A 72,089-nucleotide genomic window follows, 5' to 3' on the forward strand; every position below is an offset into this window, starting at 1 on the left:
GCCAAAAGCAGCAAATTGTGAAGGTTACACTGCAGACTGGAGGGTGACAGGGAGAGAGGGGAGAGGGAGAAAAATGCTACACCCAATTGGGGTAGGGTGGGGGAGAGAGAGAGAGGGAAGAAGTGAAGGAGAAGGAAGACCAAGGAAGAGAGAGGAGACAAAGGAGAGATGCCAGAAAGGATGGAGAAAGAAGGATGGGGATAGAAAGGATGGAGTGAAAGGAATGCATGGAAGGAGATGCCAGGCCACGGAGAGGGAGGAAGAGATACCAGAGCATAGAGGGATAGGGAGAGTTGGACGAAGAAGAGAGGAGAGAGATCCCAAGGCATGGGGGGAAGGGAAGCAGATGCCAAACCATGGGGTGAATTGGGGTGGGAAGGAAGGAAGGAAAGGAGAAGGGAGATATAACAGAGCATGGGGAAGGGTGTGGAGACAGAGAAAAAAGGAAGGAATAGAGAAAGAGGGCGAATGCTGCATGGAATGGAGAGTGAAGAGAAGATGAGGAGTGCAGAAACCAGAGCTTACAAAGGTAGAGGAAAGATTATTTTTGTCGCTTTAGAATAAAGTAGTATTGTAGCTCTATTGATAAATATTTATAAATAGAAGATGGAAATAAGGTAATCTTTTTATTGGACGAATTTTAATACATTTTTTACTAATTTTTAGAGATCAAAATTTTTTGGAGGGAAAAGGGTCACCGGTTTTTATTCAGATTGGTTTATATTTGATTTTTTACGGTAAATATGATTTGGTGTCTCCTTGTATGCTGAAATCACACTAGTGTCCAATAATTTCTACGGTTCAATTTAAATTAGGGATGAAAATTTTTAAAATTTTATATAGCGAAACATCCCTTTCTATAATGGAATCAGTTTGTTTATTATTAGGTCATAGGTTGGATCAATTTGAGAGAGTAAGTATTGGTGTAATTTCTTACTATGAAAAATGTCAAATTTGTGAAATATTGGTTATTTTTGTTCTCATATTAAGTGGCTTCTTTTAGCAACTCAATTCCATTAGAAGTTCAAATAATTAAGAATTACCAGAAATTGAGAGGGTTGCTAAAAATCTTTTTGTTAGATGAACAATCATTTTATGACATTTCTTTGTTTTAAATTTGTGAGTTCTTGAATTATTGATTCATTTAGTCATAAAGTTTGCAACAACTCACAATGAACTATTTGTGGTATTTTCAGGATATAAGCCTTGTATAATAATAATGTAAACAAATCAGAACTAAGACCTTGAAGCGCATACTGACAAATGTGGGGCATACATTCAATTCCATAGCTCTGGTTACAGTCACAAATTTGCCTCCTACTTCTTGTTTTCTTGTTGGTTGAGGAATTGGAGGAAATCAGGAACACTCTACAGTTGTTTTAGTAATGTGACCTTTAACCTTACCATACCAGGAAGTACCAGAAGAGGAATTTGCATGTAAAGGCCGTGTGACCACCAGAGAGAGCTTTGAACAGCAACGATATTATCTGTATATAGCTACAATACAGGCTTCTATCTGTATATAGCTACAATAAAGATTATCTATGTTCACCACTCAGCAGCCTGTGTGTTCTCCACTTCATACATAATAGTTGACAACTGATAAAAAATATTTTTGCTGAAAGTCTGCCAGATTTTTACTGACAGCCTGACATTTTTACAGACACAGGTTTTACAAATTGTGAGAGCATTAAAAGAACCAAAAATTCACACATCGACTTGGCACTACTCTTGACATCCTCTTTTTTAACATCTCATGTTCTCACTGCTTTCTGCACCGTGTGGTTGTTACAAGTCAATATTTGACACATCCTGCAAACAACTGTTCTTTTAAAACACAGCTGAAAACTTTTTTTTTCCTTTACTATTTACAGTAAATGGAGTACTAAAGTGCAGGATGAGGGTTTTATGTGAATTAAATTATCTTTACAGAACTTATGACTGTCTTTTTTTTTAACTTATTTGTTACTGACTATTAATTAAAGGATGATTGACAACTCTGAGCAAAAATGTTGCTACTTTCTCCTGTCACTAGCCCCCTCTTTTACTAAGGTCCGCTATGCTTTTTAGCGCACGCTAAATATTATCCCTTGCTAAACACGCGCTAAACGCTAACGCGTGCATGTTATCCTATGGGCATGTCAGCGTTTAGCACACCTTTTGTAAAAGAGGGCCTATGTGTATGGGAGTCAATTTAGAATTTTCCATAAACCTGTTCTATTAATGGACTAGCTCTAACTTTATATATTTATTTAAAACATTTTATAATCCACCTGATTATCTAGGTAGAGTACATGTAAGCTTTCACTATATTAAAAAAAACCCCAAAAAACCAATACACATATAAAACCTTTATTTTATCCCTTCCCCACCCTCCAGTTTTCAGCCTTTCTTCCTCACTTCCTCCCCATTTACCATCTTCTCACACTTCCCCAACATTTTTCCCTCTGTAACTTCCTCATTATCCCATCCTCAAGGATTCATCTAATCCTCCCCTCCCAGCATGTACCCCCACCCACTTAACAATTATGCTCCAGAATCTGTTATTGGAGGAAGTGATAAATGTATTTAGGAAGTAATTTTATAAAGACATTTTCAAAAGTATTTCACAATATTTGCTAATGGGCGTTCCTGATTCATTGTGCAGTTGCTGGCCATCTGAATGTCCACGATCCTGCCTGCTATTCTATTCCTGCATTGAGGTCGGTGAGCTCTGATGGTCTACTGGAGTTTTATCCTTCTTGCTCCACCACATTAAGGGGTTCATAATAAAAAGTCAAACCAGATCTAAGTGCCGAAAAAGGGGCCGCTGAGCTGATGGCCGCTGGTGCCATCAGTTCAGCGGCCCGGCAACCTACCCACCGCAACCATCGCGGCAGGAGAGATGCCTCATCTCCCCTACCGCGATGCCATTACTCCTCTACCCGAACTGCCATGACAAGGGCAGGAGAGATGCCCTATCTCTCCTGCCGCGGGTCACGGCAGCTTGGGTAGAGGAGTGATGGCATCGTGGTAGGGGAGATGAGGCATCTCTCCTGCCATTATGCATCACCCCCCCACACACATACATCGGGGCAAGAGGGAGCCCAAGCCCTCTTGCCCCGTCAAAACGCGACCCTCCCCTGACAACATCGGGGGAGGGGTTTCTGTCGCCTGGGCCAATCCGGCCCCATTCTGGACCCGGCTGGCCTGCCTGATGGGCAGGCTTGGCATCCGTCCGTCTGGCCAACTTACAGGTAGGGGGAAGGGATGGGGTGGGGAGGTCATGGGGTCAGCCGGGGGGGAGTCGTGGGTCAGCAGGGGGCCGATCGGGAGTTCTGGGGGGCGGTCATTGGGGGGAGGGGGTTGTGTCGAGGGCAGGAGAGCCTGGGATCCCTCCTGCCCGTATTGTAGTGAGGGGTGGGGGGTAGGGGGTCACCGGGGCAGGAGGGCTTGGGCTCCCTCCTGGCCCATTCCTTTCGGAGGGGGGGGGGTCGCTGGGGCAATGAACAATTTCATATCCAGGTGCACCTGCATCCATTCCATGTTATTTGTATTGACAAAATTTTGTGCTCTGCTGGTGCTGGCGGAATGGGATGCATGTTGACTTTGATAATCCTCATGGCATGGTGGCCTATGTGCACATCGGACAGATGATCGTGTCCATCTACAAGACACAGAACACCTAACTCTCCTGCCCTTGACTGATGGATTACAAAGAAATGTATATTGGCACTAGATCCCAGTATGTATCATGTTAGGATAAAAACTTGTGTTGAGAAATATTCCACTAACTATTTTAACCTGGAACTGGACAGGTTTAAAAAATTTGCCCTTTTGGCTGCAGGTGGCACCTATATAGCAGCATAATAGGATTTTGGTGGGCTCACACTTTCCACCATAAATGTAGTGGTTAGTGTGGCTTATGGACCTGGGTCCTTCCCTCTGTGGCTCACTAGCCCACTCACCAGGCTACTTAAGACATCTGTGTGATGCTCTACTAGGCTTTCCCATAATAGGTGCTGCTGTTCTAGAGACACTTCTCCCTCCATATTTGTGGGGGCTAGGGTCAAAGACAGCCTGCGAATGCCCCCCCCCAAAAATCACAAATAACCCTTTGCTATCATATTCGTGGGGGTTTGTGGTATAGTCCTCATGAATAACGTGAAATCGCGAATAAAACCTATTGTTGGTAGTTTTGATTCTTTTAAAAAAAACAAATTATGTCTTACAGTTCTTGCATTGTATTAGATCCCTAGTGTGTGTCTAGATAGGATAAAAACTTGTATTGAAAAAAATTTGCAGTATTAAGGATAACTATAGCAAATTGTAACTTGTAAACTCTAAATTATGTTTATTGGTGTTAGGCTCCTAGTATGTATTGAATTAGGACACAATCTTGTATCATAAACTTGTACTGTAATTATGTCATATTTTAACCTATTTTATGTATGTTTAACCATATTTTATGTATGTTTAACCTGTAAGCCGTTATGAGCTCTTTGGGGAAAATGGGACAGTAAACCAACTAACTGACCCCCCCCTCCTTTGCTAATGCGTAACGCGGGTTTTAGCACCGACAGCGGCGGTAACCGCTCCAATGCTTCTAGGAATTCTATGAGCGTCGGAGCAGTTACCGCCACTGCTGGCGCTAAAACTCACACTACGCGTTAGCAAAGGGGGAGGTGAATAAATAGAGAGCATATGATTAAGATTTGTGCTGTGTAAAGTTTAGCTTTCCTGGGTAGCAGAAAAATCCATATTTTCAAAGAATGGGTCTACGCTACGTTCAGTGCTAATAACTTTGATACCATGATCCCTGAGAAGTGCCTGCTCCTTCATAGTTATGGTGCAAAGTGCATCTGCAGCTGGGGTCCCCTTAACAATCAGCATGCCCTGCATGCAGCCTGAGCCTCAAGTGCTGGGGGTGTTAAAATAAACACAATCAAACAACCTTCAAAGGCAAAGTGATATATAGCAATGCATCAATATACAATTCTAGAGAATCTTCTATTCTGGAGGATCTTCAGATTGCCAAAAGGGTAACTTAACCCTCCTTGGCTGCAGTCATCATCGATCCTCTTAAGAATAACATTTTTTTGTATAATTATTTTCAATTTTGTTTAATTTTTGCTTTTTCCTACTAAAGCTAACTTATTCATAAAGGCAATGTTATTAAACTTATCTTTGCAGCGAGAGAATAAAAGGATGAGTAAAAAAATAATGCTCCTCTCTGAATAAAGTTCATACACCTGCTTACCAGCTAAGAGGGAAATTCATGAAAAGGTGTTGTGTGTTAGTGCAGTGTTCTTCAACCACTGGTCCATGGACCAGTGCCGGTCCACAGAAATTTCCTGCCGGTCCACGGGGCCAGCATGTGCATCAGGCCCAAACAGTGTTCTTCAACCGCTGTTCCACGGTACGATCGATGCGGCGTTATCTTCGAGCCAGCTCCCTCTTCTTAACTGATTCAGTGCACAAAGCCACGGGCAGTGGCTCCTACGGGCATCCTGCGCCTGAACCGGAAGCCTTCTCTCTGACGTTGCAACGTCAGAGGGAAGGCTTCCAGATGAGGCACGGGACGTGCAAGGTGCAATTAGTACTATTATGGGGGCGGGGTCTGGGGTGGAGATTGGGTAGAGATGGGCAGGGTCTGGCCCACAACTTAGCCCCGTGTTCTTCAACCGCCGGTCCATGGACCGATGCCAGTCCACAGAATAATTCATTTATTTCTGCCGGTCCATAGGTGTAAAAAGGTTGAAAAACACTGCTAGTGCACACTATCAAGTTAGCATGTACTAACTGCTAAGGTTGCCCATTGTATTCCTATGGGCATCCTTAGCAGTTAGCGTGTGCTAATGTGATTGTGTGCTAACATGCTAGTGCATACTAACGCGCTTAACACCCTTTCATGAATTCCCTCCTAAGTGCCATTGAATATCTACCTCTCCGTGTTTTAATTCTATTTCTAAATGCCATATAATCCTGCTACATTCTGAACCCATCTGGAAAACCATTCCACCATCTAATGGCAACCACTGACCAGTGGTGTATTAAAGCTAGGAGGCGCCCCCCACACCCCCACTCCTTCTGTACTCCCCCTCCTCCGCTCCTTCCTGCCCCCATTCCACACTTGCACTTTCCCTTCCCCCTCCTCCGTACCTCTTAATCTTTGCCAGCGCGAGTGGCTTTTGCAAGCATGTTCCTCGCGCCGACGTTGCATTTCCCTCTGATGTCACTTCCTGGCCCCGTGATCTGGAAGTGATTCAGAGGGGAACCAGGTTGCAATGAGCAACAGGCAGAAGTTGCTCGCACTAGCGAAGATAATACAGAGGTCCGGGGTGGGGGGAGGGATGGCACATCGATGGCGTGGTGTGGCAGGGCGGGGCAGAAAGGTTTCAGAGCCCCTACCGACTTGGCACCCGGGGCGGTCCACATCCCCTACACTCCTTTTACTATGCCACTGCCTAACCCAGGCACAATACACTTTATTTTTTTAACTTAAGACACCTAAAAAAGCAAAGCAATTTCAAAACTGTTTTACCTAACTGAGGTAAAAAAAAAAAAAAAAAAAGGCCTTAGTGTGTGCTTATGTGGGTCATTTCTCTGTGCTAAGACCATTTTTCTCATGGGTAAAATAGCACGATTTTCTTTTCTTTTTTTCTATGACTGACCACATGTTAATCTTCCCATTAGCATATGGCCATTGGCACCTGAGCCTCTACTGCCACCTATTTTGTAGGCAGAAGGGCTCACGTGCTAATTGGCTAGTGTGCAGCATTGTAGCTGTGTTAACCAATTAGCACAGAACATGCCTATTCTCCGCCCCCAGTGTTAAAAAATAAAATCTATTTTTTTTAGAGCTTGGGAAATGTGCACCAATGCCAAAATTACCATGGAAATGCCTGAGCATGCCCAATGGTGAGGCATTTTAAGCTGCAGTTAACACATATTACTGCTTAGTAAAAGGACTCTTGCATGTGTTCTTTGTTGAAGAAAGTATTTGCAGAAATCTCCATGGGTATTTCCCCCCAGTGCAGTTTTCAAAGGGAAAGATGGGAGTCTACAAAGAATGCAAAAATAACTATAAAAATAAAAATTTAAAGATTACACTGTTTCACAGTGTAATCTTTAAGTTGTTATTTGTGAAGTGTTATTTTTAAGATATTTTTATGCTGATTTTTGTATGTTTATATCTGTGCATTAGTTCTATTTTATACATTAACCCCCTCTTTTACTAAGGCGCCCTATCCATTTTAGCGTGTGCTCAATATTAGCGCATATTAAATGCTAATGCGTCCATAGACTATAATGGATGTATCAGCGTTTAGCGTGTGCTAAAACAGCTAGCGTGCCTTAGTAAAAGGACTCCCTAAGTTAAATTAAAATTTGCTTTGCATTCTTTGTTGACTCCCTGATGCAGGCCTGTTGGCCGAAACACAATCGTGTTGAGTCTGAATTACAATTTGTGCATTAAAGAAATGCAGCACCACTGGTCATCTACACTGTCCTTTGTGTCGAAATTGTGACTCCACCATTGCCCCATCAATAATACCTGCAGCTGGGTCACTTAAAAATATGTGTGTTGTTCTCATGCATACTTTTTACATAAGGCCATTTTATAAGTGGCATTTTATACAATACAATACAATACAATTTTTATTTTTATACCGCCAATACCTCTTAGAAGTTCACAGCGGTTCACAAACAATAATGCATCTTATATTATTAGGTGCTTAGAAAATATCCCTAACTGTCCAAAAGGCTCACAATCTAACCAAAGCACCTGTATGAACAATGACTTAACATACTAAAAGTACAAAAAAATCTGTGAAAGGAGAAAAACAAAATAACAAAAATTAAGTTAAAAAAAAAAAAAAGAGTAGATAAAGTTGAATGAAAATAAAAACCCAACAGAAGTAAAACAAACTAAGGTAAAAACAAATTAAATAAAATGAAGTCCAGACACATGGAGGGGCATAATCAAAAAAAAGTCTAAGTCCCCTTTTGGCCTAAGTCATTAAACGTTCAAAGCAGAAGCAGGGAAAGTGTCCATAACCAAAACAAACGTCCTTGTTTTGATTATGGCCTGCCTCTACTAAACGCCTAGATCTTTACCATGTACTTATTGCCACAGGTATAAGTAGCTTGCAGAGTTTTAGATGACAGCTGCTCATATTCATCAGACACCATAAGCTGGATTCAGCAAATGACGCCAAAATATGGGCATAACAAAAATTGGCATCCAATGATATTCCATAAAGAGTATTGAGTGTCGGGATGAGTGTTCTTCATAGAATAATGTTGGGTGCTCAATTCTGCACCCAACTTTGGGTGCAAGGATCTACACCAACTGAAACAGGTGCAAATCCTGGTTGGACATGCATTCAAAGTTGGACATGCATGTTCAAGTTGGACATGCATTCAAAGTATTTTAGAATACTAAGCGCAATTTTCTGGGATGCCCCTTACCCATCCATGTTCACCCATTGGAGCACCCCTTTTGCAGTTGCATGTGGATCTATTTAGGCGCTATCATATTAATGGGTATGTATGAGGGGCTGTTGAAAAGTCCAGCCAAGAAGAGGATGACATGGAGCCATGAAACTTGCAAGTTATTCCACACTTTTCTTGACACTTGACACTGTTCATTTTGTTTCATATCATTGAAATGAACAGTGTCAAGTAAAGTGTGGCATAACTTGCAAGTTTCATGGCTCCAAATCATTCTCTTCTTGGTTGGGCTGAGAACTTTTAGCAGACCCTCATATTGTGATGCCATATGTCTCATTCCACCAATGTCTAAGACCAAACCTCATCGGTGATGTCACAATGGCTTGGTTTCCCTATACTTATGCCCATTTACTAGATGCATTTGCCTCATTAAAATGAAAAGTGTGAAGAAAAGTGTTGGAATAACTTATAAGTTTCATGGCTCCATGTCATTCTCTTCTTGGCTGGGCTGAGAATTTTTTCAGCGGTCCCTCATAAATGGATTTCTTTGCTGATCTGACATTCCAGCCTCATTTTGGCACCTTCGATATATTAAAATGCATTTCCACACTGAAAGTTGGGTACAGAATTAGCAGCCAACTTTAGGTGCTGCTTATAGAATTCCCTAGCAAGTGTCCACACAGTGGAAACTTATCTAACTTAACCTTCTTCCTACCCAAGTCAAAAATCCTGAACTTGAAATCTGGAGAATTCTCTAAAGAAATAGGACTTTGGGTAAGGCTTGTTCTTACAGTATCTATAACAGTGGGCAGTACAGTGGCCCGTGGTTGCAGGTGATGGTACCTGTAACACACAGAAATAAGGTGGTTAGAAGCCTAAAGAGCAGGAGAAAAAGAAACGGTGAAGGGCAGAAAAGCTTTTGGAGCCACCATCACATACCTACCTTGCACCAGCTATCCAATGAGCAGATAGCATTGCCAGTTTATGCTAATTCCTGAATATTTGGTATCTATATATAGATGCTAACTATCGAGTGTTTTTGTTTTTAACCTTTGGTGGCCAGAGTTTTAACAAATGTGCACCACAAGCTTAATATCGACCAGGGAGTTTTCTAATACTGTAAAAATAGAGGATGGAGGATTCTGAGGGAGGTGACTGTAGCTGACAAGAGTGGGCTGTATTAGATAGCTGTAGGATTATTTTTTGTGAGTTAGCTAATTGATGGTGATTTTGAATTGTTGATTGTATTAGTGGTTTATTGTTGTTTTTTTAAATTGTTTTTATTGATTGTATGTGGTTTTAAATTTTGTACAAATGTATAGTCACAAAGACAGGTATTTCAGAGAGAAACCAGGGGCCTCAAGTGCTCCCAGCCAAAAGCCCGATGTATATTACAAAGCTAATGGCTTATACAGTGAGCTATCATCGATCCCGTTTATACTCTCTATACCAAAAAAATTTTTTAATTGTTTTTTTAAAACTTTTTAACTTTTTATAATTTATTTTATTTTATATATATGCTTTTTTTCTACATATAGCACAATATTGCTCTTCCTTTTTAATGAAACATTACTTAGCTTTCATATTCTTTAGCTGAAAGCATCTTGTATCAATTTTCTTCTCAACAGCGACGGAAGATCTCCGTTTCGCTCCTATGTATTAACCAGGAGCTTCATCAGGAAAAACGCCAAGTTAGCACTAAAAATAAAGCATAACAACTTTTATATTAAATGTTTTTTTAATTGTTTTTTTATATATTCTCTTAAAATTATTCAATCTTTTTAAGTTTTTTTAAAAAGTCTTATTCTTATTTTAAGAACAATACTAACGTACTTAAACATATTAATGAACATACTTAATGAACATTAAATACATGTGTTAAACAGGGCGCCAAGGTGCCGCTAAAGGGAAAACCTTACCATAATTTAGAATCTTATTAAAGGTTTTTGTAACCTAGTAGCCCAAAACTCCCAATGGTTTAAAACCGTGTAATACGGCTTTGTGCAGCTACTTGACCCGTTAAGTAGCCTGGGTCATTGCACGGAGCAGGCGCTTCAACATTCCAGCTCGGATATCTTTGCAGCGCCAGGGTGTTAACAGGTATGTTGTGTGAGTGAGTCTTTTGTATCCGTGTGTTCACTGAGGCGAGGTCCTTTTGTAAGTTCAAGTTTAAGTTGTAAACTGCGGTACTAGTTTTGGGCTACTAGATTACAAAAACCTTTAATAAGATTCTAAATTATGGTAAGGTTTTCCCTTTAGCGGCACCTTGGCGCCCTGTTTAACACATGTATTTAATGTTCACTAAGTATGTTCATTAATATGTTTAAGTACGTTAGTATTGTTCTTAAAATAAGAATAAGACTTTTTAAAAAAACTTAAAAAGATTGAATAATTTTAAGAGAATATATAAAAAAACAATTAAAAAAACATTTAATATAAAAGTTGTTATGCTTTATTTTTAGTGCTAACTTGGCGTTTTTCCTGATGAAGCTCCTGGTTAATACATAGGAGCGAAACGGAGATCTTCCGTCGCTGTTGAGAAGAAAATTGATACAAGATGCTTTCAGCTAAAGAATATGAAAGCTAAGTAATGTTTCATTAAAAAGGAAGAGCAATATTGTGCTATATGTAGAAAAAAGCACACAAAAAAAGCATATATATAAAATAAAATAAATTATAAAAAGTTAAAAAGTTTTAAAAAAACAATTAAAAAATTTTTTTGGTATAGAGAGTATAAACGGGATCGATGATAGCTCACCGTATAAGCCATTAGCTTTGTAATATACATCGGGCTTTTGGCTGGGAGCACTTGAGGCCCCTGGTTTCTCTCTGAAATACCTGTCTTTGTGACCATACATTTGTGTGATAGCCTATTACTATAAGATTTCAGTGTGGTACACAAATTTTGGAAAGTGGTTTTAAATTTTGTACACCACTTTGGGAGGGTCCATTATAGATCCAGAAAAGGCAGCTTATACATTTATAGATGAATGAAATTAAGGGCTCCTTTTACTAAGGTGCGCTAGCATTTTTAGCACGCGCTACAATGCCACGCACACTAACCCCACGCTACGTGGAAAATACTAACGCCAGCTCTATGGAGGCATTAGCGTGTAGCGTGCGGGGCAATGTAGCACACGCTAAAACCGCTAGCGCACCTTCGTAAAAGGAGCCCTAAGATTTTTAATCCTTGCTTTGACCTAGCCTCTTGGAATTCCTTTACCTATTTCTAGTAAAGGTATGTGTGCTGTGAAAGAACACACATTCCTTTATGCACGAGGAGGGCAGTCAATTTTCAGACAGCTGATTAGAACATGTAAAAAAAAAAAAAAAAGGTCACTCACCAATGAAAATAGCCTTTGGAAGTTGCCCTCGTACAGAACAAAGTTACAGATAATGATGTGCTGAAAGGGACTTTGAAGAGCCCCTTGTTAAATTATTTTATGAGAACTAAGAGCATTTCAGTGAGTGAACCAGACCTGATGATAAAAAAAAATTGTTGGCTGTGAGAAGTCCTGATGAAAAAATTAGCAGCACTAGCACATAACAATGGCAGCTAAACATATAAAAAAGAATGAACACTATGGAAAAGCTTGCAAGTTGAAATGATTAAAAAAACAACAACCAAAAACGTGAAGGAAATTCAATTTGGTAACATTGCAATTAAATGATAGGATATTTTGGAGAGATATACTGCAACCCCTGAAAACTAGGAAAAATCAGACATAGGAGATGACATCATCCAAGTTGAATTGCTGGGTAGCTGTTAATGACAGCACTTTCTCAAGACACAAAGGAAGATCTCCAGGTAGTATTTATTTGTTCATGCAGTTTTCTATACTGTTCTTCCAAGGGAGCTCAGACTGGTTTTACATGAATTTATTCAGGTACTCAAGCATTTTTCCCTGTCTGTCCTGGCAGACTCAATGTATGTGGGACAATGGGGTGGGGGGAAGGAGGGTTAAGGGACTTGTTCATGGTCACAAGGAACAGTGTGTGTTTGAACCTGCAACCTCAGAGTGCTCAGGCTGTAGCTTTAACCACTTTCCCCTGCTGCCGTTAGTCTATCACGGAACACAACTCCGGAAAAAACTGCCACTAACCTAAACTAGAAAAATACAAAAAGGCAGAAATAGTCAAAGGGTTCAGGGAGTAGCCGCTCGAGGTCAATTACCTGCCCACACAACGCAAACGTGCATCAAACTAAGCTGAACAATAGTGTATAAGGCGCCCTCAGTGTGAAGGAGCAGCGACGGGAGACAAAGTTCCAACGCTTCACAGAATCAGGTAAAAGTAATATACCTCCACCCGCACACCATCACTGGGCAACCAATGGGTGCAATAAATCAACAGTGAAAAATCACAAATAAGATTAAATTAAAGTGGATAACAAGTAAAACCACTGAGCGACCACTCACTGAACCCCCCAGCCAACTCCCCAACAGAAATCAAAAAATGACGGACTTAGCTGAAAGATGGAAACATCCCTGAGGCTCAAAGGAAAAACGCCACATGATGCCAGGTTCAACCAGCCTGGTTTCGGGACCTGGTTGAACCTGGCATCCTGTGGCGTTTTTCCTTTGAGCCTCAGGGATGTTTCCATCTTTCAGCTAAGTCCGTCATTTTTTGATTTCTGTTGGGGAGTTGGCTGGGGGGTTCAGTGAGTGGTCGCTCAGTGGTTTTACTTGTTATCCACTTTAATTTAATCTTATTTGTGATTTTTCACTGTTGATTTATTGCACCCATTGGTTGCCCAGTGATGGTGTGCAGGTGGAGGTATATTACTTTTACCTGATTCTGTGAAGCGTTGGAACTTTGTCTCCCGTCGCTGCTCCTTCACACTGAGGGCACCTTATACACTATTGTTCAGCTTAGTTTGATGCACTTTTGTGTTGTGTGTGCAGGTAATTGACCTCAAGCGGCTACTCCCTGAACCCTTTGACTATTTCTGCCTTTTTGCCCTTAGTCTATCATCAAGAAATAGTTAGTTAGGTAACATTGACTTGTGTTCAAGTCCTAGCAACTTGATGAAGTACAGATCTAAAAAGAGATCGATTTTGTGCTAGTTTGGTCATGTCCTCCAGAGTCATCCCCACAATTGTTTTCAACATGTCCAGCCATCTGATTGCAGGTCGCCCTCATCGCCAGGTTCCTTCCCAAACATGATGTCCTTCTCCAATGATCTTTCTCTTCTGACAGTGTGACCAAAATAAGACAGTCACAATTTCATCATTTTAACTTCGAGTGACATAACCGGTCACATAGCAAGAAATAACAGGGTCAATATTTAGAAGCACTTATTCTAGCCAGATACTAGGGCCAGGCCAGTTTACTAGGGCCAGACATGGATTTTCAGTGACATCATCCGGATAATGATACTGAAAATTATCACAGCCCCTCCCCCCCAGCTTTATTTTGAAAGTACAAGGTACTCCAGGGGCAGAGCTAAGGAAGAATCAGGAGTTACCTGGTTAGCAGTGTTATTCAGTCTGCCAACCAGGTAATTATCTGGACAAAAATAAGACAACATAATGCTGAATATTGCAGCCATTTGGATAAGTGCCAGCTTTCAGGTATGGCCCAATGCTGGTTATCTGGGCAATAAAATGAGAATAGCACTGAATATCAAAGGAGAACATTAGCAGTAAATCCAAGACATGGATTTTATAAACAGTGCCTTAAAAATGGCCACCTATCGTTTCTCAAGCTCATAATGGTGAGAGTGTGGCGCAGTGGTTAAAGCTACAGTCTCAGCACCCTGAGAATGTGGGTTCAAACCCACGTTGCTCCTTGTGACCCTGGGCAAGTTGCCCAATGCCCCAGGCATATTAGATATGAGCGTGCCGGGACAGACAGGGAAAAATGCCTGAGTACATGAATAAATTCATGTAAACTGTTCTGAGCTGTCCTGTGAGAACGGTACAGAAAACTGAATATATAAATTTACTTATAGAATTGTGCCTTTGGAATAGGTAGGCGCCAGAAATTTAGGCCAGGGTTTTCAAGGCTTACATTTCCAGCATCTACCTTTCATGTGAATCACACCTACAGAGGTACTTTATGATGCCTAACGCCACTTCTGGTGTTAGCCACGCCTATATTGTCATTAGGCATCTTAAAGCGTCTCCATAGGCATAATTCTGGTGCTGTATTTTTAGGCGCCTTCATTTTGCCTTTTAAGTGTGCTGTTTTCATTTTTTAAACTTAGGTGCCGATAGGGTGCCTGTTCCAGGGCCTAATTTAAGGCACTTTTTATAGAATCCGGGCCTAAGTGACTTTTGAGATAGAGATCATATTAAGAAAAAATTTAAGATGAGATGGGATAAGAAATCAGCATGGCCCTAATAACCCAATTGTTAACATCGACACCAGTATCTAATATGAAAGCATTTAGCACCTATGGTATTATATTGTCACTTTTGTACCCACCTGAAGAAAAGACTTGCTATGAGGCTGAAAGCCATATATTTAGCACAAGGAGTCAGACACCAAAATGCTGGAGAAGCTCTGTAAAATTTCTCCTATGACTGATTTTTCAGAACTTGTGAATGGTTAACCTTTGGAGATTAATGAAAGTCATATTTTTCCCGTGTCCCTAAGTTCTCTCAGGAGGCCTGCAGATTTATTTCTTCATAGGGTCCTTTACAGTTTCCTACCTATTATGAGAATCTTCAAGTTTCAAGTTTCAAGTTTATTATTTTTCTTGATTAATCGCTTAATCAAATTCTTAATCAAACTACAAAATCTTGTCTTTGTAGTTAAACATCTTTTTTTCTCAACTCTTTTAATTGTCATGTGCTACTTCAAAGTATCTTTGACAAAGTAATTAAACAGAATAGCTCTATTTTTCTGCTCTTACTCTCAATAAAGGAAAATGACCACATGGGAACTTTACCTAAAGTAGGAAACATATAATACTATTCAAGAGCATCAAAGTACGATCATGTTACCCCTCTGCTAAAAGATGCCCACTGGTTGCCAATTTCACATAGGATAACTTATAAAATAGCCCTTTTGACATTCAAAACCATGCAAAATAATTCTCCAGCTTTTATCGACAGATTTTTGATCCCTTACGACCCACCAAGATCTTTGAGATCCATATCCCAATTTAATCTTAATATCCCTTCATTAAAAATAATTGGCACACGCCGTACTACCATTTTTTCTGTAACAGCCCCAACGATTTGGAACTCTCTTCCGCTTTATTTAAAAATGGAAAATAATTTAAAAACATTCAAAAGCAACTTAAAATGCTTCCTTTTTAAAGATGCTTTTAACTGAAGTTTTATCTTATTTCAAAGTTGATTTTAACTGATGTCTTATTTTAGTTTTTTTTTTTTTTTTAACTCCCTGCCCTTTTGTACTTGCCATTAATGTTTCTTCTATTTACTATAGCTATTGTATTTCCTCCCTCTTCACCTTGTGTGTCTTTTGTTCGTTCGTCCACAATAACTTTGCATGTATTATTGTTCGCCTTGTAGTTTTTAGAAAGTATGTATTAACTGTAATATTGTTTGTCTAAAGGAAACATTTTTTACTCTGTACAATGCTTTGTAGAATCGATAAAGCGTTTAATCAAATAACTAAATAAACAATAAACAATAAACAATTATAAATAAATGCTACTTTTTCAATAGCAATATTATACAAGTATTAAACTTGATTAATCCCCCAAATATTTGGCCTCGGTGGAAATATTTACATTTGGTTGAGTAGCAACTGTCACAAAAATGAATACCCAGGACATATTTAAATAGCTCAAAAAGCTAGTTGACACACCAGATATTAATGCTGGCTTTTATCAAGCAGCGGTAGAAAGTTTTACCATGGGCTGGTGAAGTAAATGTTCCAACGTTCATTCATTTCCTATGAGCGTCAGAGCATTTACCTCACCGCCCATGATAAGAGGGAGGTGAAGGATCTCAAGAAGAAAGCAAGTGCCCTCTGGTTCCATAAGGCAGAGTGGTTGCATCCATAGCAAATAAGTTGCATTCATTCTGTTCCCTGAAGAGAGCAAAAGTACAAGAATTCTGACACATGGAGGGCTATTTTTCATAGGATGTCTAAGTACAACTTTGGATGATTCCTGCAAGACTTCCAAAGTTGGAGGTGGACAAATTTCCATTTTCAAAACCGGCAACACTGCAAGATGTCCAATTTTTTTATTTTTTTTTTTTTAAATAATTGTCTACTTAGACATCTTGTCTACCAGGATGTCCAACTCTTAGGATATCCAATTTTATTTGCAATTTTTGACCACAAAACCATCCAAGTTCAAAACATTCAATTCCATACTATTTGGAGTGGGAGGGACCAGCATTATAATGGACTGATCACATAGACATACGAATAAAGCTTTGGGGCACATTAGAGGGCACTGCTGTGAACTTCACATAAAGGGTGCCATATGCACATCTCATCATATACCCCTTATAATGTATGCCGAGCCCTCCAAAACTTTTCCAAAATCTACTACACCCACTATCTATCACCCTAATAGCCCTTATGGCTGCAGGTAGCACCTATATAGCAGCATAATAGGATTTTGGTGGGCTTACACTTTCCACCATAAATGTAGTGGTTAGTGTGGCTTATGGACCTGGGTCCTTTTCTCGGTGGCTCACTAGCCCACTCACCTGGCTACTTAAGACATCTGTGTGACGCTCTACTAGGCTTTCCCATACTAGGTGCTGCTGTTCTAGAGACACTTCTCCCTCTATATTCATGGGGTCTAGGATCAAAGACGGCCTGCAAATACCAAAAAATCACAAATAAGTTTTGCTATCATATTCGTGGGGTTTATGGTATAGCCCTCATGAATAACATGAAATCACGAATAAAGCTTATCGTTGATATTTGCGATTGTTTTTAAAAAAACAAGTTATGTATTACAGTTCTTGCATTGTACTGTACCCTTCAGCAGTATAATTCAAGTACTATATAGTATTATAGAAATGACCATCTACATACAAGCATATGCTGTACTGTAATTCCTTTAAATCATGGTTTATATACAGTATAGTATTCATATAATGCTTAATACTGTAATGTTAAATATAATACAGTAGTGTAACACATACTGATCTCTTATTCAGGTGGTGTCTTCATCCTCATCATCCTGTTCATGTTCAATATGTGATGCAGGAGTAGGAGGAGACAAAAGGGGTGCCTCCTCATTGGTGGCTGATGTGGAAGAGGTGGATGGAGAGGCAGGGTCTCTCAGTATCCTTTACCTTTAAGGCAAGTACCATGGATGGGGTCAATGTCATTAAAAAAAAAAAAGTCCATGACAACACTGAACCTGGGTAGACCCTCCACAATATTGTCTTCTAGCACTTGTTCTTCTTATTCTCTATCCTCTTTTTCATCTGGTATTGCCTCTCCTTTGGGAACAGTCAGGTCAATTAGGTCATCTTCTGTTAATTCATCGGCTCTGGTGTCTATTAAGTACAGAATGACACGGGGACAAATTTTTCGTCGTCCCCACAGGAACTCAATTTCCTCATGCCGTCCCCATGGGTTTGTCGCTATCCCTGTCCCTGCCCCATTCCTGTAAGCTAAACTAAACTAAACCTTAAGTTTATATACCGCATCCTCTCCACGGAAGTAGAGCTCGGCACGGTTTACAAGAACTTAAAATATAAGAAGAGACGGGAAAAGGTTTACATGAGCTTATAAATAGAGTGGAAGAGAAAGGGGGAATAGAACTACATGTTAGAGAAGAGCCAAGTTTTCAGTTGCTTGCGGAATAAATGGAGGGAGCTCAAGTTCCGCAGCGGGATAGTAAGGTCGTTCCAAAGACCTGTGATTTTGAAGAGAAGTGATTTTCCCAGTTTACCTGCATAGAGAATACTGTGTAGGGAGGGGAAGGATAGTTTATATCTTTGGGCAGCTCTGGTGGAGCCAGGGCACGAGGAGTTAAAGGATAGTGGGATTAGGGAAGCTCTGCCTTAACTGCACAAGACTCAGACACATGATTTTAAAGTGTTTGAGGCTTGTGAAGATGAGGACAGAGCTTGCAGGAATAGGGCAGGGACAGGAAAAGAACTCTCTGGGCAGGACAGAAAATGAGTTCCTGTGGGGACAGGGAAAAATTTGTCCCTCTGTCGTTATCTACTATTAAGTCTTGAATATCCCCCAGATCCATATCTTGAAAGCCTCCCCACTCACCTTTGCCAAGTCCATGATGTCTTTCATAATTTCTTTGACTGGCTGTGTGGTAATGACAGTGAACTCATTTACACGTACAGGCCAAAAATTCTTCCAGCAAAAGTTCACTGTCCCTGGCTTGACAGCTTTCAGCAGTCTTTCAATAACATTGATGGAATTGGTGATCGTGAAGTCCTTCCATGTTTTCATGATGTTCTCCATGTTGGTGTCTTCTACCATTGCATTGAAAACCATGGGTAGTGTGCCTTGAATTATTACCCCCTGATTGAGAGGCTGGATGAGAGATGTTGTGTTGGGGGAGGGGCAATGTAGATGACCTCAATACCCTCAGTGTGGAATTCATGTGTTCTGGGTATCTGGAGGCATTGTCCAATAGCAGCAGAACCTTGAATTCCCTTCCCTTACTGGCAAGATATTTTCTTAGTTCAGGCACAAAACACTGATGAAACCACTCAAGGAACAGTGTCATAGCTTTCTTGTTGTGCATCCAGTAAATAGCAGCAGGGACTTATCTTTTCTCTTCAAGGCTTGGGGGTTTGTGGCTTTATAAATCAGTGTAGGCTTTATCATTTGGCCTACTTTGTTTGCGTGTGCACAAAGCAGCATGGTTAGTCTATCCCTTGCAGCCTTGAAGACTGTTGCTCGCTTATCCTCTTTACTAATGAAATTCCTCTGTGGTATTGTCTTCCAAAATAGAGCGGTTTCATCAGCATTGAGTGCCTGCTCAAGTTCATATCCCTTCTTTTAGATAATTTCATTAAAGTTGTCAGGGAACTGTCTAGCTGCCTCTTGGTTGGCAGATGCTGCTTCTCCTATCAATTTCAAGTTTCAAGTTTATTTAAAATTTCTTATACCGCCCAATCAGACTTCTAGACAGTATAAAATGAAGCTAAAAATTAGTAATACTAAACAATACCAGGATATATTAGTTCAACAAAGACATGACATACAAACTTACTTCAAACAAATGGAAAAATGGGCAAGAACTACAATTTTTGGAAAAAAGAACACAGAGGAGGGAAAAAACGATAGGTGGGGTAAAAAATAGGCAAGCATTATTTAGTCCTTAAAAGGACAATTATTGTCCAAATGCATCCTGGAACAAGAAGGTTTTTAACTTGGATTTAAATTGGTTTAGTGCGGACTCTTTGCATAAGAAATTGGGTAGTGAGTTCCAAAGGGAGGGTGCAGTGACAGCAAAATTATTAGATCTCAATGTGTTGATTAACTTTAAAGATGGTATGGTAAGAAGATTCTGAGACATGGAACGGAGTGATTTAGATGGACTATAAGGAATTCGAAGTCTGTCAATGAACTCTGGCTGGTTATTGAAATGGATTTTAAAGGTTAAAAGTAGGATTTTATGGTTGATTCTGTGTTCTGTGCTAGAATTTATCAAACCACCTTTTATTTGCCTGAAAGTCCATAGATTGCGACATCTACCTTCCCTTTTCTTCAAGCTATCATACAAAGACTTTGCCTTTCCTCTTCTCAACACAGAGTCTACACTCTACAGGAATTCTCTTCTTATAGCAATCCTTCACCCAAATAAATGTTGCAGTTTCTAAACGAGAGAGAGATTGTTATCTCGCACAACATGTAATGGCTTTGCACCTGCCAGTGTAGCTGTAGCAACGGCTTCACAGATTGTCTTTTTCTTCTTCTTTATATACCTAATGGTAGATTCATTAATGTCATAATGCCAAACAACAGCAGAGGCTGACTTAACTCTACAAAGCATATCCAATAATTCAACCTTTTCTGATAAGGTCTTCATCCCCCCCCCCCCCCCTTGGGAGCACTTTCAGTAGCACTAGGAGCCTTACACTTTATAACAGGGGTGGGCAACTGAATCCAGTCAGGTTTTCAGGATTTCCCCAATGAATATGCATTGCAAGCAGTGCATGCAAATAGATCTCATGCTTATTCATTGGGGAAATCCTGAAAACCTGACTGGATTTCAGCCCTCGAGGACCGGAGTTGCCCACCCCTGCTTTATAATCATAGTGCAAATATGGAGGGAGACCTAACCTGTTCCTGAAGGAGAGGCAAACCAAATACGGGTAGTGTGTATCTTTGGTGTAGCTGCAGCAAAACTCACATTTACACATTTCTCTGAAGATGGCGTTTGCTGAACTATTCTCTCTGCACCCCCAGCAATAACAGCAGGATTAATTAGTATGCCTGACCACACTGAAGAAAGTGCTGAACTTTCTCTCTGCACACTTTTCTCTGACCCTGCCGTTTGCTCGGCCATGCTGAGAAAAAAGTGCTGAGCTTTTTTCTCAGCACCCCAGGATGATGTCATTTTGGGGGGGCAGAGCCAGCAAGCTAAAAACTGCGAATAATCAAAGTCGCGAGTGCTGAATCTGCAAATATGGAGGGAGAAGTGTACTGTTTCATTTAGATTTTTTGGGGGGAAGGGGATGGGAGGGGGGGTCAGTGCCACTGGGAGTGTGTGTGGGGGAGGTCATAACTTAATCCTTCCAGTACTCATCCTGTCAGTTTGTGTACATTTTTGGCACTTAGACAATTTTAAAACAGGTATAGCGGGATGCTTGGGAAATGTTTGATTATTACTGAAAGATGTTCAAGTCTAATCCCGCCCAAAGCCAGCCCAGAGTATACCTCCAACATGACTCCTTTAGTTTTGGATGTACAGCAGCTAGGATGCCTTGCAAGACATCAAGAAAGACGGTTTTGAAAATTGGCACTTGGATGTCTCGGCAATTAGAATGCAGCGTTCAAAACAATTAGGAGGCAGCGCTCAAAATAGGATGCTCATGGCCAGCCTCAACAGGGCCTTTCCTATGACATGCCACTTCTGACATATCAAAGGAAAGGCCCTGCTGGGGTGGCCACAAGCAGCCTGCTTTGAGCGTTGCCTCCTGATGACTAGCTGCCCCTTCAGAGGAGTGAGGGGGTTCATGGTTCAGGACCACCACCTGCTTCTGCTGATTTGAGGCTTGAAGGAGGGAGGGGACTTAGTGGCTCAGGACTGCTGCCGCGCTGGTGCTTTGGGGTGGGAGGGAGGGGGGTGAATTGAGATCTATGTTAGACAAGGTTTCTAACACACTCTCAATCAACCAGTAAAACAGTTTATCTGGCATCTGCCAATCCCATGGATGCTGGATAATTGAGATTCTACTACCGGCAGTCCCTGAGTTACAGACACCCGACTTAAGTACGACTCGTACTTAAGAACCCAGTTGAGGCTTCATTTGATTTCACTGAGCAGTATTTCCAGAGGCATAGACTGCTAAAACTCGGATAAACTGCTGGATTTTGAAAATCTGTCTGGACACCTGGACAGTCTTCTAAAAAGAGGACATGTCTCCAGGTTTTCCCAAACGTTTGATAACCCTAAGCGGTCAGGATCCTCTCCTTCCCACGTAAATCACTTTGAATATCAACCAGTCTAAATTTAAAAGCATAAAAGTGAGTGACAGCAGAAGCAAATTTAGGATGGAGAGAAAAGGAGTTTAGTATTGATTTTTAGCACTAGAATTTGGCTTTTTTATAAAGATCATCTAGGGTTCCAGTTGATTCTCTCTACTATTCTGCTCATCTAATTGGTCATAGTTGATACTTTCCAAATATGTTTTAGTGACAAATTCTTGTGAGGCACAACTTTCTCTCAAATGTAACAAGTCCTAGCCGTGAGCTGTCATTAGAAATGACACAGGAAATGTCAGCGACATAACCTATATTATTTTATGTCATCAAAACCAGAAAATGGCAAGAACAAATCTGAAATGTTGTCCATTTCATCTTCACGAAATAGTGCATATTATTTGATAGGAATGTGTCCTATGCAATGAATATACTCTTTTATCACATAGTGCATACTACCAGTACTGCTAGAACACTTTGCTTCTTTTCCATCTCCACTGTTTTTCTAATTGACAATTTAACTGCAAGATCAGTTCTAGGGATCATTTCTCTGTACCTGCTGATCTGGCTAGGTACTTGGGACCTGGGTTGGCCACTGTTGGAAACAGGATACTGGGCTTGATGGACTTTTGGTCTGTCCCAGTATGGCAATTCTTCTTAAGAAGAACAGACCAAAAGTCCATCAAGCCCAGTATCCTGTTTCCAACAGTGGCCAACCCAGGTCCCAAGTACCTAGCCAGATCAGCAGGTACAGAGAAATGATCCCTAGAACTGATCTTGCAGTTAAATTGTCAATTAGGAAAACAGTGGAGATGGAAAAGAAGCAACGTGTTCTAGCAGTACTGGTTCTAGCAGTTCTTATGTGTTTGTTTAAGCTGATTTAGTTCTTTTTCTGTTACATTTTCTCCAAATAGGTGTGTATGTGAGTGTGTGGAGGAGGGGGGGGGGCATAATCCTGTTCTGCATGAGGGTGAAAGGCATGTCGCATATGCATGCATCCTGCAAAGCTTGAGGTATTGTTTGCTTCTAAAGGGAAGTACTGTACTGTAATGCATGGCTCTAAACCAGCATATCTCAAACTTTTTTTTAGCTCTGGCACACTAAACAGAGCAAATGTTTTTTTGCGGCACATTGGAAAACCAACAAAAAATTAAAGTTCTTTAAGCTATGTAATGGTAATTGTATCAACGGTAAAACTAAAGTAGATAGAATAAAATTGCTATTTAATGCGATGGATGTGCTTGTTTTCGAGTACAAATTAACTCAAAACACGACTCGAAAGTCGACAAGCAAACACGTATTTCATCATCTACTATCTGCAGTCATTCTCTTTTTTTCAGTTTAATATCTGTCAGAGCCAAAACTCCAAGTTTGCAAAGATAAGAAGATCCAAACAGTAACAAAGCCTCAATTGCATGGTTGCTCAAGTTAGGACCAATCACATCAAAGAATGATGCTTGCCTGGGTAGTTGTATCCTTATGCACACAGGCGCTCATAACATTGACAGACTCTAGCTTACATGACATACATGGAATCTCTTCCGGGCACACCACTGTGCCGTGGTACACAGTTTGAGAGAACAGTTCTAAACTGTCAGAATCTAAAAACCAATGTGTAGTGTGTGTGTGTGTGCGGGTTATTTATTTTATTTTTTATTTTTTTGCGGGGGGGGGGGATAGATTACTGATCACAGTTCTACATAAGAGCTCTGCCAGCAGGCTCATCATGCTTTTGTTGAGGAAAGCAAGATCAGAGATCAATGCTTTGCAGAATGTCTGCACTTTAAGCATTTGAGGTGAGAAAATATAATTTGCCATCTTTCCAACAGTTAGAAATTCAACATAAGGCTCTCTTGCTTTCAGGGGAGACTAGAAGTTCTTCACATTAGAAGAATGAAGCAATAATAGTATGAAAAGTACATCAGAAAAGGGAAGGGCCTAGTAGCAGTGACTCTGTAGTCAACCAACTTCCCCAGCTTCTAGCAGTAGTTACAAGGCAAACCCCACCTTGGACACAGAGGCAGGCTGCAATAAAGCATATAGGAGTGTGCTATTACACTGTTCCATGCCAAGAGACAAGGTACACCCAAAATGGTCACATAGTACGTAGGTGAAATGATTGCTTTGGATGACCAGCTGCTGCAAGTTGTGGAGAATATGGGATTTAAATGACTGGTCCTGTTAGCCTCAAGTTATAAAGTGCCCAGCAAAGTGGTTCCCAAACCTGGTCCTGGAGGCACTCCAGCCAGTCGGGTTTTCAGGATATCTCCATTGAATATTCATGAAAGAGATTTGCATGCCATGGAGGCAGTGCATGCAAATGTCTCTCATGAATAGTCATTGTGGATATCTTGAAAACCTGATTGGCTGATTTGCCTCTAGGGCCGGGTTTGGGAACCACTGGCCAACATTTAGGGCTCCGTTTACTAAGGTGCGCTAGCGTTTTTAGCGCGCGCTAACCACGCGCTAAATGAAAAATACTAACGCAAGCTCTATGGAGGCGTTAGCGTTTAGCGCATGCGGTACTGTAGCACTAGCGTACCTTAGTAAAAGGAGCCCTTAGTATTTATTTATGCAGTTTCTATATCATTCTCACAGGGGAGCTCAGCATGAATTTATGCAGGTACTCAAGCATTTTTTCCTGTCTGTCCCATCAGGCTCACAATCTATCTTATGTACCTGGGGGCGATTAAGTGAGTTGCCCAGGGTCACAAGGAGCAGCATGGGTTTGGACTCACAACCTCAGAGTGCCGAGGCTGTAGCTTTAACCACTGCGCCACTGCAGTTGATCCCCACTCTGTTTAATCATTGTCATGTCCAGATGAAGGCACTGTTGGATAAGAGCGAAGGATGGAACATCCATTTTGTAAGTGACATCTGGATCAACCAGAATTCCACGCATGCATATTTATATCTCAGACTCACAGCACACTGGTGGAAGCTAGATGAGGCATGGAGGGGGAGATAAAATGGAGAAACACGAATAGGATATCGGTGGGCTATACTACACATCCAGGTGATGAACCACAGTTATACCTCAGTCCATATCTTGGAAGCAATTCAGGGGATGATTGAGGGCTACTTTGGGAGGAGAGATATGAAAATCAATGTTTTTTCATTACAGGCAATGGCAGCAATATGATCAAAGCTTTGAGTGATGATGGGTAGTAACAGATCCAGAACTCTGCTCACTTGTTGCATCTGACAGTAAAGGATGCTCGAGAGATGTTTATGTTTTAAAATTCATATTTCTGCATTCAATTCTCAAAGGATCTAACAATTATTTCTATCTAGCCCACATTATTGGTGGAAGTGTCTTAAATTCCAGAAATGTTACAATAATCAAAGCTCAAAGTTTAACTTTCAGAAAAATAATTTAAATTAAAAAAAACAAAAATTTTTGAGCTTTAATTTTTCCTGGTTTCAATTAATCACTCCTATCAATCAGCCCAAAATAGTCACATAATATTAAATTCAAACAGACAATTATTTTTTCTCACTTTCTTTCACACTTAAGAATTGTTATAACTGTACCAGATCCCAAAATATAAATTCCTTTTCTTGTAACTTAATTATGCACTTGCATGGAAATTTTAAGAAAAACGTAGCTTCCAAGGCCAAAACTCTAGATTTTAATAAGTAATTCATTTCTCCTCTTTTGAGTTGCTCTTGCCACATCAGGGAATATTAATACTAAATCTCCATAGAATTTGGTAGATTTGATTTTAAAATACAATTTAAGAATCAGATTTTTATCCAGTTCACTCAAACAAGTCAACAAAAGGGTGGACCTAGTCCTGGGAGTCTTCCAGGAAATCAGTAAGGTCAAATTTCACTGATGCTAGCTGGTTCACATAGTAACATAGTAGACGATGGCAGACAAAGACCCGAATGGTCCATCCAGCCTGCCCAACCCCTTGTTCAGTTCCTACTTTTTTTTTCTGGGGAATATAATAGCAATTCAATATAGGAAAAATATCTGAGTTTGGTAGTACTAATATCTCCTTAAAAATTTTTCTAAGAAGAATATCAGGAACTAATAAGCGAGATATTGGAAAATTTACAAGTCTAAGAGTTTTTAAATGAGAAACATTCTCCATTTCTTCCAATTTAGAATGAATAACAAAAGAATCTTTTACTGCAGCAGTAGAAACTTGATGCAGTTTTGAAAGTTGCATTTCCATTGCTATTATTTTTCCATCTAAAATTCCTAAATTGGAATCTACATTTTCCAGTTTTTGAACAGCCTCTTGAGAAAAAGTTATTGATTGTTTAATTGCTGATTTTAACAAACCTTCCACCCTCATATTAATAAACCACAGATATTTTAAAGTAATATCCTGTAAGTTCTCAGAGGACTTCTTTTAGTCACTATTCGTCTCCAAAACTGGCAACACATTAGGTAAAGATGTAAAAACTAATTTGGAGGCAAGAAGTGAAGTCAAAGTGTCCTCTACAAGAACTGTGAGGTTTAATGTAGGCCCCACTTCATCAGATAATGGTGGAAGTAGAGGTGTTTTATCAAGGGGACTTAAAGAAGCTCCTGAGGACAGATGGTGGTCTGCATTTAAAACCTGCAAAGAAGTTGTTGGAGCGGTCCATAAGGCCAGTTGTTGCAGGTATGGAGCTCTTAAGTTTAGCTTTCCTTCTGTCCATTAGTAAAGGAGAAATCAAATATTCTTACCCGGTTGCAATTCTATCCCCATATGCCGCCCCTCTTTGCAAGTCCATGTGGCTCCAAGGGGCTTCCAAAGAGCCTAACATGCCCCTTAGGGCATGCCCCTTTGGTCATGCCCTGTGGCTACATGCTGCAGATGCGGTGTCTTTTTTTACGTGCAGGAGATGGACCCCGATGATGTCACCATCCATCTCCTCAGTGCCTGTTCAAACTGCCAGGCACCACTGCCAAATTCCAAGTAGGGAAAAAGTAGAAAACGCTGCTGTTCTTTAGAGCAGTGTTCTTCAACCTTTTTACACCTATGGACCGGCAGGGAAAAAAATGATTTTGTGGACCGGCAAACTACTAGGACTGAAATTTAAAAAAACCATTTCTGCCCCGTCTCCGTGAGCTCGGTCCTCGCAAACCATCTGATCCCATCCGCACAAGCCTCAGTTATGATTGTATACTGAATGTATTTTATTAAAGTATTAAAAAAAACAATATTCTGTACAATTGTCATTTTATAAATACAAATAATACAGAGCAAAGATCAACAAAACCCCTGTCTCCCCTTCCCTTCACATTTATCCCCTCTACTATCAAGAAAACTGAATAAGCCAAATTATTACAGAATGCTACACAGAAATATCATGCTAACAGAATACCACAGTCACACATAGCAGGAATAGGGTTAGGGGAGTGCAACTAGGGCAACTGCCCCCCTGGTCAGAGAGAGCCCTAAGCCACTGCCTGAACTTTGCAATCCCCAGTTATGTCTAACACCAGCTCTAGCAGGATATGTATTTCAAATCTGATATATTCTAATCACAAAATAGAAATAAAATTATTTGTTTCTACCTTTTGTTGTCTCTGGTTTCTGCTTTCATCTTCTTTTCACTCTCTTCCTTCCAGCGTCTGCCCTCTCTGTCTCTTCAATCCATCATCTGCCCCTTCCATCTACTGTCTGACCTCTCCCCCTTCCATATGGTATTTGTCTTCTTTCAATGCCCCCCTCCCCTTTCCATCCAGCCTATGCCCCTCTCTCCTTTTTACAAGATTCATTCCAGCTTCACTGCTCTCTTCATTTTTATCTCTCCTACACCAGATCTAGCATCTTTGTCCGTCTCAATTGCTCTGCTGACCCCCCTTCCCATCTCATTCCTGTCTCTCCCTTTCCCCTCCTCTAATTTCCCTGCAAGCTTTTTCCTTCCTTTTTTCTTCTCCCTTCCCTCCTCCCCCTGTCCAGCAGTAACTCTCTTCCCTTTCCTTTCCCTCCTCCCCTCCCAGCAGCATCTCTCCTTCTCCCTCTCCAGGTCCAGTAGCAGCTATCCCTTTTTTTTCACCATGCCCAGCAGCTTCCCAGACTCCTTTCCCTCCTCCCCTCCCAGCAGCATCTCTCCTTCTCCCTCTCCAGGTCTAGTAGCAGCTGTCCCTTTTTCCACTTACCCAGCAGCTTCCCAGACTCCTTTCCCTCCTCCCCTCCCAGCATCATCTCTCCTCCCTCTCCAGGTCCAGTAACAGCTGTCCCTTTTTTTTTTTTACCATGCCCAGCAGCTTTCTCCCCTCCCAGCAACTGTCCTTACTTGCCAGCACTGCGATTCAGTAAGGCAGCCTCGGGTCCTTTGTTGGGTCGCACCGCCTCTGAGGAAAGCGGAAGTTGCATCATCAGAGGCGGCCCGACTCAGCAAAAGCTCCAAGGCTTCCTTCCTGAATCGCTGCGCTTGTAAGGAGAGCCGCTGGGAGGGGAGAAAGCACAGTCTGAGGCTCCCCTGCCTACAGCTCCTCAATCTTGCCAGTCCTGTGCGGACCGGCAAGAAATTGAAGATGTCGATCTTGCCGGTCCTACAAGGGCCGGCAGGAATTTTCTGCGGACCGACACCGGTCCGCGGACCGGCGGTTGAAGAACTGTGCTTTAGAGCACAACCAGTCTCCTCAGCTATCACCACAGTAAGGCTGTTCCACAATAAGTGCAGCTGCAATGTCTTTTTTTACACGCAGGAGATGGACCCCGATGATGTCACTGTCTGTATCCTCCAGTGCCTGTTCAAATTGCTGGGCACCACTGCTGAACTCCAAGTAGGGAAAAAGTCAAGACCGCTGCTGTTCTTTAGAGCACAGGAAAACAAAGTCTTGTAAGAGATTCTTCAATCGTTTTCGCTGTTCTTTAGAGCACAACCAGTCTCCTCGGCTCTCACCACAGTAAAGCTGTTCCACTTCGAGAGATGGGGTTTAAAGAAGGAGGCAACAAGACCTTTATCTGAGCTGATAGAAATGTTCAGGAAAATCACTGAAAAACAAAAACAAGGAAAAAAACTGCTAAAAGCCATCATAAACAATAATGCCCCTGCATTGACCATAAGGGGCAGCTCACTATTTTGGTCTCTCTCACTCTCTCATAATTTAATAAATCTAGCAATCATTCACATTCACGCTGCACACACACAATAGCTCATAATCTTCTTGCTGGTCCAGGTTAATTACTTTTACACATTTCTTTTACATTTCATTTGTGCTGCCAGTGGGCATTCTTTTCTCTTCACACATCTCACTCACTTCTGGTGGCTTCTGGTTCAGAGCCACCACATCTTACAAATTTCCTCTTTATTCCTCAATAGGACCCCTGAGGAAGGAGTGTTTCTCCGAAACACAGACCGTGTTGGGTCCATATTCCATGTATATGAGAACCATTTTTATGGATTACAATTTTGTATAGACTTTCAATAAAGATTCCTGCACCTTGTACATTCCGCTCTGCAGTTTTTCCTTGTTTTTGGTGTTCGCCTTTTGCTGCAGACCTGCTAGATTTTTCTTTGTTTTGCGCAGGAAAATCACAGGTCATTTCACGTGAAATGTGACAGCAAGGCAGCAGCTAAGGTACAAGCAGGCATTACTTCCCAGGTACAAGCAGGCAAAGGAAAAATATAAAACCTCCATGTCACGTCAGAGAGAGAGACACATCATTCTGCAAAAGAAAACAAATTGCAAATATAACATTCTTAGTTCATAGCCTCTTACATCCTGAATGAAATACAAAACAACCCCTCTTCCTCACTTATCTCCTTTCTTAGCTCTCCCAGAGATCAAGAACGTAGTGAAAAAACATGTACATTAAGTAACATTTTCTCTATGATTTTGTGCGCCAAGTGTAATATGAAACCCTTGATTTATGAAAGGAGACAAAGCGTCTATACTTAAACACAATCATTTAAGACATTAGACAGTTTAGCGACTGCGTCAGGAAACCTGTCTGTGCTCCTCCCCCCCACCCCCCATGAAGATGACCAGCAGGGGGGATGCCCACTCCCTCGTGCCAGAACCCCTGAAGCCCCCCACCCCAAATGTCCGTGGCAGGAGGAATATTGAATTCCACCTGCTGCCACCACTCCGAATCATCCCCTGGCAGGAGGAATGCCCAATCCCTCCTGCCACCCTCTCCACCCCGAAACATCCCCCAGCAGGAGGGATGCCCACTTCCTCTCCCATGGGATTAGCTTAAGGGATCTGGCCAATCGGAGTCTTAGGATACTCCTAGTGCATCCTAGAGGCCTAAGATTCTGATTAGCCCAGGCACCTAAGGCCCCTCCTATAGGAGGTGCCTTAGGCACCTGGGTCAATCAGGGCATTGGCCCCTGTCCAGTGCATCCTAGAATGCACCAGGAAGGGCAAAGCCTGCCATTCTGTGGAGGCAGGTCTACTGGCCAAATGGAGTAAACATCCTTCCGGCTGGCCAACAAAAAATAGGTACTGGTGGGGTCCGGGTAGGTTTGAGGGGGGGGGGGGGGGTTGGGGTAAAGGCATGCTTTCAAGAGTGGGGGGGGGGCGGGGTCAGCAGAAGGGACTGAGCATCCCTCATGCTGGTGATCTTTAGGAGTAGATGAGTTTCTGGCAGGAGGGACTGGGCATCCCTCCTGCTGGGGGATGTCTCGGGTGAAGGAGGGAGTGGGCATTCCTTTTCTGGGGGGATATATTGGGGTGGTGGCGACAGGAGGAATTTGGCACACCTGACGCAGACATTTGGTGTTATGGCAGGAGGAAGTGGGCATCCTTCCTGCCAGTTGTCTTTGAGGGGGAGGGGGGAATGGATGGGTTCTCTGCTGCGACCGCTAAACTGATCGTGGCTGGGAGATTCCCTTGCCGTGATCAGCTCAGCGGCAACAGGATTCTCTAACCAGTGCCTGTGACATGGACACTGGTTAGAAAATTAGGGTGGTTAGGCATCTGTCCATTAGGACAGACATGATTCTATAAAGGACACCCATATGCAATTCTCAAAAGCAGCTTAGGTGGCTGCTGAGACTGGCATCCTATACAGAATCTGGCCCCAAGTGTCTGCTAATCCAGAATAATTGAACTAGATGCATTTCACAGTACCCTACTGCCTTAGTCTTCTGTTCCATTGTTAACTGTAATATGTCTGATTGCTAAATGTTATGTATGTTACCATGCAACCTATTCGGGGCTCCTTTGGGAGGTCAGGATATAAATCAAATCAAATAAAGAAAGAAAGTAAAGAAAATCAATTATTAAACAAATAAATAATTATGATTAATAGGTAAAACTACAACCATAAACATCAAAGCTAAATAAAATAATACATACTGTGCATATCAACAACTTGAAAGATGGCATCCTCAGTGATATTTATAGTTGTGGTTTTCACAATTTAATCATATTTATTTATTTTTGCTTACTCATTGATTTTAATGTATGGTTTGTTTTTGTAGTATCTATAGCCCCGATGCAGCCAACTGATGAATCATGGCCATGTTTGCAACCTGGGAGCTTTTTAAGGATTTGATTAAAGGACTATTCTCCTGGTGATCTGCTTTTTGTTTCTTCCATCTTAGATTTTATAGATCAATTGTCTTGGAACTAGAAGAGGTACAGAGAATGGCAACTAAAATGATAAAGGAGATGGGATGTCTTCCCTATGAGGAAAGGCTAAAGATGATAGGGAACTTCAGCTTACAGAAGAAATGGCTGAAGGGAGATAAGAAAGAGGTCTATGAAATCCTGAGTGGAGTGGAACGGGTAGACAAAAATCACTTATTCTTTCTAAAAATGTAAGATCTAAGAGTCATGCAATGAAACTACTAAGTTGTACATTCAAAACAAATTGAAGAAAATCTGGAATTAATTGCCAGAGTATGTGGTTAAAGCAGTTAGCATGACAGGATTTAAAACAGGTTTGGATAAGTTCCTAAAAGTAAAGTTCATAAGCCATCTTTAAAGTGGTCTTGGGAAAATACCACTCTGTATTCCTTGGGATAAGCAGTGCAAAATCTGTTCTCCTTTTCTGAGATCTTGCCAGGCCACTGTTGGAAACAAGATACTGGGTTTGATAGACCTTCGATCTGTCCCATTATGACTATGCTTATGTTCTTATGTACTTAAGTCATTGATAAATAAAGGGGGGAGGGGTGTGTGTCAAAAACCTTAGTAAATCAGGCCTATAGGTAGCTAACAAAAGCTGTGATTATAGCTTTATTTGCAAATAGAAGTTATGAGAACAAATCACTTGATATTAATGAATTCAGTATAATGAAGGTATCATCCAATTAAATATGATCTAGAAGTACAATGAAAGGTATGGAAGAACACTGATCCATTTTTCCCTTATGGTGATGATTTGTATTGAGCGTTTCCTTTGTACTTTTATTGAGTTCTAGTGTCTCTGTAGAACAATCCAATAGTTCAAAATGGTCTCTTGCAATCTTCATTACTTACATGTCTATACTTCTTTTCCTTGATGCATTTTAATTATTGTAACAGCATATATTACTTTGAACCATTTTACTTCATAATCAATAGATATATATCTCCATAATAAGTGCAGTACTGGAGGTATTTTAATGTTCTACAAAATACATTGGTCAAGGACATTAAATAGTGAACTAAAATGACATCCAGTGGTTCTTACTGGGTTTGTACAAGCTGAACCATTTTACATGCCTATGAGGGCAAGGTGACAGAACCTATGCCTCTCTAAAATCCTCTAATTGCAGTTACTTGTGATAAATGACATTTTTAAAGGGCTAGTAGTGCATCCATCATAGCTGATTAGGGCTAGATCCTATGTCACACAACCACTTGAATACTCTCACTTACCATGTGTACCGCTCCTGTCATTCTAATCTTAACTTTATAATATACTTTTTAAATATACATTGGCAGTAATCGTATGCACTTGCAAATATTACATTACATTGATGTCATCTATCCCGCCAATACCTTTCAGTTCTAGGCGGTTTACAACAAGAGTTGGCCTAGGCAATTCCAGGGAGAATACATGGTTAATAGATGTAGTATGTGTCGGTATCTGTGGAGGGTCGATCAGGTTTAGTTAGATAATTTGACAAATTTCTTGAATAAAAAAGTTTTAAGTACTTTCCTGAATGTTTTGTAGTTGGGCGTCATAGTCAGCAGATTGGAGAGGTGGCGGTCTAGTTTCGCTGCTCTGGTATTTTTTTGCTTTGTATACTTTTGATTGGGTGATGGGTAAAGTGTGTATGAGTTCTCCTTGGTCCCCTTCATTCATAGCCACTATTCCCTCTAAGCCAGGGGTATCAAAGTCCCTCCTCGAGGGCTGCAATCCAGTCATGTTTTCAGGATTTCCCCAATGAATATGCATGAGATCTGTTAGCATACAATGAAAGCAGTGTATGCAAATAGATCTCATGCATATTCATTGGGGGAAATCCTGAAAACCCGACTGGATTGCGGCCCTCGAGGAAGGATTTTGACACCCCTGCTCTAAGATGAACAACAGTCCTCTACCTACAGTCCTGACAATGGAAGGTGCTGTTTCACTACCACATTTCTAATAGTGAGAGACAAGCAAGCTCTGCAGGATCCCAAGGAACCAGCCTATCCCTAGTAATTGAAAACACAATATTTTAGCACCCTCACTGGCTTCAATGCAGTTGGAGGACTCCCACTTAGCTTAGATTGGTGTATCGCAAACTGTGTGCCACGGTTCACATTCATAAGCGCGTGAGACAAACGCACGCCGACATTTGAGAGCAGACATTTGAGTGCAAGACTTCAGCGTGCCGCACTAAAAGCTTATTTTAAAGGGCTCCGATGTGGGGTGTGGGTGGGGAACCCCACCACTTTACTTAATAGTGTTGGTGCTGCCGTTGGGGGTGGTTTGGGGGGGGGGGTTATAAGCCCCACTAAACAATTTACCTCGGGATCAGAGTCTGTAAATACCAATATATCACTCAAGTCAAAACCCTATATGGAACCAGACACACACTCTATAACACTACTAGGCCTCAATCAAACATATCAATCGTTCACACACCAAATAAGAAAGCAAGAAAAAAGAAAAAGAAAAGAAGTGGAGAAAATGCCTCAGTTCTGCTTCATCTGGCAAAAAAACTCCACTTCATAAAGATAACCACTCATACATGTGGAGAAAAAAATAGAAAAAAGGCACTATAGTAGCCTGCAGAGTGATGTCAAACAGCACGCCGGGGCACCCAGCTCCCAATTCGTGATATTGTGGATACGTGAGTTCTTCAACACTATGGACCTCAGTATTGCACAGGAGGCAGTCAAAAAATAGAAAAAACTTAGCTGCTAATGGCATCCAGGAACGTCTCAGTCCAAACTCTAACTCCAGGACCCTGCAGCCGATAAACCCGACGGGGAACCCTCCGTTTCACTTTGTCTTGCTGCGTCAGAGGTATCAGTTTCACTGCTTAACCTGCAAAATTTCCAGTCCCACCGTGCTCCTCAGGTTCTCCCTCCACTTCTCAAATCACTACTATGAAGTGGAGTTTTTTTGCCAGATGAAGCAGAACTGAGGCATTTTCTCCACTTCTTTTCTTTTTCTGTTTTCTTGCTTTCTTATTTGGTGTGTGAATGATTGATGTATTTGATTGAGGCCTAGTAGTGTTATAGAGTGTGTGTCTGGTTCCATATAGGGTTTTAACTTGAGTGATATATGGGTTATAAGCCCCCCATTATACAGAAAACTTAATTTTCCCCCGAAAAAATAGGTAAAAAGTTAAGTTTTCTGTATAATGTGGGGGGTTACACCTCCCCACACCCCCAACATGGCAGCGCAAACACCCTTGTAGGAGCCCTTTAAAATAAGCTTTTAGAGCGGCACGCTGAAGTCTTGCGCTCAATTGTTCGCTCTCAAATGTCGGAGCGTGTTTGTCTCGCGCTCTTTTGTCCTGTCACTGTGTGCCTCCTGAGATTTCAGGTGTGCCACGACACACTGGCTAGGAGGAGAGTCATCCACGCCGGCTAACTGCCGACAAGACGTGCCTCTCGCCGCGAGAGGAATGACCTGTAGAGAGTCAGCTGACACAGAATACTCTCCTATTGGCTGGTGTCTCTCCTTTCCCTACACCTTCCGGATCCCCCAACTGAAGCAGGTTGTGGCTAGATGGGCCTCTGTGCATGTGCGGACGTCGACATCCACTCACTTTCCGGTGTCTTCCGGCTGCGGCACTGGATTTAGTGTGCCAACAAAGCTGGAAAATTTGTGAGACACTGGCTTACAGGGACCGGTATTCACAGCCATAGTTTATTGTTACACATAACTATGGCAGTCATTTTTGGGCCAGTTCTATGGCATCTACATGTTTAAAATTGTAATACCAGTTCTGTAATGCTGCTAATTATGCAAATAAATGCCAAGGGATACAACTAATATCTTTCTAATACATGTACTCTTAACATTTTCTTGTGATCTGGATAGAGTTGTTCCCCTGCATCTTCAGCGATCTCGCAAATTCATTATGCCAAATCGTTTTGTCATACTGAAATAGGTTCAGGGCCTTTTCTCTTTCCACTATAACGCGCATTTGAAGGATTTGCATACAGTGGAAGCATATTAATTTTGGATATCCTAAAAATCCAGCTCACTGGGTATGTTCTGACAAATGGGTGAAAACTATTGTTCTCTAACACATCTATGTCTCCTATATCACTATCAGGATATTGCTTGGTTAAAATTTCCAATGGAACTAAGTTTTCTACATTAATGGGGCAATTTATAAATATACTAATATTCTAAATATTTATGCACTTCTGTGCACTTTCATGCATAGATGCCAGCATGCTGCCTAAGAACTATTCTGCAAATACCCTTTTAACTTACATAGCATGTATTTGCAAAGGGAGTGTACATAGGGGCAGAACATGAACAAGATATATGCTGAACCTCCACTTATGTGTGTAGCTTACCTGAGTGTCTGCAGCACTTAGGTGCTCAGAAGAACATAAGAACATACAGCCTGATAGTCAAACCATGGGAGGTGACATGAATACCTTCCGCGGTCGGTGGGAATCCAACATTTTCAAGAGACATGACCCGTTCCAATTTAGAGTGGATTCTGAGAGATTTCTTCAGAATATTTAGCTTAAACTCTTTTCATGAAGATTCTGCAAAGGTCGTAATATTTTAGGGATTTATAATAAGCGTAATTAGATTCCTCCCATACAATGGACCCAATGGTATGGATATTTAAACTAGTTTTTCAGGATATAAGCATACTGGAAAGTTGTGCTAATAAAAATCTTGTTAATATTTCTTCTCGAGAGCAGAAAGCCCTGAAAGGTGTGGGAAGGGATTTATCAATAGTGATCTGCCGTGTGTATAAAGGTGGTGCTATTGTGTTGAATAAAGATGTTTATATGGAAGAGGTGTATCAACTTTTGGATGTCAACTTATGTTAAATTGGAAGCTAATCCTATCAATTATTTGTTATCTAGGATTAATGAGCTCAAAGTGGGAGCCTTGAAAAAAGGGTTTTTCGACAAGAAATGAATTTGGATTTTTGAATTATAAGGAAGATAGGTTACCAATTTTTTATATTCTTCTTAAAATTCATAAAAGCTTGGAAAACCCTCTGGGTCACCCTATTGTATCCTCAAGAGATTCCTTGTTAGAACATGTGAGTAAATATTTGGATTTCTTTTTAAATCCTCTGGTGCTGAATATTCCCTCCTTAGTAAAATATACTACCCATTTTTTAAAATGTACCAATACAACATCAAGAGATTCAAGAAGATACAAAAATGGCAATGTTGGATGTTTGTTCTTTATATACTTCTATTCCTCAAGAAGAAACATTGGAAGTATTAGAATTTGTATTAAATACTCATCCAAGACCTTGGCAGGTCCTTACAGATTTTCTGTTAGACCTGGCTCAGTTGGCATTAAAAAATCATTTTGTTTTTGATGCCTCTATTTATGGGCAGGTTGTAGGAGTAGCTATGAAGGCTTCATTTGCCCCCTCAATAGCAAATCTTTTTATGGCTGAAATTGAACAAAAGTGGATATATTCCTCAGTTCGATAGCAATTTGTCTTAGATATATTGTTGATATTTTCTTAATATGGATGGGAAGTCAATTGGAATTTCAACATTTTCATTGAAAATTTGAATGTATGTCATCCTGCAATTAAATTTGAATGTTTGTCATGATACAGAAATAGTATTTTTGGATGCACTGTATTTTTGGATGCACTGTAACACCTTGTTAAGATATAACAGCATGCATCTTGAGTATTTGAGAAATGGCCTTCCAATCTTACAATTTTTCAGAGTTTGGTGCATCTGCAATTCTGCGGAATAATAGAATGCACTCAAAAGGTGAGAGATCTTAAGGTTAAATTTACTCAGCATAGGTATCTGAGTAAGATGATACACAAGGCATATAAGCGAGCATAATGTAATAAAAGGGAGCTATTATTGCAGCCACGTAATAGAATGATGGAATATCCAATACCTACATGTATATTGAAGTATACATCTTCATCTCAGAGAATTGCATCCATCATCAAGAAACATTGGAGAATATTATCTGTACATGACAAACTGCACATTTATTGTTCTATGGTATCCTTTGCTAGACATTCAAATTTAGCAGATAAATTATGTAAGGCAGACGTTTGGAGGAACATGGAACAGAATTAAGATAATGGGTTCCACAAATGTGAAGCTTGTTCGATTTGTGTAACTATTAAAGATGCTATTTTCAACTGGGTTAAAGGTGGCAAAACCATTACTTTAAGAGGCTCCACCACTGTTCATTTCAAAATGTCATCAATTTGAATAAATGTCCATGTGGCCTGATCTGTACAGATCAGACATCAAGAGCCTTTCATACTAGGATTATTGAGCACAGATCTTGTGTACATACAAGAAAGGTTGAAGCTCCTATTGTTAAACACTATATAACTTAGCAAGCGTTTGAAAACCTCCAATTTACAGCGATTAAACAATTGAATAAAACAAGTCATGGTGGGAATGTGATGAAATGGTTAAGACAAATGGAAGAACCAAACAACAGGAACTGCAGTGATAATGTACAGGACGCCAAGACTAAGCAATCATAGAAAACATAAAACACTTTGTTTCCAAAGGACTGATAAGACCGGACCCAACACGCAAGAGCACTAACGGTTATTTCTTATACTGGAATAAGGACTGGAAACAGCAGTGAATAACCATTAGTGCTCTTGCGTGTTGGGTCTGGTCTTATCAGTCCTTTTGGAATCAAACTGTTTTATGTTTTTTTATGATTGCTTAATAAAGTCTTGGCGTCCAGTACATTATCACTGTAGTTTCTGTTGTTTGGTTCTTCATCTTGATAACTGACTGCAGCCGAGTTGGATCTTTTCTTTGTTTTTGCATCCAAGACAAATGGAACCTTTTGGACTGAATACTAAAATAGAATGGAAAGTGTTTTTCAAGTAAATTGCAGGAATAGTTGGGAAGTCAAAAGTGTCTCTTTAAGGATGTCCTTATTATCAGCTGACTGATGTGATGTCTGTATTTGATGTATTTGATCATATTACACCCGTTTATTGTGAATTGCATTGGCTGCCAATGAAGGCCTAGGTATTGTTTAAACTAGGCTGTTTCTGTTACAAGGCTCTTTATGGTACAGTTCCTTCATACTTAGTCAATAGATTTTATTTAGCATCATACAGACATAGTAAAAGAATATCCTTTGTTTAATTTTCCATCTGTCCAGGGTTGCAGGAGTAAGAAATTTCTAAATCATACTTTGGCATCTCAGGCAGCTCTTCATGACAACGAATTCCGAATATTGTTGCTTACTAGCCATTCCTAGGCCATTTTAGAAAATAATTGAAGACCTATCTTTTTTTCTAAATATTTGACTGTTTAATGAATCATCTTATTTCATGTAACATATTTACTTTTATAACTTTTTATAAACCGCGTTGAACTTCTGGTTATGCGGTCAATTAGCACAATGTTATGTTATGTATTGACATCTGTGCTAAATGTGGGCCATTTTGTGATTATATACTGTAGAGCTGGTATGATTTGTATTATTCTCCTTCTCCTGATGCAGCAGCAAGTGAAAGAAGGTCCGTTGTTGAGAAGAGAAGGGTTGTGGAGAATGTATGGAATTCTGATGCAGAAGTCTGTGTAGATTGAATATTTTAATATCTTTGTGGATTACAATCATTGACTGATGCATGAGGAAGTAGAAGGAAGATTGGGCAATATGTGATACATTGGATTAATTCTTTCTTTCTTTTTATTTTTGGAATATGCTTTGAGATTTTTGCTTTTTGTTTGGTGCTCGGTGACTTTGAATGTTTGAGTGTATCTCTACTGTCTTTTCATTTAGATTTGAATGTTTTGCTCTTTTCTACTAAGGAATCAAAGTTAGAGACAGAGAAAATATCAAAATACATTCATCATGCAGGATTTGTTTTCTTCTATGATGAGTCCTGTTGTCTTAACTCGTCCTTAACCTCTACCAGCTATCTCTGGAGGGTCTTCTTTTCTTCCCTCAAGTGAGTCACATACTCCCCAGCATATTCCTGATCTTTTATCAGCTTTTTAATGTAGTGGTCAGCCTTATCCAGCTGACTAGCTAGATCTTGAGGTGATCCTCCAAGGTTTCTTTCTCTTCATCTGGCATAAACTCCATGGCAGACAATCAATTCAAGTCTTTATTCTCTTCCAAACTCCTAGGATTGACATTCTCCTACTTCTCGGGGTGTGCCTGAGACCGGTGCTTAACCTCAACCTGTTTCCCATCACAAGTCCCCTTTTCCTTCCTGGGGCTTCTGGGCTCGAACTGCAAAATCATTCTTTTGCCAGGAATCATTTCTTCTGCTGCCCAGTCACTTGTCTGGCTTCTGGGTTTCTGCTCTTGTTAGGGCGCTTAATCTCCTGAAGCCCATTGACTTTTGGCTAGTCTCTTAATTTGCTCCCTCTGGGAGACTCACTCTGCCTTCCTCCTAGTGCCTCCTTGGCTACCCCAGGTGCTTGCTTGTCAATCATTTTCTGTACTTGTTTCATGGCCCTCTTTTTGGCCTTTTCCTGTTGCATGGTTAGCCAAAGGTCTTGCCATTCTAGCTCCCAGATTTCCATCTTGGAGTTTCATTGTTGTTCTGCTCTCAGCATCAAGCTGCACTTACTGATGTTTAATTAGGGAGGCTCTCCAGCTGTTCTTCCCTTGCTTACACAGCCTATTTTTGCTTTAGGCTGCACTCCTCCTCAGGTGTAATCAGCAACTTAATTAAGCCTGTCAGTACTCTGCTGTAGTTTTTTCTCTCTTTAACCTTCAGACATGAAAGAATTACAAAATTCCTACATGTCCAGCAAGTTCTACCTGTTGTTTTCCCCTCTCAATTTAAGGCAGAGCTTTTCTCCTTAGCCTTTAAAAAAAAAAAAAATAAAAAAAAATCCTGCAATATTACCGAGAGGTTTCACTAAATCAAGCATGACAACAAAAGTACTCAACTTTTGAGGCACTGACTTCAATTGCATGGGAGATTTCGTCCAACGGGCACTACAAAACAAGATGTGACCGATAATGTGGAAGCTATGTGGTCAACCTTGAAATCTACCCTACACGTAGCAACAAACCGCTACATAAAATCAGTAAGTAAACGGCGAAGAAACAATAGATCCCAATGGTTCACCGCAGAGATCTCAGACCTCGTTAAAGAAAAGAAACGAGCATTTATTTCCTACAAACATTTGCAGAAAAGGGAGGCCAAAATAGAATATATGGCCAAGTCTACAGCTGTCAAAGCGGCAGTCAGAGAAGCCAAGCTTCGAGTTGAAGAAAACCTAGCAAAGAACATTAAGAAAGGGGACAAATCCTTCTTCAGGTATATTAGTGACAGAAAGAGAAACACGGATGGGATAGTTCGCCTCAAAAAACTAGACAGAAATTACGTAGAATCAGATTCAGATAAAGCCGAACTACTAAATGAATACTTCTGATCAGTCTTCACCTGCGAGGCTCCAGGATCCGGTCTACAGTTGCAGGCAAAGCAAAGCTCGGAAGACCCGTTTTGAAATTTTGAGTTTGCACCAGGGGACGTCTACGGCGAACTATCAAAACTTAAGGTAAACAAAGACAATCTACACCCAAGAGTGCTCAGGGAGCTGCATGACGTCCTAGCGGAACCATTATCCGTACTGTTCAATCTCTCCCTGAGTACGGGAAGAGTCCCCTTGGACTGGAAAACAGCTAACATCGTTCCTCTGCACAAAAAGGGGTGCAGGGCAGAGGCTGCGAATTACAGACCGGTGAGTCTCACATCAATAGTGAGTAAACTCATGGAAACACTAATCAAACGCAAATTAGACACGATCCTGGACGAGGAGAATCTACGCGATCTCCACCAACATGGTTTCACCATGGGTAGGTCCTGCCAATCCAATCTCATCAGCTTCTTTGACTGGGTAACAAGAAAGCTGGATTTAGGAGAGTCCCTGGACGTCGTGTACCTGGACTTCAGTAAAGCCTTTGATAGCATCCCTCACCGCAGGTTATTGAGCAAGATGAAATCGATGGGATTAGGTGAAACACTAACCGCATGAACCAATGATTGGCTAAGTGGTAGACTTCAGAGGGTGGTGGTTAACGGTACCCTCTCTAAAACATCGGAAGTGACTAGTGGAGTGCCGCAGGGCTCGATCTTGAGCCCGATCCTTTTCAACATATTCATAGGAGACCTGACCCAGGAGCTTCAAGGTAAAATAACATTGTTTGCCGATGACGCCAAACTATGTAACATTGTAAGTGACAGCAATTTGTCAGACAGTATGATGCAGAACCTGCTTTTATTGGAACACTGGTCCTTGACCTGGCAGCTGAGCTTCAATGCTAAAAAATGCAAGGTCATGCACCTTGGCAACAATAATCCGTGCAGAACGTACACGTTGAATGGTGAGAACTGCAGCAGAACAAGATTTAGGGGTGATCATTAGTGAAGACATGAAAACTGCCAATCAAGTGGAGAAGGCTTCATCCAAGGCTAGACAAATGCTGGGTTGTATCCGTAGAAGTTTTGTTAGTCAGAAGCCCGAGGTCCTAATGCCATTGTACAGAACCATGGGGAGACCTCTTCTGGAGTACTGTGTACAATTCTGGAGGCCACATTACCGTAAAGATGTGCTGAGAGTTGAGTCGGTTCAGCGAATGGCCACCAGGATGGTCTCGGGGCTCAAGGATCTCTCGTACGAGGAAAGGCTGAACAAATTGCGGCTGTACTCTCTCGAAGAACGCAGGCAGAGGAGAGACATGATTGAGACATTTAAGTATATCACTGGTCGTCTCGAGGTGGAAGATGATATTTTCTTTATTAAAGGGCCCTCGTCCACAAGAGGGCATCCGCTGAAAATCAGGGGCGGAAAATTTCATGGCGACAACAGGAAGTATTTCTTTACCGAAAGAGTGGTTAATCATTGGAATGAGCTCCCAGTGCAGGTGATCGAGGCCAGCAGCGTGACAAATTTTAAGAATAAATGGGATGCCCATGTTGGATCTCTAAGAGGGTAGAGCTAAGGGGATGGGTCATCAGAGTGTGATCTTTCAGAGGGTTAAAGGGGAGGGTCAATAGAGTGGGCAGACTTGATGGGCTATGGCCCTTTTCTGCCGTCATTTTTCTATGTTTCTATGAGATCCCAATCCTTAGAGATGCTTGGATCAGCTTCTCTGTGGTAAAAGCTTAGGAACCAGGCAGAAACACCATATGTAACAGGCTGGGTAGGATTTCCAGGTGGCTTATCCATACACATACAGTCAGGACATTCAGTTAACACAGTTCACAACTCAATAATTCAATGGCTTACCTCAGTCATGCCATGTAAGAACACTCTTTTTCCCTTAACAGTTTTTCCTTCACTCAATGGAGTCACTCTGCTTCACTTTGCACTTGCTCTCTCTCTCTGGCCACAGCTAGGGACAGCTGGAAGTCTTTCTCTCTTAATCTTTCCCAGGGCTCCTCTCAGCCCTAACTAGGAAAAACTTCTCTCTTACTGAGCTCCTTGAGCTCAGAGAAGTCTCTTATTTCTGGGAATCTTTTCTGAATAAGTCTGAGCTAGGCATTTATTTTTCTTCCTGCCTGAATCCCACCCTTCTGACTCAGCAAGGATAGCCCTTCCTTAATGGGTTTCAGCTGCAAAGCTCAGTTCATTCTGGGACCCTTAGTTCCCCAGATTTGTCTAACACAGGGATAGCAATTCCAGTCCTCGAGAGCCGGAGCCAGGTCAGGTTTTCAGGATATCCACAATAAATATTGTGAGCCTGCCGGTGCCGGGTTTTGCAAATGGCCACCGACCAGGGCTCAACAAACACCGAACTCGACGTGCCTTCAAAGGAAGTTGAAGGTCCTGCTGGTTCTTAAGAGTAAAATAAAGCAAAAGGTCAGGAACAATAAAGTTTTCCAATAAACTTGAGTCCAACTTTATTTCCCAAGTAGCAACTGCTACAGTTAATCTTTGAATTCAAACACAAACAGAAAATACGGGCTTACAAAAACATAGCCCACACCTTTCTTGCAGGTAAGTGCCCCAGTGGCTGAGTTGTAGCTCTGCCCTACCAGTTCCACAGTTCAACAGGGCAAAATCAGGCTACAAGCACTACTCAATCTTTATACTGGTTCTTCATTCTGTTTTTACACACTTTTGGAACGTGTTGCTCAGGCCTGGTTTTTAACAGACCTTCCCCAGCCAACTTAACAAGCAGCTGGTGGGGGAGGGGAGTAGCTGAATCCACTATACTTTTTAATTTGCCAAAAATTGGCCCCACAATCCCAACCCGAGGATCTTCAGTGGATTCTTCCCCACTACTATCCCTACACACAATCAGCAATACAGTCCCAAACCAACAGCAAAAAGGCAAAAGTAAAAATGCAGAAAAGCACACTTCTTCCAATGTCCCAAAAATAAGGTGCCAAGTTCAGCAGTGAGCCTAGCGCTGCTCACACTGTCTGCACTGGACTTGTGCTTCCAGACAGCCCAAAAGAAAACAAGATTCCAAACAAACAAAACAGCAAGGAAATCCAACTTAGCTTTGATCCATGTAGATTTCCTCTGGTTCCATGGAAGTGTCCATAAACTCCATGGCCTCTGGGCTGGCTGTCTGGCTGGCTTCAGGGACAGGAGCTGCATCCAAAATTTCAATGTCCTGGCTTGGTGAAGACTCAGGAGCCCAGTCCTGGGAGTCTCCTTCCTGGGCTGGCCCAGGATAGACTGACTTAGCCTTTCTCAGCTCAGCCTCTAAAACACTGAGCTGGCCACGCCCTAACCTGGGAGGGGGAAGGGCAACCTGCTGCTTCTGCTGAGTTTTCCTTTGGGATTTAATTAGGCTCAACAGCTGGGAACTCCCTGAGCTAGGAGCCTGCCTCCTAGGCTGTCCCTTTTTGCAAGGCACCTCCTGATGCTCTTGGCTGTTCCCCCAATATTCCTCCCCTCCCCAGGGTTCTGGATCAGGCTGGTTCAATTTGAAATCAGAACCTAACTGCCTGTCTGAGTTGGAGCTGCAACATTGGTCAGCCCTTTTCAAGGTAAGGCCTGAGTCCTGAGGAGTTCTATCGGGCACAAGCTTAGCTCTAAGGCTGGGGTTGTGACAATATGCATGAGATAAATTTGCATCTCAAGGAGGCAGTGCATGCAAATCCATCTCATACATATTCATTGTGGATATACTGAAAACATGACCTGGCTCCGGCTCTCGAGGACCGGAATTGCCTACCCCTGGTCTAACACATTCTTCTGCCCAGGGATATAACTGAGCTTCATTGAGGGGAAACCCCTGAATCTTTCACACCCCATTATTTCTGGCTTCAAAATGGAAAAAAATAATTGCAGACCCATTACTTAATTGGTGGTGTTTATACTTATAGGTTTGCAAAATGGGATAGCGCCACATGGAAGCAGCACCACTGATATGCTGAAGTTGTAAAATCACTGCTGGGCTCATGCCATTCATTTTTCACGAGTTCGTAAAATGGCTGTCCCCCCCTGTGCATTCCAAAAAATACTTTTGCATTCCTGCATGTTCTTACATGTATTTTACAAAATGCTCTATATTTGGCACAGTGTTTTGTAAAATACCACTGGAATTGAGCACATCCTGACCTGGACATCTCAAGTCCAATCTCTATGCTCTATGTAAAATGGGCCTTCAGTAAATGGCACCCAAAGTTCTGTTGCGTTATGATCCACACAAAGGTAGTATTCTATAAAGGGCATTCCACGCAGAGCACCCTTTACAAAATAGTAACCTGGTGTACTTCCCAAAACTACCTTTGAAGGAGAGCGCTTACTGTGTGTCTGCCAAAAGCTGGTGTCAAAAGCTGATGACATTTAGGTTTGCAAATATAAATATTCTATAACATTGTGCCTAATTTCTGGAAACACCCCTGATCTACCCACTATTAAATTTATGCACGCATACTACAGTGCTCCCCCAAAATTCACAGGGGTTCCGTTCCAGGAACCCCCATGAATTTCAAAAAAACCTCAAATGCTGTTTTTCGCCCGTCAAAAGGCAGGGGAGGCAGGAGAGGGCAGCTGGAGCGCCTGCGGGTGAAGAAAATCACTGGCAGTCTGCTCCGACCGCCTCTTCTTGTAGTAAAGTCAGGCTACACCAATCAGGAGCTAATTGACACGCAGCTCCTGATTGGTGTAGCCCGACTTTACTACAGGAAGAGGCGGTCGGAGCAGACCGCGAATGAGCGAATCAAATTTGCGGAGGAACACTGTATAGAATAGGGCATGTGGCAGACACACATGTAGCTCCTAATTGGTGCCAATTAAGTACAAATTGACTGTAATAATTGATTCTTAGCATCTAATTGACTAATTAGTTTGTGTGTGCATATGCAATCTGCATTCAAATATGGGGGACCTATGCAGTGGCATTGCGAGGGTGCGTGGTGCCCCATCCCCCGTCCTCTTCCCTGCCCCCCCCCCGCCGCACATGCACACCCTTCGCCGTACCTTTTAAACTTCAGCGCGAGCAGCCACCAACTTATTGCCTGCATCGGCTTTGGTGCTCTCTCTGACGTCAAAGAGAGCGTTGAACCCGACGTGGGCAGCAAGTTGGTGGCTGCTCGCACCAATGTTAAGAAGGTACGGGGAAAAGGAAGGGGTGTGGGCACGGCAGGAGGGGGAGTGGGAAGTGGGGCAGAGAGGAAGGGGTGCTAACACACCAAGGAAGATGTCGTCCGGGGTGGACTGCTTCCTCACCCCCTCCCTCACCCCCCCTACTCACCCTCACCCCCTTACTATGCCACTGGACCTATATAGAATCTGAGAGACAATGTTTGACTATAAATGTTTTTGTCTAAGACCTGAAGCTGAGAGAACAGAGTTTACCATGCTGACACTTACCAAAGGCAGCAGAAGAAAGGAAAATGTAGGAAAAGGTATTGTCATTTCTGTTTGCCCTCAAAAAATGAGATCACTCTTTCCCCACATTTAATCTATTACTCAGAAAAGCAATCATTTTGCCAATAAAGTGTTATTATAGCCTAACAACTTGGGTTTTGTCTCATATTTCAACAGTATGTACCTCAGTTTTGTATGATTAATGAAGGTGTCCAACCTGTCTGGACCAATATGATAGATGTTATATGGCTGGCAATTTTGCCTGTGTATCTTTGTCTCTTTCCTGAATTTTATGCACTGCATCTATTTTGAGTAGAGAGGTATGGAAATTCACATTCTAATTCAAAACAGAAGAGTTTCAATGCAGTTAAAGTTTGCAGGAATTTGGGGATTTTTTTTTTCATGTTTGGTGGGACAATGTATCAACTTTTTTTTTTTTTTACCAATAAGTGTGAGGCAAATGCAACAGATGTCATGATACTTTAGAATCCACATTGAACTGGATGATTACAGACTTTGGAAATTGGACAAATCAAGGAATGTACATTAAAAAAAATGTTGCAAAAATAACATTGACAAACTCATATAATGAACTGTAATCTTATGTGTTTGTCCACATAGGTGCTCAGTATTAGAGCTAAAGGAATGGGGCAGGAACTTTATTCATACCTTTTAGTTGAAAGTCCAGCTGGAGGGATGCTCACACCCTCCGACAGTCCATAATTGTGGGCCTTCCTCTTCTCGGTGCATAGGGAGGGGCCTAAGGCATCTGAGCCAATCGGAGCCTTAGGCTCCTCTCTGGTGTATCCCAGAATGCACTGGGAAGGGGAGGCCCACCATTATGGAGTGGCGGGCCTGCCAGTCGGAGTGTGTGAGCATCCCTCTGGTCGGACTTTCAACTAAAAGGTACGGAAGTTTGGAGGGTGGGGTAGAGATAGGGGGCCTGCAGCCTTGGGGGAAATTGAGAGATTCAGCATCACAGGGTATCGGGGGTTCCGGAGGTGGTGGCGGGAGGGAGTGGGCATCCCTCCTGCTGGTCTTCAACAGGGGGACGGTGGTTTGGGGGCAGGAGGGAGTGGACATCCTTTTTGTCCGGTGTACTGTGGGGAGTATGTGGATTTGGGGGCAGGAGGCAGTGAGCATCCCTCCTGCCTGGCTGCTTCTTAAAGGGTTCATGGCTTCAGCAGCAGGAGAGAGTGGGCATCCCTCCTGCCGGGGGACTTTGCAAGGGGGGGGTTTCCTGCCACGGCCACTCAGCTGACTGTGGCAGGGAGATTTCCTTGCCATGATCAGTTCAATGCCCGCGTCTATTTGAAATGTAGGCCTACATTTCAGGTGTCTATTGCAGCCTTAGCGAGATGCCTAGGGCCGCTTAAGCTTGGCCAAGGACAATTCCGGGTGAAACTATGCCCATGCCCAGCCTTGGGTGAGCTTAAGTGTCCCAATGAATCTTCCTTAACCGCGATAGATGCCTACAGTGTAGGCACCTGCCTCGGGTTTTTTAAACATTTTTAGAAAATGTGTGTCACAATTGGCTGGTTAGACAGTGGTAGGACGCCTACCTCTGCCTTCTATCGAGACACCATTTATAGAACTTTTATTTGATAAGTTTCAAGTTTATTTAAAATTTCATATACCACCTAATCAAACCTTCTAGGCGATGTGCAAAAATGTTAAAAAAACATCTATTAACTAAAATACAGTTTAAAAACATACAACAGCACTAGGGAAAATAGTAACTTTTAAAAGACTAAGAAAAACAAAAAAAAAAAAAAACCCCAAAAAATTACAAACAGAGAAAATAGGGATAGAAGATCTAGAACTACAATATGTAAAGAAAAAGAAAACATGTGGTCTTATCAGCTAATCATAGCCATTTCTACTTTCATAATTAAAGATGTGAAGGGACATAATAGAAAGAAACATCTAAGTCTGATTTGGATATAGGGCACTAGTTGTCCAAAGTTGGTAGGGCATAAATTTCCATTCTCGATAAATACATCTAAAGTATATATTTTTGTGAAAATCATCCATCTGCACGTCCTAGGCGTTTGATCATCCAGCCCACCACTACAACTATCTTTGTACCATATCCGTGACCAAAAATACGTTCAAGTCAGAAATGTCCAAAACAAGACCTTTTGAACATGGGAGGGGCCAGCAAAGTGATAGACTGGCTACCCAGACATAACAAGAGAGCACTGGGATATCTTACAGATCACTTTTGTGAACTTCACAAAAATGGTGCCATATGTATATCTCACCATAACCCCCTTATAATTTATAGTGAGCCCCACAAAACCTACTAGACCCACCTTTCTACAGCCCCAGTAGCCCTTATGGCTGCAGGTGGCACCTATATGGCAGTACAGTAGGGTTTGGGGTTTTTTTGGTTGCCTCACATTTTGCACCATTAATGTAGTGATTAGAGTGACTTATGGGCTTGGGTCCTCCTCTCTATGGTTCAGTAGCCCACCACCAAGACTACTTAAGCCACCTCTGTGCAGCTCTACTAGGCTTTCAAATAGCTCTACTAGGCTTTCCAATAGCAAGTGCTGATGTTCTGGAGGCAGGTATGTACATTTTTAATCCAATTTTTATGGCAGTGTGAGGGGGTCAGTGAACATAAGGGGAGTGTGTGTGGGTCTGTACTTTGTCCCTTCAGTGGTTATCCGATCACTTTGGATTAATTTAGGGCACGTAAACCTGTGTTTAGATTGCCTAAGTCACAACGTATAAGTTCTGTCCAGGCAGCCTCGTAAAACATTTGATTATCCCTGCAGTACGACTAAATCTAGGTCAGCCCATATCCCGTCCACATTCCACCTTAACCACTCCTTCAAAAACTCCCCTTTCAGCTCTGGGCACACAGTGGGAATCAGAGGCCTAATAAGTCTCTGGATACATCTAAAAACCCGTTTTGATTATCAGCATTTGGATGACCTGTCTTTTTGATCATCAAAGAGCCAATTTGAGTGGGTTTTTAATGTATTTCTATTTCAATTATGAGCCCCATAATGTTTTAAATAATGATAGACATGAACAGATAAACTGGTAAAAAGTGTTTTTTTTTTAGTTTACGTATGTTAAGAAACGTTAGATCATTATTTCATCAAGATCATTTTTCAGTGCTGGTAGTCTATTGTATTTGCCCAGCTGGATTATTGTAATTCTGTATATTTAGGCATCAAACAGGGTAGGTTTGCTTTTAAACGCAGTAAAAATCTGAGGGAATGTTTGAAACATCATTCTTTTTATTTAACTGATGATGGTGAGATGGGTCATACTCCTTATGGAAAGTGCAGGTATTGCCAATATTCAATGAACACTGATAGTGTACTTATTCCCAATGTGGATGTTCAGTTTAAATTACATCAAGAAACTAACTGTAATTCCACTCAGGTAGTTTACGGGATTTTTTGTCCTTGCCATAAGCTTTATATTGGGCAGACTAAGAGAGCCATCAAACCCCGTATCGCTGAACACCTTAGTTGCATTAGAACTCAGAAAAGTGATGCCCCGTCGGTGGATCACTGGGTCCAATTTCAGCACTCTCTGTCTGACCTACGCTTCTGTGTTTTTAAGCAGTTTGTTACCAAGACTGGGGGGGGGATATTTCCCGGCTACTAACTTACCAGGAGCAACGTTTGATTTTTTCATGGCATACTGTGATTCCAATTGGCCTGAACAGAGAGATTGAGTGGCTGGTGTTATATTAAAAGATAATTTTTTTTCGGCTTTTTGCATTACTGTTTGTGGTTGGTTTTCTAAGTTGATTCAGCTGTTGTTTTCGTCATTACGTAAAACTTTTTATTTAATGTGCTGCTCTCTCTCTGCCGTCATGACGTTTGTGTGGCGGCTTTAATCTTTGCTCTTGGTGAAGACAACTTTTACCTCCCGCCCAGTATGATTGCCTTTATCTTCGTTTATATTGTCTGTTTTGAAAAAGTTGGCATTTTAATTTTGTTGGTTACTAGTCGGTGTGTGTATGTGTTTTTCTTTTTCCCAGTGTGATTCTTCCTCTGATAAAGAATGTTATCGAAACACGGCTCGTGTTGAGGAGGAGGGAATTGAAAGTTTTCATGGAAGATTTGATTGGATGAATCTATTGTTTATTCTTCATGATTTCGAACATTACTGCTTTGAACACTATTGGATCATTTCAATAGATTTTTGCACCTGCACTTTATAAATTGCGATGATTTTGGGATTAGTTTGCACATGAACTCATGTATTTATGACTTTTAATTAATTGCTTCTTTGCTGGATGGCTTAGGACTCCGATTTGCTTCTGATGTTTCGTTGGTGTTGACAATAAAGGCTATATCTAGCTGAAGTTTGGATCAACTTGAGATAAGTGATTTATGTAAAGATGATAACACAATGAACTATTGGATTCTTTTGCCTTTTTTCTAACATTTGGATATATGTTTGTTTTTCTATTAATTTGATGATGATATGAATAAAGTGTTGAATGAATTTATATTATTATATTAGGTACTAGCTGATGCCCCGGTGTTGCACGGGTATTTAATTAAAGCAATAACACTATAAATGGATTCAAATAAAGATACTTTATAGTGGTGAATGAAATTATTTTTTTACAGCTTTATAAAAAGTACAATATTCAAATTATAATGTGAAATATTTGACAAAATGAATACAATACAACTAACACAAAACTTGATTATAAACAACATTTTTAGTTTCACCTCCAGGAGCAAGAACATATAAATTCTTGGGTGAAGAGACCCCCAGAACATATCACCCCAGTTAGTGAGGGATCTGCATACCAAGTTTCGTTCAAATCGGTCAAGCCGTTTTAGATTTACTGTGAGAATGGCAGCTGTTTACATTTTTTCCATTGACATGAATGGGTGAAATCTGATGTTCTGTTTGTAGCTCTGCCCACGTGTGCAGGTGGGCCGCGAGACCCCCAGAACATATCACCCCAGGTAGTGAGGGATCTGCATACCAATTTGCGTTCAAATCGGTCCCACAGCTTTTTACATTTTTTCCATTGACTTGAATGGGTGAAATCAGATTTTCTGTTTGTAGCTCCGCCCATGTGTGCAGGTGGGCCGCGAGACCCACAGAACATATCACCCCAGGTAGTGAGGGATCAGCATAGCAAGTTTCGTTCAAATCGGGCAAGCCGTTTTTGCGTTGGCAGCTTTTTACATTTTTTCCATTGACATGAATGGGTGAAATCTGATTTTCTGTTTGTAGCTCCGCCCACGTGTGCAGGTGGGCCGCGAGACCCCCAGAACATATCACCCCAGGTAGTGAGGGATCTGCATACCAAGTTTCGTTCAAATCGGTCAAGCCGTTTTTGAATTACTGTGAGAATGGCAGCTTTTTACATTTTTTCCATTGACATGAATGGGTGAAATCTGATTTTCTGTTTGTAGCTCCGCCCACGTGTGCAGGTGGGCCGCGAGACCCCCAGAACATATCATCCCAGGTAGTGAGGGATCTGCATACCAAGTTTCGTTCAAATCGGTCAACCCGTTTTTGCGTGATCGCGGCACATACACACATACACACACATATACACACATACATACCTCCGATTTTATATATATAGATTTATATGATTACATTATACTTTATATACATTATATACATTATATTTTATATATATAGATTTATATGATTACATTATATGACAAAGTATTGAATGAATTTAGATTATAATTTTAAATTGTGGATTCTTTTGTTAGATATTTCTGATGAGATTTGAATCCACTTAGTTTTTGGAATATAATTTCTCTCAGGGGTTCTGTTTGTTTGCATACTCTGAAGCAAAGCACGTGGCTGCCCAAAGTCGGCTGCAGAGCCCACACAGAGAAGCCTGCCATCACCTTATGACACATGATGGTATATAATGCAAATGGCCTATCCAGTGCCCATTGCTGTAACCCTTCTCTGCTCGTCTCCCAAGGAGATGCCACACAATCTCTGTCTCCACCCCCGAACATAAGAATAGCCTTACTGGGTCAGACCAACGGTCCATCAGTAGCCCTTTCTCACAGTGGACAATCCAGGTCATTAGTGCCTGGCCAAGACTAAACTAAACTAAACCTTAAGTTTGTAAACTGTATCATCCCCATAAAGATAGAGTTCGGCACGGTTTACAGGTAAATTCACAGAAGCGGGGAAACATGATCAAATTTGCTTTTTTCGAAGATCAACCTAGCCTCAGTGTTCTAGATCCGCTGAAGTCTTTGAAGATTTTTATTGGTTAGACTTAGATAGATGAAATTACAATAGTCCAGTCTGGAAAGAATGATTGATTGTACAAGGACAGCAAAATGTTGTTGGCAGAAGCAGGAACTCACACTCCTCATCATGTGAAGACTAAAAAAAATATTTTTTTAATAGAGAGTTGAGATGATCATTAAAGGAAAGTGTAGAGTCAATAATGATGCCCAAAACTTTGTTTGAGAATTCGATCTGCAGTGTGGGACCAGAAGGTAGTGGAATGAGCGTGGGTAACTGATCTAATTTTGGGCCAAGCCAGAGTCGTTTTGTTTTGGACTCATTCAGTTTCATTTGTACTTAGAAGACCTAGGATTGGAGTTTCGTTATGCAAGCTGTTATATTTTCGGTGAGGTTAGTGAGGTTCGAATCTATCTCGAGAAGGAAAAGGATGTCATCTGCATATGTAAATAGAGTTTCAAAGGGAGATAGATGGAAGAATTTCAAAGAAGCCATATAAATGTTGAAAAGAATAGGGGACAGAGGTGATGCCTGGGGAACACCACATAGCGGACTCCAAGGATAAGACATGGTTCCATTCATGTTAACATGTAAGAGTGGGATCGTAAAAATTTCGAGAACCAGTCTAAGACTGTGGAATCAATGCTATCTCAGAAAGTTGGTAAATTAGGATATCGTGGTGGACAACATCAAAGGCTGCAGATAGATCAAATTGTAGTAGGATAGCAAACTTATTATGAGATTGAAGTTGTTGGATCTTTGAGATTAAAGAGGCAAGCAGGGATTCATTGCTGAAATTGGGTCTAAAGCCATATTGGCAAGGTAATAGAATGGAGAATCTCTCAAAGTAAAATGAGAGCTGAGGGGATATAATAGCCTCGAGCATTTTGGTCAGGAGAGGAATATTTGCTATAGGACGATAGCTGGAAGGGGATGATAGCTGGAAGACCCTAGGAGTAGGGTGTCAGGTCAAAAGTGCGCCGGAACAAAGGCACGAGCAGACAACTGAGCGCAGCGCGGAGGCGTGCGCCGAAGAAAAAGACTTTTTAGGGGCTATGTCGGGGGGTGTGGGGGGAATCCCCCCACTTTACTTAATACAGATCGCGCCACGTTGTGGGGGCGTTGTGGGGGGATTGGGGGGTTGTAACCCCCACATTTTACTGAAAACTTAACTTTTTCCCTGTTTTTAGGGAAAAAGTTATGTTTTCACTAAAATGTGGGGGGTTACAACCCCCCAAGCCCCCCACAACGCCGCCATGATATGTATTAAATAAAGTGGGGGGGTCCCCAACAAAACCCTCCATTGCAGCCCCTAAAAACAGTCTTTTTCTTCAGCGCGCACCTCTGTCTTGCGCTCAGTTGTCGGCACGCGCCTTTGTCTTCCGCGTTACTGTCTATGAACCAAGGAGTAGCAATGTTCTATGCTACCAATCCCGGGCAAGCAGTAGCTTCCCCTATGTCTGCCTCCATAGCAGACTATGGACTTTTCCTCCAGGAACTTTTCCAGACCTTCCTTAAACCAACTCCACTAACCACTCGAACCACATCCTCTGGCACCTCCATAGATACATGATGGCAATCAAGGCCCAATGGCCCATCCTCTTAAACCCTTATCCACTCTTACTAAGATCCCCCGTGGTCCTCGACAGGCCCCATTGCTCATAGCAAGACCACGCCATAGCACACAGTGCGAGACACACTGGTCTGAAAGTACTTCCCTTTAAGGATTTGTACCTAGACCTATAATAACCAGCTCCCTGCCATCCATTCTAGCGTATACTTTTGAAGAAAATTCTAAAGAATTCCGGAATCTCTCATGCAGAATCCCTTCAGGGCCTGGTACCGTACCATGGCACAGTCTGAGGGACACTGGTCTAAAAGGTCCATCACCTTTATGGATGCATACCTAGTGCTGTAATAGTCAGCTTTTATGAACACGGTACATAGTCCTTTAACTTTATATCCACACATGGCTACCCCCACCCCCTGGGACGGGTGACTTGCCGATGGAAAATTCCGTGTAACAAGGCAGCACACGCCTGACCGGCCTACCTTTCTGTGCCATTTTAGGATATGCCCAAATCAAGTCGAGAACCCTTGCATAGAAGCCTGTAGTCGCATGATTTGTGAATCCAGTCTTAAAAATTCAGGTTTTAGTTTAGGTAAATGTACTTGATATACGACTGTAGTACAGATCTTAATGTGTTTAAAAAAAACAAACAAAAAACCAACCCAGAGGACATTAAGCATTTCAGCCGAGCTTAGACAAACACACCTTGCACCTACCATATCGTTCAAAAGAGGAGCAGGTTAGGTACCACACAAAGAAAGGGTGAATGTCCCATCCATTATCTCCAGGAGATTCCACTGTCTCTACTCCCCAACAGAAACCTGCTGGCGGATAAAGGCCAAATGGCCTATCCTCTAAAACTATATCTGCAAGACCACCTCCCCCAATATGGTGACTGTCCCTACCACTGATGCACCAGGTAGCCACCCCAAGAGACCGAAATCAGGAACCGGCAATTGCCTCACATGAACCCGCTAATGGGCCAGGGACAGCGCCAACACGAGCGATAAATGCCAACACATGCCGACCTGTTTCCAACACCAGACCCGTAAATAGGCTGAGAACCGCCGCTGTGAAGGGAACCTACTCCCTCCCTCCACAGCGAGCGGCAGCCGAGTTGGAGCAACTTCAGAGCTCTCCCCCTTACCTGTCGCGCCATGTGGAACCAAGAAGAGGCGGCTACATCCAATCGGGACCAGTTCAGCAGGTTAGACGCTGAAAGGAAAACTCCATGGCGGCCGGCGGCCGAGTCGGAACGACCCTGGAGCTCTCCTCCCTTCACCTGCTGCGCAGTGAAACGCTGGGTAACGGCGGGCCAACATCTTCAGGCCCCTCTATCTCCCTCCCCGCTCACTGGTCATGCTGCGTTGAGCCGCACCGTACCGGGGCTCCGTCGGTGCCGTCACCCATCAGTCAAGATATGTCGGCAGCTCGCTACACCTTCCCAAATGCCTCTGTCGCCCGCATACAGGCACTCTGCTCTCTCTCCTACATGCGGAGCCACCTAATGAGCTGCAGCATTTGAGACCGGACACTTCCGCTCACCACGTGCACACCCACGCCTGAGAAGGGCAGCCGGAAAAGCACAAACGCAGAGTACCGCTGTCCACCCCTGCTCCCTTCTCACCCAGAGCTCACCAGGGAGAGCCGCTCCGCCAGAAGACCTTGGCTGAGCCGCACAGTTGTAAGCCGCCTGACTCCAACAACGCACTCTGCGTGCACGCCTGAAAAACTGCTGGCTCCCAGACTCGCAGCGGCGCTAGCTACCACTGCCTACCTCTGAAAATGCCGACAATGGGAACCATGTGGACACTCCCTCCACTGCTTGCCTGCCTCGAGCTTACCCCAATGGTGCTACTGAGGTCTAGCCGGCCCATAACCAGGTAAGGCAAGCAGGCAGTGGGGTGCCAAATGCTGCGACGCTCCCATGACGATGGCCAAACTGCGGCTTCCGCTACAGTTCGGGTCGCCTCCCCTCGCTCACCCCGTCCCTGTGCCTACATCCCTGACCCTGATTGATCTCCCCCTTCCTGGCCCTGTTTCTCTCTACCCCGATTTCCCCCCCCCTCCCTACCTCCCTTTCCCTTCCCCCCCCTATGCAACGGCCTCGGCCATTTTGTCGCCACTGCCCCCTATAAGGTGGGGCGCTTGTCCTTTCTCAGTGTTTTTTGGTATCTTTCTTACTGCTCATTTTACAGTGTTCCCCCTGTCGTATGCGGTCAGCGGTTCGCGGTCCCGGTCATTTGTGGTATATTCGGACCGCGAACTGCCGACAAGGAGAAGGCAGCTGGAGAGGCAGGAGAGAGCAGCCGGAACACCACGAGTGCAGGAAATCACTCGCAGTACGCTCCGACCACTTCTTCCTGCACTAAGTTGGGCCTTATCCAATCAGGAGCTGCTTTGACACACAGTTCCTGATTGGATAAGGACCGACTTAGTGCAGGATGAGGCGGTCGGAGCGTACCGTAAGTGATTTCCTGCACTCACGGTGCTCCGGCTGCTCTCCTGCTGCCCTCTCCCGCTGCCCTCTTCAGGCTCCCCCCATAAAAATCCATATTCGCGGTTTTTCGAGATTTGCGAGGGTTCCTGGAACGGAACCCCCGTGAATCTCAGGGGAGTACTGTATTTCATTTTGTTAAAGGACCCCTGGGAAAGGCAAAGTTCTGCTGAAACAAGGCCCATATAGTGTCTGGTTTTTATCCATGTGAGCAATTAGTATATTGTGAAATCACTTTAGCATAAGCTTTATCTGCATCTATGGTTTTTCAGTTTTGATGTCTTTATATAATATTTTAATTACAATAAACTTTTGTATTAAAGGATTCCTGTCACATCCAGAGACTATTGTTCCATCTTTGTTGCTTTTGCAATAAAGGAAGAAGCAGATCAGATAGAAAAGTCCTCTCAACATATACAAGGTCTGACAATTAAGTTTATGAACTCATCATAGAAAAAGTGCTACATACCTCATTGCTGAATATCACTACAATCACCTTCAAAGTACTCCCCTTGGGTAGCTATGCACCCAACACCAGCACCTAGTCCACCCTTCAAAGCAATTTTGGAACTTTTTCTGGAAAGACCATCAGAGCTGTTGTCGTATTACCCTTAAGAACATAAGAAGAACATAAGAAGTTGCCTCCACTGGGTCAGACCAGAGGTCCATCGCGCCCAGCGGTCCGCTCCCGCGGCAGCCCATCAGGTCTGTGACCTGCGAAGTGGTTTCTGACCACTTCTATAACCTACCTCTAGTTCTATCTGTACCCCTCAATCCCCTTATCCTCCAGGAACCTATCCAAACCTTCCTTGAACCCCTGTAGTATGCGCTGGCCTATCACACCTTCCAGAAGCGCGTTCCATGTGTCCACCACCCTCTGGGTAAAAAAGAACTTTCTAGCATTTGTTCTAAATCTGTCCCCTTTCAATTTCTCCGAGTGACCCCCTAGTACTTGTGGTTCCCCACAGTCTGAAGAATCTATCCCTGTCTACCCTCTCTATGCCCTTTAGGATTTTGAAGGTTTCTATCATGTCTCCTCTAAGTCTCCGCTTTTCCAGGGAGAACAACCCCAGCATTTTCAACCTGTCAGCGTATGAATAATTTTCCATACCTTTTATCAGTTTAGTCGCTCTTCTCTGGACCCCCTCAAGTACTGCCATGTCCTTCTTGAGGTACGGCGACCAGTACTGGACACAGTACTCCAGATGTGGGCGCACCATTGCATGAGACAGCGGCATGATGACTTCCTTCGTCCTGGTTGTGATACCTTTTTTAATGATACCCAACATTCTGTTTGCTTTCTTCGAGGCTGTCGCACACTGTGCCGATGTTTTCAATGTTGAGTCCACCATCACCCCCAGGTCTCTTTCAAGGTTGCTCACCCCTAGCACTGATCCCCCCCATTTTGTAGCTGAACATCGGGTTCTTTTTCCCTACATGCATGACCTTGCATTTCTTTACGTTAAAACTCATTTGCCACTTTTTTGCCCATTTTCCAGTCTCGTTAGGTCCCTTTGCAGGTCTTTACAGTCTTCCGTGCTTCTAACCCTGCTGCAGAGTTTGGTGTCATCAGCAAATTTGATAACCTCACATTTTGTCCCCGTTTCCAGGTCATTATAAATATATTAAACAGGAGAGGTCCCAGCACTGACCCCTGTGGAACTCCGCTCGTGACACTTTTCCAGTCTGAGTATTGACCCTTTACTCCAACCCTCTGTTTCCTGCCTGCCAACCAGTGTTTGATCCATCGGTAGACATCCCCTTGCACCCCGTGGTTCCACAGCTTTTTAAGTAGCCATTCGTGAGGTACCTGAATGTCATCAAAACGTCTTCTTTTCAATATTTCCTTTATCTTTGGGTAAAGAAAAAAATCATTGGGGTCAGATTAGGTATGTAGGGAGGAGGTTCCAATACAGTTATTTGTTTACTGGCTAAAAGCTCCCTCACAGACAGTGCCATGTGAGCTGGTACATTGTCGTGATGCGCGAGCCATAAGGGAAGATTTTTGCACACACCTTTCTCATACCAAGATTTCCATTAAGATCTTCTTAACTTTCTCTATTGGTGTTTACTTAGTCTGCTATGGTTCTCACAGTCAGCCGATGAACTTTTTCAATATTATTATCATCAGTTCTGCTCATTACTGGCCGACCTGACCTTTCTTCATCAGTGACACTTTCTCTTCCCTCAGAAAAACGTTTAATCCATTTGTACACTGCCATTTTCTTCATGGCATTATCCCCATAAACTTGGACTAACATGTCCCTGGTTTCACTTCCTCTCTTGCCAAGTTTAACAAGAAATTTTATGTTTGTTCATTGCTCTAATTCAAGCTCCGACGTTCTCGCAATGGCACACAAAAACATGCAACATCAATAATGAACGCCACTCAGCAAGCCACCGCCAAATGAGGACATGAACACAGATGTGAGACACTGATATACCAAGGTTATGAAATCTTAACGAACTGTTTGTACAGTGCTGCCAACGTAAGCACATGGATGCGCAGTGGTTAAAGCTACAGCCTCAGCACGCTGGGGGTTGTGGGTTCAAACCCACGTTGCTCTTTGTGACCCTGGGCAAGTCACTTAATCCCCCCATTGCCCCAGATACATTAGATAGATTGTGAGCCCAATGGGAGAGACAGGGAAAATGCTTGAGTACCTGAATAAATTAATGTAAACCGTTCTGAGCTCCCTTGAGAGAATGGTTTAGAAAATTGAATAAATAAAACTTAATTGTCAGACCTTGTATTTATTAAGAAACTGCACTTAAAGGACTGCAAACTGCTGCTGCTACTACTAGACAGAAATTTGAATCTTTTACTTTGGTGATATCATATTCATACACCAAATGGTTCTTTGAGCCCCCCCGACACAGCCCCTGGAAAGACAAAACATGGCTGTGTCCGGCTACTGTTTATTTTAAGTGTAGTTTCTCAATAAATACTGTATCTGTTGGAGAGACTTTTCCACATGATCTGCTTCTTCCTATTTGCACCACATTGGATCTTGCAGATCGGCTGTCCTGTTGCTTTTTTTGTGGTTCTGCTCTGTCGGGCCTTTTAGGACCATCATTGTCATAATAGGGGGCATTTAAGATTCAGGTGCCTACTGACGCCTATGCCCATTTTAGGTGCTGCTAGATGCGATTATATAAATGGGGCTTAACTGAAGATTGATAGCTGCTATGTGCCGTGTCCCTTGGCGCCTAATTTTTAGGCGTCATTTATAGAATCGGGGCCTGAGTGCCTAGTTTCTATTATAAAGCACTAGTGTAACCCAATATCAGTGCACCTAACATTTGCTTCCATAGTCCCACTGTTCATGCAGGACTTTTTACCTATATAGCATAGGGGGGTACGGATTTCCACTGCTGCCAGGCCACCCACGCAGAGTCTTTATCCCCCAGGTTCCTGTCTTTTACTCCACTGAATGACTGATTTTCTGCTTCCCTATCTACATATTGGTGTTCCTTTTCTCACTTTATGAGCTCTTTTTTTAAATACTGTAAACCACTTAGATTTGTCTGGTGCACCTACTTTGCACAAAAATTACATCCACGGGGGCTCCTACCAGCGCAAGCCATGCCCACTTTGACTCTGTGGACAGGACACTGGCGACCTGTTCTGTAGGTGGTCAATTACCATGTCATTTATCACCAATTAAACCAATTAAGTTAGGCAGCGGTAAGATGCCTGCCGCCACCTAACTTTTGGCAATCCCTCTGAGAATCAGGGCCTTACTGTTCTGCTAAGCTTTACTTTGTTTATAAGACCATAGCGAATTGAAAATAACTAATACTGTGCTTTTTCACAGTAAGGAGGTTTATCTAATGATAGCTTCAAAAGTTGGTGACAACATTATTTACTTATCACTGAGGAACACCTGAAGTCTTTTCCTCCTTAATTACAATTTATATTTCTTTAGAGAGGACTGCTCAGAATATAGAGGACTTGAATCGATATTTATATAATAATACTAGGAGTTCTCAGCCATTGATTATTGCAAGTGGGTATAGCAAATGTGAAATAAACATAAACACCAGCCATAGAGCTGGCAGACGGATACACAGACTTTAGCTTACAATATTCTATAAGTTGCATATAAAAGCGGAAGCTCTATTTATACCCCCCCATGCTATTTAGCAATTAGTTTACATGCGGATTGTAAAAATGCGCACCCGACCGGTGCTGACAGCGTGTCAGTCGTGTACTGGCAGCGGTTGTAGAATCAAGGCCAAGTGTAAAGTAAATGCTGGAAATTTCCAGCACCTACTTTGCACAAAAATTGCATCCACAGGGGCTCCTACCAGCCCAATTGAAACCTAGTACAAATATTCATGCCTAAATTGGGTGCAGATATACCATATTCTGTAACACTACACACAAATTCTAAGAATGTCCCTGACCCACCCATGCCCTTGTGGCCATACCCCCTTTTTGCATCTGTGCGTAAAACTTTACATGCAAGTGTAAATTCAAATGATTGCCAATTAGCACCAACAATTGATTGATAGTGTCCATTATTGGCATTAATTGGCTTATTAATTAAGTGTACAAATTGAGTGCATGCCCAATTTTGTACATCATATGTAGAATCTGAGGTATTATGTTTATATTTATTTCTGATTTGATATACTGTTTTTGCCAGTTAGGATCTCTGCTGTGTACAACGACATCCAAATCTATAAAAGAATGGCAAAGAATGCCAATGATAAATAGGAAAGAGTATAGCGCCAGTAGAGCATGGTATGGGGAGTTTGTCCCCATCCCTGCCCTGTCCCTGCAGGTTCTGTCCCCGTCCTTACCCCATCCTGCTCTGTCTCCATCCCTGCCTCATTTCTACAGACTCTATAGGCGTCCTCACATCATCCCCATGAACTTTGTCCCTGTCCTTGCCCCATCCCCATGGACTCTGTCCTCATCTGCACAAGCCTCGAACATATATAAAAAGGGACAATATTTTGTACAATCACAAATAGAGCCTTCCAATTCAATCTGGTTTTGGTACAACCTTCCCAAAGATTTGGTTGCCTGTGTTTTTAGATCATCTGAGAAGACAATTGGATTGGATTGTCTTTCAGACATGAGTGTAAAAGAGAACCCCAATATAAAAGACCAACTCCAAGCTCTCTACTTTGCACACAGGACGTAATGTCCAATTTTAACATGCTAAAAATTGTCAATAATTGACTAAGGGCTCCTTTTACTAAGCTTAGGGCATTAACGCATGGAATAGCATGCGCTACAATGCCGCGCACTAGACGCTAACGCCAGCATTGAGCTGGTGTTAGTTCTAGCCACTAGCGTGGGGTTAGTGCACGCTAATCTGCTGCGTGCACTAAAAACGCTAGCTAGCGCACCTTAGTAAAAGGAGCCCTAAGGGTGATTAATCAGTTCATGGGAACCTCCTATCAGTAATTAAGGAAGTTATTGTGCACCCATGAGCGCACTGCAGGGTTTACTCATAAACATCACATGTCATCACCCTATGTGCAAGTTATTATTCAAATTCAAAAGTGCTGTGTGCAAAAGTAAAGAAATCAAAAATATAAAATCAGCCGAGGCACCCCCCTTGTCAAGCAAAGACATTTTTGAAACACTTGCGGATATCACTAAGCTAAGTCTCTGACGATATTTATCATTCTTATATCATAGTAGAAACTTTCTTTCATAAGGATGAATGGGTTTAAGCGATTAGATATTTTATATTTCTTTACTTTTGCACACAGCACTTTTGAATTTGAATAATAACTTACACATAGATGATGCTAGAATTACTCACTGAGTTATGGTTGACTCTATCTCTATGCCCTAACTGTGCCCCTCTGCTATCGCCTAGATGCACAAAAGTCAGTCAGTACTACCGACTGGATCGCTGTTGGCCGATTTTTGCCGAGCGACTGATGCACAACTGAGTATACCTACAAATTATCTCATCGATCACTGTTAGAGCGATTTAAACGCATGTGCAGATTATTCTTGTTGGTTCTTGATGCGATGTATGCATGCACATGTTCTACGTAGTTTGTAGGTGTGGTTTATTCGTGCGTGTCATTGATGCATGTTTCAAGTTCAAGTTTCAAGTTTCAAGTTTAATCATTATTTGATTGATCGCCTATCATAATTACTAAGCGATTTACATATACAGAAAAATACAGGATAAAACAATAACAATAATATAAATAAAAATATAAAAATCATTAAAATACTAGACAAATTACTACAGGAAACACTAGGATAGAGGGGAAAGAAATACAATTTATAATAGGAAAGGAGAGAACATTGAGGGTAAATTACAAAAGGAAGGGGAAAAACAAAATAAATTTGTAAATAAAATCTTCAAATGACTGGTATGAATGGTAGTAATAAAGAGCAATTAGCATTTCAATTAAGTATTGAAAGCGTCTTTAAAAAGAAAGCTCTTAAGTTGGCTTTTGAATTTTGAGGGTTGAATGTTGAGGGTGTCAGTCGCAAATCATTGCTGTCATAAAAAATGCGATATAAGGAATGCCAGAAGATGAAATTTTAGTTATCTTCAAAAAGATGAACAAACAGAAAAATAAATTGCACAAGCACATTGCAGAGACTAACATCCAATGATATTATACATGCTTTCAACACAGTATGAAATAATACCAAAATCCTGACACTTTTTATGTGTGTTTCAGAGACTAAAATCATACAGCTATGGACTGTAGATATATATGTAGTACAGACCAACATTTATTCACTGAGTATAACTGCCCTCTATGCTGTACTTAGAGATGTTTGGGAAAAGGATTGTGGACACCAGTTAGATAATAATAATAACAGTTTATATACCGCAGTACCGTGAAGTTCTATGCGGTTTACAAAGAAGGTACAAATTGATTGAACTTAAAAGAGGTGAAAGCAAGTGATTGATAGGTCAAGAGAACCGTTATTGAGGAGAAAGAGATGTATGGGTCAGCTGTCAAGGTACTTCAGGAACAGATGTTTTTTTAGGCGCTTCCTGAATTCCTCATAAGTAGTGGGCGAAAGCAATTGTTCTAGATTTTTACCCCATAATGCTGCCTGATGTGAGAGAAGGTGTTCATGGTGTTTTTTCAGTTTACATCCTCTAACTGAGGGGGAAACGAAGCCTGGGTACTTCTTTGGTCTAAATCATTACGATCTCTGTCATCAGCCAATACATTACAATCCATGTATTTTTTATATCATAAAGCACTATGGATCCCTCATACACTTTCCATTGCTGGCCTCTTGCCCGCAAATATTTGTTGGAATTGTAATACACAAGGTTCATTAATACACAAGATAATCAAATGTTCCTTAGTTCATTCCTTTTGGTTAGATGTCTGGACTGTTTTGAAGATCTTTCAGGTGGAATGTAAAATTTCACTATTGATAGTGTTATTTAAATCACATTCTCCGAATATTTCTCTATTAGATTCAGATAAATTTTTTTTTATATATTGTTGACTATTGCACAGAAATTAATTCTCTCCAATTGGAAGTCCTCTACTTCACTTCACATTCAACATTGGTGGAACTTAGGCCCAAATTCTGTAACCAGCGCCTAAAGTTAGGCGCCTATGTAAATTGAATAACAAGCTCAATTAAGCTTTTTAATCAGCACTGATTGAAACATGGGCGCCTATCAAGAAAGCGCAATTCTGTAACAAGGCGCCTATAAAAATTTAGGCTGCCTTCAAAAAAATAGACGCTATGCACGTTAGGCGTGGATGCGGCTACATGTTAGGCGCCTTGTTGCTGAATCACTGCTCTTAAGCGTGCTTAAGCGCTCAGCTAGGGGGCCTAGAGCTGGCCTATTTCTTGGGCACCTCAAAAATAGGTTCCGCTCGGCGTGATTCATTAAACAGCACCCAATTTTACTTGAATCACGCTGAACAGTGTCTTATTAAATGCCTAATTTTTGGCCGCTTCTTTTTTTTTTATGATAAAATCTTTATTCGTTTTAAAACTTACAATAAGTGTGACAGTGAGTTAAAACATTTTAATATTAAATAGAACACTTAATAATCAGCAATAATCCAAATCATATAATTTATCTCCCTCCCTCCCCACCCTTCCATAGCAAATATAAAACGTACATATCATACAATAAAATTTTTCCCTCTATCATTCTTATATTGTTAAATAATAAACTAAAAATTACTCCCCCTCCCCCAGTATTTGGGCGCTTCTTTTAGAATTTGCCCTTTAGTACTACAGCATCATAAATTTGAACTAGCAATAGCAGAGCTTACATTTTTTGGGGAGGGTACACTGATAATAGGCATGCATTGAACAAAACTTGAACATGCACTTTAAACACACGTGCTCACAATGCGCACATGATACAAGCGTATAGCACACTCATACGTTTTTGTGCATCTTTATATTGGTTTTTAAATATTTTTTATAGCATGGTATAGTTTTTAAAAATCTTTTTATAATGTCACTGAACAACTTTGATACTGATTCTATTACTTTTTCAGGGTAGAAGAGACGGCAACGATAGTGAGCGACTGGTCTTCGCCAATCACTTTTTTTGGGGATCGGCAAATCCGATCGGTATCACTTCTGCTTGAAACCTTTTTGTGCACTGATCGCTCGCCTACTTTGCATGGCGTTTCAATACTAATCCCCTCATTAGCATGACCAGATCGGAGATTGAGTGAGTGCTCGGAGAAACACAGTGGAAAGCAGTTTTGTGCATCGGGTCGGGGAATCTGATCCAATCCGGTCGATCGCTCGACGATCGTAAGGTTTGCGCATCCCCCAGTATGTTGCCATGGTGAGCTTCCCTACTTGCATATAACCTACTTTCTAAAATGCCTTTTGCATGTGTATTGCACATCTAAAAGCTGCTATTTCTGAGGGGCAGCTTCTACAATAATAGCCTAAACCACTCTATTGATATTATTCCTATAAATTTTGTTCCACATACAGATAGAACAAAACTATAATTTCTCAAAGCTGAATCTTTTAAACATTAGACTTTACTATCATACTTACAGTAACAATACTCTGTATAAGGTACATCTGCAATTTCTCTTGAAAAAAAATATTCATGGTAACTGACTGAAACTATTAAATAATAATCATTTAAAAAGTTATGATTATTTTTTCTCTTTCACTTCATTTTCTCTTGTCCATCAGTGGTCAGATTATCCCACTTCCTTCTGAGGTTCTTAACATCATTTTTCTACTTGAGGTAGAGTTGATCTAGTGTATGTTTTCTATATCCAACAAGCTGCTCATAATTTTACACTGCTCCTTTTTTTTTTTTTTTTCCAAGACAAATGAAGCTTCATGGACCATTTCTTACTTCCAGCCTGGAAGCAAATGCCAGCTCAGTTAAAATCTAGAAAGTTACTTCTCAGCATCAGCAAAAGTGCTGACCCAGCCAGAGGGCATAGGGATTCAAATGAGGGTGCACCAGAGCAGATGGTCTAAGATGGTAGTTCATTAATCACTGCAGCCTCCTGAGTACTTTGTTGTACTACGTGTGATTTTTTTTGTTGATCAAATGTTCGGTGTGAGCAGTGTAACTAGAGTATCACTTTTCAAAAGTGCATAATTTTTTTTTATAGCTGACACAGATAGCATGCATTCTCTTGGTTATACATTCTGAACTGAAATGGAGCATATGTCTACTTTCCATATACTTGAAAACTTTTCTAGTAAGCAATTGGAACTACTTGACTTGTACATGCTGGTATGCTTTGTTTTTCTCAATAAGGGTTTATATGCCAAGTTAATCATTACAAACTAAAAAAAAAAATAAACTTACCATGCATAAAACTATTAAAGGTATGTGTAAGAAAAACCACTTATGGTTTAACCACTGCGCCACACTCACTGGGGAGAGTGTGGCGCAGTGGTTAAAGCTACAGCCTCAGCACCCTGAGGTTGTGGGTTCAAACCCACGTTGCTCCTTGTGACCCTGGGCAAGTCACTTAATCACCCCGTTGCCCCAGGTACAATAGATAGATTGTGAGCCCACCGGGACAGAGAGGGAAAACTGCTTGAGTACCTGAATAAATGCATGTAAACCGTTCTGAGCTCCCCTGGGAGAGCGGTATAGAAAATTGAATAAATAAATAAATAAATATGTGAACTGTTTATAGAAAATAATGAATAAGGACCTTTAGATGCACTTTGCAAAATCCATGCATCTCCTCAAGTCATTGCTTTGCTGGCCTGGCACAAGAATAATAATAATTTTCAAAAAAATCACTAATTTTTCTAATAAACGGTTACAAACATGTGCCACAACCACCAAGTGTAACAACGCAACAACCATTTGTGAAGAACATAAGAATAGCCATACAGGGACAGATCGATGGTCCATCTAGCCCAGCATCCTGCTTCCAACAGTGGCCAATCCAAGTCACAGCACCTAGCAGAATCCCAAATAGGAGCAAGATTCCATGCTACCAATCCCAGGAACAACAGTGGTTTCCCCCATGTCTATCTCAATAGCAGATTTATTTATTTATTTATTCAATTTTAGATCCCATTCTCCCAAGGGAGCTCAGAACGGTTTGCATTAATTTATTCAGGGACTCAAGCATTTTTCCCTGTCTGTCCAAATGGGCTCACAATCTATTTAATGTACCTGGGGCAATGGGGGATTAAAGGGCAAATTCTATAAAAAGCCCCAAATGTTATGCGTCTAATTTAGACACTGTTCAGCGCGATTCAAGTAAAATTGGGTGCTATTTAATGAAACACACTGAGCGGAATCTATTTTGGAGGCGCCCATGAAATAGGCCAGCTCTAGGCACAACTAAAGGTTAGGCACCTAGCTGAGCGCTTAAGCATGCTTAAGAGCAGCGATTCTGTACTAGGACTAGTGCAATTTAACTTATCTATAAATGATCTGGAAATTGGAATGACGAGTGAGGTAATTAAATTTGAAGATGACACTAAACTGTTCAAAGTTATTAAAACTTATGTGGATTTTGAAAAATTGCAAGCAGACCTTAGCAAATTGGAAGACTGAGCATCCAAGAGTCAATATTTGATTGTAAATTTCCACAGATTTCACTCCCTCTGACCAAAGAAATTGTATAATTGCATTTGATGGTGCAATCTTGCAATGGAGCATCCATGTTTCTGACCTTGTGGCTGCCACATGACTAAAGGCCATCCTTTTTATATCTTTTTGAAGGTGCAGTCTCCAGAATTGGAGAATATTCTAAATGAGGTTTCACCAGAGTCATATACAGGGTCATCAATACCTCCTTTCTCTTACTGACCATATCTCTTCCTATGCACCCTAGCATCCTTCTAGCTTTCACCATCACCTTTTCAACCTGTTTGGCCACCTTAAGATCATCACCCAAGTCCCGCTCTTCTGCCATGCATATAAGCTCTTTACTCTATTGCAGATTTTGGTATCATCTGCAAAGAGGCAAATCTTATCTGACAGCCCTTCAGCAATATCATTGTCAAAATGTTAAAAAAGAACAGGTCCAAGAACAGAACTTTGAGGTATACCACTGGTAACATCCCTTTCCTCAGAGCGATCTAAATTGACCACTACCCTCTGTCGCCTTCCATTCAACCAGTTCCTGACCCAGCCCGTCACTCTAGGGCCTATCCCGAGGGCTCTCAGTTTATTTATTAGACGCCTGTTTGGAACATTGTCAAAGGCTTTGCTAAAATCTAAATACACCACATCTAGCACACTCCCACAATCCTTTTCTCTTCCTATCCATGTCATCTACTATCCCTTCCTCTTCCTTAGAAATCCAATGTCCTTGAATTCAGATATGCTTTTTGTTTCTACCACCTCCACTGGGAGGCCATTCTATGCATTCACCACCTTCTGTGAAAAAGCACCTATATCAATGAAAGAATTACAAACAGTGCTGAAGTCCCTTAGAGTCGGATCCGCTCCAGGTGGTGATGGTTTCACTGTAGAGTTTTACAAGTCATTCCAAATTACCCTATTACCTCATCTTTTAAATTTATATCAGGTTCAACTAACTAAAGGTTGTATATCAGGTACTATGGCAGAATCATTAACTATTGTTTTACCAAAACCAAATAAAGATCCCATGTTGGTTTCAAATTACAGGCCTATTTCTTTGATAAATGTGGATGGAAAACTTTTGGCTACGTTATTGGCTTTACGCTTGGCTAAGGCTCTCCCTTACAACATTGGTATGCATCAAACGGGGTTTGTTGCTCAAAGGCATTCTAATAACACTAGATTGGCTTTTCATATGTTGAATTTAACAAAAGCCATGGATGATCTGGCTTTCTTTGATTCTTTGGATGCAGAGAAGGCCTTTGATCGTGTGGAATGGACCTTTATGTATCAAACTATGGATTGGTTTGGTATTGGTTCTAGATTTATACAAACGATTCAAACCTTATATAGCTCCCCCTTTGCCAGATTATATATTAATAATACTTTTTCAAAACACTTTCGTCTGGAGAGGGGAGTTTGACAGGGATGTCCATTATCTCCTCTGTTGTTTGATATTGTTTTGGAACCCTTGTTATTGGCTATTCAACAGGCAGAGGAGATTCAGGGTATTCCTTATGCAGGTCAGGAATACAAAGTCTCAGCTTCTGCAGATGATATTTTGCTTCATTTGAGGAATCCTGAAACAACCATTCCACATTTACTTAATATGATTGATAGATTTGGGAAATTTTCAGGATATAAGATAAACTGGAGTAAATCAGAGGTTCTTCCTTTAAACGTTTATTGTTCCAAAGGATTATTTGATAAATTCCCTTTCCTATGGAAGGAAGAGGGCATAAAATATTTAGGTATTTGGATTCAGAAAACGTTGGAAAAAATGATAAAAGTAAATGAAAAATCCTTATTGCTGAAGGTCACTGAGATGTTTGAGCAATGGAACCCATTATATTTGTCTTGGTGGGGGAGAGTTCAAACAGTAAAAATGATGATTTTGCCTGTGATTTGCAATCAAATGGGTATGATACCAGTTTATTTTCAGGGGTCCTTTTATAAGAAACTAAATAGTATTACAAAATTTATTTGGCTGGGGAAAAATGCAAGAATTGTTTCAGTATCTTTGCAAAAACCAATTGTTGAGTGTGGGGTAAATTTTCCTAACTTTTATAGGTATCATCAGGCCTATATAACGCACCAAGGAATGTATTGGATCTTCTCCGAGCTCATGGAACATCATCCAGATTGGCTATATCTAGAATGGAAAATTATATCTCCTATGAGATTATCTCATGTATTAAGTATCAGTATACCTAGATATGCTAAAGACAACATAATAATATTGGAAAACAACACATGGAAAACAATTACATTTATTGATAAATTAACAGATATTCCTATAATAAAATCTACTTTTCAGTCCTTATGGTTAAACTCCAAGATACAAGTGGGCAGTGCTGGGATCTCCTGGAAGAATTGGATGCAGGCATTGGATGATGTATTTCTAATGGAAAACTGCTTGATTTTATACAACTACAACAATCATTTGCCATTCTGAGGTCTCAACAATATAGGTGGTTACAGTTGAAGCAGGCCATTCGGAGTGGGTTCCCTGAATGGAAAAATTTTAAAAATTATTACAGCTTGCAGATCCTTTGCTACCAGACAGATTTAGTAGGACATCAGGCTGCCCTGTGGTATAAATTAATTTCTAAATTTTTGATTAAAAAGCCAAAACATAGAGACATTTGGAGCATCAAGATAAAACAGTATATTTCTGTATCTCGTAGGCCACATATTTGGTCTTGGAGGTTGAAGTGTACAAGGTCAATCTTATTCTTGATTCAGCAATTCCCCTAACATATGAAGCCATAATCTGTGGTATGCTTTTACATGTCAAGCCTTCTTTCGATAAATATAAAAGTCAACTTTTTATGATAGTGACGGGAATAGCTATCCAATTGATTACACATAATTGGAAGAGGTATGACAGACTAAATTACGCGTTTTGGTTGACAAATGTTTGTACCACTTACAAATATGAAAAAATGAATGCGTGTGTGTTTGGGGTTTAGCAGTACATTTAATAGAGTGTGGAGTCCATTGACTATATTTGTAACATCATAATAATTGTAATGTATTTATTATATATATATATATATATATTTTATTTTATTTTATTTTTTTTGAGGTTGGTAGAATTCCTTACACATCCAGGGGAGGGAGGGGGGAGGGAAAGATATTTTGTTTATTAAAATACTTAATTATAATATTATATTTACATAATTTGTCTTATTGTAGTAATTTGGTAAGAGGGGGAAAATGATTGTTCTAAGTATAAATTGTATGTTTAATAATGTGTTTTATGAAATATTTATGCTCAGATAATTGTATTGCATTGTCAAAGTTTAAAAATCAATAAAGATTTATATATATATATAAAAAAAAGAAAAAGTATTTTCTATGGTTACTTCTGAGTTTATCCCCTTTCAGCTTCATCCTAAACCCCCTCATTCCAGAATGTCCTTTCAATTGAGCACTGACCATTTTAGTAGTTGTTCTCTGGACTAATTCCACCCTGTTTATATCTTTTTGAAGGTGTGGTCTCCAGAATTGTACACAATATTCCAAATGAGGTCAAAAATTGTCCCTTGATACTTAGATTTTGGAGATCCATTTGGGATCAAGTGAATGAAGTATTGGAAAATCATGTGGCATTGACATACGATACTGTGCTATTTGGTACGTTAATGAGGGCTAAAAGTCAAATATCTTCCCATAATAATAAACTTCTCTTTATTATGACAGGGGTTGCTATACAACTTATTTTAAGGAATTACATAAACTGGGATCGGTTAAATTATACTTTCTGGTGGGAATCTCTATGGCACACTTTTAAAGGAACGTATGATGGCCACACAACAGGGACATTATAGGAAATTTATGGATGTTTGGGAGCCATTGACAAAATTCTGTAAGGAGTGAAAGTTGATTTTGCCCTTTGATCATACATGTCCAGGGTGAGTGGGGAGATACTTTTAATTTGAGTGCAATTGTTGGATATGTAGAAAAGGGGGGATGATATATGTATTTGTCATAAATATAATTTCATAGAATTTAAGTTCTGTTAAAATGTAAAATGTCTGCACTTATTTTTGATTTTAAAATGAATAAAGATATATATAAATGCAGAGATTTCAAAGGTCAAAAACTTTAGTTGCTTATTCAACTGGTTAGTGATCTGAACATTTCTGCTAACTGGTTAAGTACCAGCTCTGTCCAAGTTCCATCCATGGACCATTCCAGAACTAACTAGACAGTGCAGGGGCAGTTTGTGGTGATATTCAGTGGCAATATCCAGTTAAGTGTCACTGATTATGATATTCATATGTGTTTTCAGCTGTTAGCTGGTTTAAGCGATTTAATCAGGCAGAAGGCTCCTCTGCCTAGTTAAATCACTTTAAATATCAGGTAGATAGTTCTTAAAAAAAACCAAAACACCCCACTTAACTTTTGAGCATTAATGATCATCTTCATGTAGCTCACAAACACATATGAATATTAATTTCATAG

This window comes from Geotrypetes seraphini, chromosome 3, assembly GCF_902459505.1.
Source record: "Geotrypetes seraphini chromosome 3, aGeoSer1.1, whole genome shotgun sequence".
Taxonomy (NCBI): Eukaryota; Metazoa; Chordata; class Amphibia; order Gymnophiona; family Dermophiidae; genus Geotrypetes; species Geotrypetes seraphini.